Source organism: Salvia miltiorrhiza, unplaced genomic scaffold (assembly GCF_028751815.1).
Source record: "Salvia miltiorrhiza cultivar Shanhuang (shh) unplaced genomic scaffold, IMPLAD_Smil_shh original_scaffold_419_1, whole genome shotgun sequence".
NCBI classification, from domain to species: Eukaryota; Viridiplantae; Streptophyta; class Magnoliopsida; order Lamiales; family Lamiaceae; genus Salvia; species Salvia miltiorrhiza.
Genome location: NW_026651545.1, coordinates 376641 through 438064, shown reverse-complemented (window position 1 = coordinate 438064; position 61424 = coordinate 376641). Strand labels below are relative to the sequence as shown.

Below are 61424 nucleotides of genomic sequence, written 5' to 3'. Positions count from 1 at the left end.
TGTGTTACCATTTTATTAACGTGGGCAATAATTGCATGTTCCCACACTAAGTATACTATGTTTGCTTATCCCATATTTAATATTTCAGGTAATTGACATTGGAGGCGCGTGGAGAGTCGAATGGGCGCGTCGAACCTCTTTAAAAAAAATAAAAAAAATGTTTCTTTCAAACTCATTATATTATTCATGTGGTACTTTTGATTATGAGTAAAAATTTAAAGTGTCCACTTCCTTATCTTTTTTTGTAAAAATGTCCTCTCTTATTATACAAAGCATTCTATGCCCTATTCTTTAAGTACCCTTTGATTTGATAGGTTTGCTTGGTTTTTTGTGAAAGTCTTACACATTTGACCGATTTGACAGCTATCAATCATAAAAGTCAACGATTTGACAACTATCAGTCAAGACTACATATGATCGGTGGGTGACTAGATCATGTGTCCGGCCGGGCGGACACATGATTTCACCGGCCGGACACATGATTTTATCGGTCGGACACATGTCTGACCGATAAAATCATGTGTCTGATCGGCTAGATCATGTGTCCGTCCGGCCGGACACATATTTTCACCGGCCGGACACATGATTTTATCGGTCGGACACATGTCTGCTTCCCGTCAACCAAGCAAACCCATCAACATCAAAGGGTAAATTAGGCACTTCACATATTTAGGGCATGAAATGCTTTCTATGATAAGAGAGGGCATTTTTCAAAAAACACATAAGGGATAGGGCATTTTTGCCCATTAACACTTTGATTATTGTAACTCTAAATTCCAAATTATATCGAATTCGTGTGAAATTTATTAAAATAAAAGTTTCATTTTATTTTCTTAATGTCATGACTTGTTTGTTTTTTTAATTCAAGTTCTTTCTAAAAATTTATTAGAGAATTTATTTCTTTACGAAAATACTTTTATATATTATATATATATATATATATATGATTTTAAACTTTATAAAGAATTTTATTTTATTATATTTTCGTTGCTAAAAAGATATTTAAATTTATAAATTAACACTTTAATTTATTTCTTGGGGATTTTTTAGACATGTGCAAAAACAGAAAAAATATAAAGGTGATGTATTTTGGGGCGGATTTAAAGGTGATGTGCAATTGTAGAATTCAAGGAAATGTGGTGTATTTAGGGGCGGATTTTAAAGGTGATGTGCAATTGTAGAATTCAAGAAAATGTGGTGAATTTAGGGGCAATTAACCCTTTATATTAAAATAATACCCTTTCCGTTTGATAAGAGCATCCATTGATCTATTAATTTTATTTTTTATATTTTTTATTTAATTTAAATTGCACTAACTTAAATAACACAATTACTTCAATTAAAATTGCTTTAATTTAAATTACATACAATTTTAAAAAATAAAACATAGCTTAAAGTAAACACCTAAATAACTATCATGTCCTAGAGGTTCGAAACATGCCCAAACGTATTCGATCAAATTTTCTTGAAGCTTCGCATGTATCTTCATATCTCTGAAAATTGCATCTCTGTGCACATACTCCTCGAATCTAGGTGAGGTCAATTGAGAAGCATCGAACTAGTCACTGCTAAACGTCCAGTGTCCCGAGTCGTCGTCTCTCTGGTGCATAGCTCATTCCACTTCATTCTCCACAATCATGTTGTGGAGAATGATACAGGCCAACATGATGCCTCTGAGATGATTAATATACGAAGGTCGGCCGAACTTCTAATGATTTTCCATCGAGTTGATGTAATACCCCGTTTCCCCGAGCTAATTTTAGAATAATTTTGAACTTAGAAATTAAGATGATTCACGTCGAAGAAAGAAAATGAATATATCTTTAATTCCAACAATAATTTGCAAAACCTTTTGTAAAGTTTATTTATTTAAATTCTTTTATTTATTTAAATTCTTATGCATTGCATATTTAATTAAATTAAGCATTCAAGCAATTGCACGAGCTATTTATTTAGTGAACCCTGAAGAAATTTTACTTATATGTTTTTAATTAGTCATAGCCTTTTCAACCACTCCTATCAGCCACCATACTTCCTCTCACTCACGTACAACCACTCTTCAACATAACCCCAATTTCAGCATGAGGCCATGTCAAGGTACATGTAGGGATCTGTAGTCAATTAAATTTGTCGTCGAATTAAATTGTGCCACGTGTAAATTCATGAATTAAATATTCAATTATATTTTCTATTTTATTAAATGGGATTTTATTCCTAATTTAAATAGATATATAATTAATATTTAATATAATGAACTAATGGGCCTATTGGCCACTTAAAGCCCTAAAGTCCATACATGGAGGCCCAAAGCCCATAAAAGCCCATGAGGCCCATCTCTAAAGTCTATAAATAGAAGAGTTGGGTGCTCATAAATGATATCTTGGAGGAGTACAAGGTTGAAGAGCACAAGAATTCTCTCAAGTGTCACAAGTAGAAGAAGTGGAGGATTCAAGCATTCTTCAAATCTTCAAGTGATCAAGAATTCCATCAAAGCTTCAAGAGTTCAAGAATTCAAGATCTTCAAATCTTCAAGAGTTCAAGAATTCAAGACCTTCAAAGCTTCAAGTGATCAAGATCTTCAAACCTTCAAACCTTCAAGTGATCAAGATCTTCAAAGCTTCAAGTAATCAAGCCTTCAAATCTTCAAGTGATCAAGATCTTCAAATCTTCGAGTGATCAAACCTTCAAATCTTCAAACAATCAAGCATTCAAATCTTCAAGATCAAAAGCTTCAAGGCGTTCTTACAAAATTCTAAGGACGTTCTTCTCCAAATCAAATCAATTTCGACGTTCAAATTCAAAATCATGGTTTGAGCCCTTTGGATTTATCGTCATCAAATCAAATGCTCCAAGAACCTTCGAGATTGTTCAAGAATCAAATGGAAGAGAAGAATCAGAGGATCACCTAGAGATTGCAAACTGTAAAACTCTATCAAATTCTATCAAATTATCTTTGTAACGCGCTTTTGTATTTTCTTAAATTGAAATACAAAAATTTGTGTTTTCAAATTTTGGCACGCCCAGTGGGACCTCTCTACCTCTCATCTCGACTCTTCACCAAAAATCTTGAACAATGTCTACTCAACCAAATGCAGCTGCTCCAGCTTCATCCAAAGCTTCTTCAGCAAGCATCGGTATGATCACGCGGAGCAAAGCGAAATCAATGCAAGGAGTGTCCAAGCCGAGCTTCCATCTTCCATCTATCCATGAAGAAGATGACGACTCCGAAAGAAGCTTCACATTCTCCACCGAGAATTACCAACTTCATGCAAGTGTCATGATGACAAACACTTCCACCATGGAGGAACAACTCCTGAACTTGACAAAGATGGTTGAATCTCTAACCAAGCACATCCAAGAGCAAGATGCCCAGATTGCAAAGCTCAAGGGAGAAAAGGGAAAAAAATGAGATTCAAGCCACGCCAACAATGATGGAGAAGGCGAAGAAAGCGAAGAAGATGGAGAGAATAACGATGAAGAAGTCTCCAAAGACAAGCCAAAGAGTGATGGAAAAAAGCCTTCAGGAAATGACACTCCCTTCTCGTCTGGTGGCCTCATTCCCATCGACCAACTCAAAGAGTTCATTGAAGCAACAATGAAGAATAGCTCCGGTGGAGGCTCCAAGTCATCATTGACTTACTCCAAGCCATATACTTGGCGGATTGACAGCATGAGGATGCCCCTTGGCTATCAACCACCAAAATTTCAACAATTTGACGGCAAAGAAAATCCAAGACAACATGTGGCTCACTTCATTGAGACATGCAACGACGCTGGTACTTATGGAGATCACCTAGCCAAGCAGTTTGTTCGCTCATTGAAAGGTAATGCCTTTGATTGGTACACCGACTTAGAGCCAAACTCGATTGACAGTTGGGAGCAATTGGAGCATGAATTCCTCAACCGTTTTTACAGCACTAGAAGAACTGTCAGCATGGTCGAGCTCACAAGTTCGCGCCAATTTAAAGAAGATCCAATTATTGACTACATTAACTGATGGAGAAATATCTGCCTCAACTGCAAGGATCGGTTAGCTGAATCATCTGCCATTGAAATGTGTATCCAGGGAATGCATTGGGGATTGCAATATATTCTGCGAGGAATCCAGCCAAAAACATTCGAGGAACTTGCCACTAGAGCTCATGATATGGAGTTGAGCATAATGGCAAGCGGGATCGAAGGACCACCCATCCGAGAACCTCGTAAATTCAAGCCAGAATTCAAGAAAGGAAGCAAACCATCCGATGAAGCACCAAAGAAGGAGTCTATGGCAGTGAAAGCAACTTCCGTGAAATTTCTAAAGAAAGAATCTAATCAAGAAGGCAACCAGAACACTCCACGAGACAATCAGAACTCTTCCCAAGACGTGGGGCAAAGAAGACCTACCTTGAAAGAAATGCAACAAAAGCAATACCCTTTCTTAGACTCTGATGTCTCCGGGATATTTGATGATTTGCTCAAAGAGAGACTTATCGAGCTACCTGAAATGAAGCGACCAAATGAAGCAGTGAGGATAGACGATCCAAATTACTGCAAATACCATCGTCTGGTTGGGCACCCCATACATGATTGCTTCATCTTCAAAGACAGGGTCATGCGGTTAGCTCGAGAAGGGAAAATATCTCTTGAAGAAGACACTACTGCTGTAAATATGGTCTCCACCGACTTGAATGACATAATAGAAGGTATTGGAGCTCTGTATGACACATCCAATCAAGTAGATGAAGAACCTGAGCTAAATATGGATGAAGACGATGATGCATTGACAATCACATTCTCCAATGAAGACTTGCAGCTTGGATCTGAACCTCATAACAGGCCATTGTTCGTGAGTTGTTATACACAGGAGCAGAAGGTCAATCGAATTCTCATCGATGGAGGCTCGGCGGTCAATATTTTGCCACTAAGGACTTTGAAGCAATTGGAAATCCAAGTAGATGAGCTATCAAACAGTCGCTTGATGATCCAAGGTTTTAACCATGAAGGGCAAAGAGCTCTTGGAACTATAAGGCTGCGATTGCTGATGCAGGACATGGATTCGACGGCGTTGCTTCATGTTATCGATGCTAAGCCGTCCTACAATATGCTTCTGGGTCGACCATGGCTTCATGAAAATGGCGTTATTCCTTCTACATTGCACCAATACTTCAAGTACTATCAAAATGGCGCCGTGAGAAAAGTGGTTGGTGATCACAAACCTTTCACAGAAGCAGAGTCACATTTTGCCGATGCTAAATTCTATTTGGAAAGAACTAAAGTGACAATGGTAGAAAGAGATGTGCCACAGGAGGAGTCAGGATGTCGCCAAGAGAAAGAATCTCGTCCAAAAATAGAAGGTTTCACCGTCCCTTTAACTAAGATTGACGCTAAAAAGCTAATTCCCCAGCCACTTAAAGGTTTTGTCCGACCAAAGAAAAGTGGCGCCACAGAACATGGAGATCTCTCAGACAAAGAACTCTCAAAACACTTTGGTCCGAAGGCATATAAACTCCTTGTGAATGCTGGATACAATCCCCAAGAAAGCTCCACGTCAAAGTCTCATGTGAGAAAAACTGCTAACACAAGCCAAAACCCCAAGGCAGGCTTGGGATACATGGTGCAAAGCCCCATTCGTATCGCCATAAAAAGAGCCACTGCTAACTATGCTAGCACCAAGCAAACCCCTGAATCCTCGAGCAATCGAAGAACTCAAAGAGTTTCTGCTTTCAAAATGTTGGGTAAAAGAGAAGCTCAACGGGTGTCTGTCTTTAAAAGACTCGGCAAAAGCAAATCATGGAAACAAGGCATGACGAAAGGGTTCGACGAATTGAATATGACGGAAAAGCTGAGGAGCTCGATTCCTTCTCGTATGAAAAGGTGTACCACTTTGCTCGTGTCGTACGAAAAAGAATTGAAGGCCAAGATGAAAACGATCGTCTTTACACAGGATGCCGAGGACGATGAAGATAGAGAAAGTGTGGGTTCATCTTACTATATTACTAGTGGTGCTAGTAATACAGTTTCCCACACTACTCGAAGTCAAGTGCATCGTGAAATTGCGGATCTAGTTAGAGATGGTACTATCACAGCAAATATTGCACGCAGTCTTATCTTCGTGCGTCAGAGAAATGAATGCATAAAGACGTATTTGGATTGCAAAGATCCTCGCCGAAAAGATGAAGACGTTGTCACAGCAAACCATATCACCTCCTGCGAGAAAAGGGTCGTTGGAGAAGAGAATTTGCACTTGAACCCCAAAGAACTGGAAACTCTGGATGAAGAGAGACTAGAAGTCCAGCAAAAATTGGAATACTATCAACTCTTCCTTCAAGATCCTTCAACAAAGCAGTGCGAGTGCCCTTTTTTTCAAGTTGGCGACACGGCCCTCGCTGCAAGGAGGCCAATTGTTATCACTCTTAACGGAAAGTTCTTGAAGTACTATTATCCTTGAAGGGTGGTAGAAGTTGAAGCATGTACATATGTATATAGTTTTTAAAAAAAATAGAAAAGCAGAAAAGTCAAAAAAAAAAAATAGAAAAGCAGAAAAGCCAAAAAGCAAAAAAGCAAAAAAAAAATGGAAATCAGAAAAAGCCAAAAAAAATAGAAAAGCAGAAAAGCAGAAAAGCCAAAAAGATGAGTCAGATGAGAAACCAGAAATGAAGAAAAACAACAAAATGGAGTGTATGAAGACAGCTCCTTGACGCACGAGCCTAAACTGCATGTTACTCCTGGCCCGCATGAGTATAAACTGTGCACGGCACCCAATCTCAAACACCTGTTGATCCTATGAACTACGTTTTGACTTGATCCCTTTCAAAAGGGTACGTAGGCAGCTAAGATAATTTCTAAGTTCAGTCATGAATTGTGTTTGACTCTTTTCAATTTATATCATCTAGTTATGATTTAAGTTGATTATGTGAAGCCAAATACGTTTCATTCCAAAATAGCAAAGAAATCAAGTCATCAAAAGAAGCACAAGCATTTGACCAAAACCGTTATGTATGAACCGTTATCCCTGTTTTGATTTTTAGTAGTGATCACAAACTAAATGGGAATCATCAAAAGAGAAATGATAGAAACTACGGTTTGCACCAATACTAAGCAAATGGTCTTGATCCTCCAAAGCTCTCTGAGCAGAGATCAAAAGTGACTCCGAAATCGTCAAATTCCTCGACATTTCCTCATCAATAGGTGCAGCTTTATGTTTGTCAAACTCTCTTTTGAATTATGGGATTGCGCCTCGGAAAGTATGAAAGGAGGCACTATCTTGCTTGAAGGACAGCGTCATCTCCGTCTTCCACCTCTCTATCGTAGCAAGCTCTTCCACTCCGATCTCTCTCTTTCGCCGGAACTACTGGACATCATACCTCGTCGGCGCTCGGCGAAATCGGCAGGGGTTCGACAAGCTGTGATACATCAAAAAAAGAAAACACTATGAGTATCCAACGGCGTGAGATCAAGAGAAATGGCGTAAAGCAGCGAGCCTTGACAAACCACAGCCTCTCCGTTGTCGAAATAGCTCTTTCACCGTTGTAAGAAATGGGTGGATGTCGACAGTCTCTTCTCGCTCCCCACAGCAGCAGCCACTAGAAGCTACACGCAGTATACCCACTGCACCAAGCAAAACAGCCTTCAACCACTCAGTGATAGAAAGGAGCAAAGAAAGAAGTAAAATATGGAGTCAAAAGCTTAAAATAAGTACAACAAATATGCTCAAAACATACCACATATTGCTGTCAAAACTCCTTCCTTCTGTCGAAACTCATCACCACACCTTCGGCTGCTTTAAGTTCTCGCCGTCGACGTGAGAAAAGTACCGTTACAAGACGAAACAACTTTGCCTTTGAAACTTTGTCAAACTCACGACGGCGCTCTCTTGGCTGAAGAAAGAGAGTGAAACGATAGGGTTCTACTTCTAATATATGGAGAAAGAACCCTAGTGCAAGGACATAGCTAGCAAGAGAAAGGTGAAAGGTGAGAAAATAGAATAACAAGGGTCGCTCTTTGTTTGCATCTGTAACTAGCTAAGAAAGAACCGAGATGGAGAGGAGAAATAGGAAAGAAAAAAGAAAGAGATTTCCTACTGCTAGTCTCGGAAATGTGAATGAAGAAGAGTGGCAATGTTGTCTCTATTTATAGATGAGAAAAGTATCATCTAAAACCCTAGCTGCAAACCCTAGTTGCTAGTATGTGGGTTACAAGCTGCCAAGATGTTCAAACAAATTACATTTAATGACTTAGGGTACTCCTTCTGTACTGATACGCAGGAGACTAACTAAAATGGAAAGTTGGGCTGTGGTCCAAAATTGGCAGCAGGAGATCTTGGTTTAAAGAGAAAATACGTGCTGCCATAAAGTGAAGGGAGTGAAGAATGCATATTTGCTGTCAGTTAAAGCAAAACAGATATGCTTAGATTAAAGTTTATAAACAGTTGAGATTGGACGACAAAAGCAAGGGAGTCTCGGCATATTCGATTGGTTAAATCGGACGCAGCTGAGAAGTTTAAAATTGTTGCTAGAGTCATAAATAGGCTGATCATTCTCTTAAAAGTAATGGGCCAAGTTGATTTATTAAGCCCAATATGCATGTCATGCTTTGATGAGTGCCATATAATTGTACCCGAATAATTCGAGTATGAAGCCCAAACTTTAATTAATAGGCTAGGACGCTATATAGCCCGAGTTATATAGTTAAAAAAAATCAAGAACTTCTAAATACGAGTATAAACTATTTGCAAATTCAAATTCAAAATCAAGAACTCCTGAATACGAGTATAAACTATTTGCAAATTCAAATTCAAACTCCTAAATACGAGTATAAACTATTTAAAATTCAAATCCAATTGAAGAACTCCTAAATACGAGTATAAACTATTTACAAATTCAAATTCAAATTGAAGAACTCCTAAATACGAGTATAAACTATTTACAAATTCAAATTCAAGTCAAGAACTCCTGAATACGAGTATAAACTATTTACAAATTCAAATTCAAGTTAAGAACTCCTCGATAAGAGTTTAAACTATCAAAATAAATTTCGAGACTCGTCTATTACCAAAGGCATTTCGTCCATAAACAAGTCTCGATGGGGCAATTTGTAGTCAATTAAATTTGTCGTCGAATTAAATTGTGCCACGTGTAAATTCATGAATTAAATATTCAATTATATTTTCTATTTTATTAAATGGGATTTTATTCCTAATTTAAATAGATATATAATTAATATTTAATATAATGAACTAATGGGCCTATTGGCCACTTAAAGCCCTAAAGTCCATACATGGAGGCCCAAAGCCCATAAAAGCCCATGAGGCCCATCTCTAAAGTCTATAAATAGAAGAGTTGGGTGCTCATAAATGATATCTTGGAGGAGTGCAAGGTTGAAGAGCACAAGAATTCTCTCAAGTGTCACAAGTGGAAGAAGTGGAGGATTCAAGCATTCTTCAAATCTTCAAGTGATCAAGAATTCCATCAAAGCTTCAAGAGTTCAAGAATTCAAGATCTTCAAAACTTCAAGAGTTCAAGAATTCAAGACCTTCAAAGCTTCAAGTGATCAAGATTTTCAAACCTTCAAATCTTCAAGTGATCAAGATCTTCAAAGCTTCAAGTAATCAAGCCTTCAAATCTTCAAGTGATCAAGATCTTCAAATCTTAGAGTGATCAAACCTTCAAATCTTCAAACAATCAAGCATTCAAATCTTCAAGATCAAAAGCTTCAAGGCGTTCTTACAAAATTCTAAGGACGTTCTTCTCCAAATCAAATCAACTTCGACGTTCAAATTCAAAATCATGGTTTGAGCCCTTTGGATTTATCGTCATCAAATCAAATGCTCCAAGAACCTTCGAGATTGTTCAAGAATCAAATGGAAGAGAAGAATCAGAGGATCACCTAGAGATTGCAACCTGCAAAACTCTATCAAATTCTATCAAATTATCTTTGTAACGCGCTTTTGTATTTTCTTAAATTGAAATACAAAAATTTGTGTTTACAGGATCAATCACCTAAAGAAAATATAAAGTCTATATGTAACACCTCCCCTTCATTTTCACGGATAAATAGCTGCCAACTCACACCATCCCTCAACAAGTCACTGCAACCAAATTTACTTTGGCATTTCTCTCAAGCTTCAACAATTCTCCCTATATTCCTCTCTCGCAAGAAAGGTTCAAGAACAGAATCATCCACCATTCAAGTACTCACAACTCACAAGGTTTTATCTTGAACTCCTTGCTTATCTTATTTTTTTTTACAGAGATTAAAGCCCTTATTTTGTGTTCCACATTCTGAAAAACTCAGCTGCACAGACAAAGAAACGCACATACGCATACATCTATTCTGTATATATATATATATATATATATATATATATATATATATATATAGGGTTAGTTTCTATGGAGAAACAAAAAAATGTAGAGAATAGAGAAGCATTGAACATGCCATGAACATATCAGTAGAAAAATAGAGAAGCAGTTGAACATGTCATGAACTTTTGGGGGCAGGAGGGTTCGATGGCTGTTCATGTTCAACACAAATTTCCGTTGAACATGGCGCGAATCAATCTCAGCCGTTAGATTAAATAAGATCAATGGCTGAGATTGCTTCTCCTTTCTTTGCAAATATTTGCTTCTCCATAGAACTCTCTCCTATATATATATATATATATATATATATATATATATATGTGTGTGTGTGTGTGTGTGTGTGTGTGTGTGTGTGTGTATCCGCATAAACAATCGAACCAAGTTTTCAGTATGTATAACAAAATTCATTTACTGATTTCAAGAAAAGACTTATATTTGTACATATGAAAGAATCGACTTGACAAAAGAGAAGTCTTGAAGCTTTAACTTTCCTCTGTCTTTGAACTTGTTGTTTTGAACCCTGATCTCGGTAGAGTCGAGTAGGGAAAATGGGTATTGGGATGTTGACTGTTGTGGTGTCGCCGGAGATAAGGGAGAAGGTCAGAGTTGAGTCGTGACTGAGTTGAGTCAGGGCGGCGGCTCATCGCTGCTGTCCGTCCGACGGTGGTGGTGGTCTACCACTGACCGAGGAGAGAGAGAGATTACGAGGGAGGTCAGCGGCGGCGGATGGCTTTGTCAGCTGATGCGTCCGTCGGATGGGAGAAGGGCGCGTTGTCGTTGGTGGGAGTCAGACAGAGGGAGGCCAGAGCGCGGCGGCCCTGCCGTTGGTGCTCGGCCACGGACGGAGAGGGGAGAGCAGTGGGTGACGACGGCTTATCGCCGCTGCTCCCCGGCGAGCTTCCGCAGCGGCGGAGCTTTGTGAGAGAGAGAGGGAGATGGGGACAGATTCTTGTAGTGAGAGGGAGGCGGCGGCGTTTCGCCGCCACCAAGGAACGAGGTGGCGCGGGGTGTTTGTGTGGGCAGGGTCTCCGCATCGGAGGGAGAAGCTGACTAGCGGCGGCGCGGCCTCGCCGGAGGGGGGTTGCAATTTCGCCGGGCAGATCTTGAGAGAGTGAGGGAGTTATAGTTTAAGTCTGTGTGTGTGCGTGTCTGATGGGGGGAGAGGGTAATAGGGTTTGATGTACTGGGCTTTAGGTTTGGGCTGGGATTATTCATTTGAGATGTGGGCTGATTTTTACTTTAATGTTGGGCTCAATTAATTTCATTCAGTCTTGGGCCTCATTTTTTTAAAACGAACTGGACTGCTGCATTAATTTGAGCTGCCTCATTTTAATTAATTGATTGAGCTATCATTAGTTTAATTAATTAATTTAAAGAATGATTTGCATAATAATATTAATATTATTATGTGCACACATGATTAAGCATGAAATGATTTGCATCAAGTATGTTTTTTTTGTGAGTGAAAGCATTCATGATTTAATTGGTTTATTTATAAATTCAATTATTTAAGAAAATCGAGTAAGGATATTGTTGGTGTCTTTAACTCAAGAATTTAGTTTTCAATTATTTATTTACTAAATTTTGGAAACCCGGCGTGATGAATCAAGTAGGTTTAGTACATGCACTAAGACATTAAGATTAGTTTTATGAGACCTATTAAGGATAGAATTTCTTGTAGGCTTTGTGGACCAAGGGGATTAGCACTGCTTTCCCAAGATGAGTTTATGTGATTATGATCTTCAGGCTTTGCCTATCCAGGTGGGCTTACTTTCCAAATGTACAAAGTATGATTGAGTTATTAACCTCTAAATGTTTCAATGAAATGCAAATTATTTATTCAATAAAATGCATACTGTTTATCCAATAAAATGTTTATGTGCACTCTGCTCTGTTTAAGGCTCGCAAAGTTAATCAATTGAGGTTCTCTTATGACCTAACACGTTGTTTGAGAATTGTGTACACTCGTTAGCTGACCTGGTGGGTTGATCTCCATCGGGCACTAACTAAGAGGCGTTATGCTTGCTGGATGTGTTCCGAAGTATGTAATGTAAGGCCTGCCTGGGTAGCGTCCCGAGGTCAATTCAACTTGTCTGAGTTACGTCCTCAGGGCAAGTGCAATGGGAGAAATAGATCCGTCGGTGGCTAAAAGGTCCAGGATCACAGCGAGTAACGGAAAGGGAGTGTGACATGTGCGCACAAATGAAAGAAATTATTTTAACATGCTTAGAAGTTCTTTCAATTTAAAACCTTCTAAGTCATGTCAAGTATGATTGGATAAACTGTCCTTATGAAAATATGAAATGTTTATGAAAATGCATGCCCACTGAGTACATTAGTACTTAGCCCAAAAATACTTTCAAATGTTTTCAGGTTGGCTGGCCGGTGCTGATGGGACGGAGCTGAGGCTAGGGTTAATTTCCTATGTTAAACTTCCGCTGTAGCAATTACTCATATCCGTCTTTTGTTTTCCCAACTTAAGATCTTCATGTTAAATTTCAAATGATATACCTGACCGAGCTTAGACTCTTCACTACCAAATTTATGCTAATGAATGTCGGTTGTCAGAAGTATGAAACAAAACTTGTGATCCAAAGGGGCATAGCCCGACTTTCTATCTTATTTCGGTTTTAACAAGGTTTTTCCTTTGTTTATTTCTATGAATTAGTTGCACCTCGATTATATTTATTCATTCAAGAATTGGGGTGTGACAGAATGGTATCAGAGCATAAGTCTTCTTTCATGTCTCTGATAACCATAAGCTGATGTCGAGTCTAGAATAGTATCTCTAGACATCTAAGAATGTCAGTAGCCCTCAGCTCGCCGTCACACTGCCGCAACTAAGGTACGATAATAGTTTCAAAAATATACATATATGTACTTCAGATGTTATGAAAGTTTTCAAGAAAATGTGCGCCTTATGTTTATGATGCTATGTGAATTGCTAATCATTTTCATATTGTTAGTTTGGGTCTCCGACTCATATAACCCAGATCAGTGTCGTGTTTGGGACTACCCGAACCCATAACGACTCAATGAATGTTATTTCGTGTTTAGGACTACCCGAGCCCTTAACTAATCAAATATATGTATGGTCGAGTTAGATTCCTTGAATCTTTCCGGCAAAAGCAAAGTTTTCATGAAAGGGACTTTAAATGTCCATATATGTTAAGGTTTCAAAAGAAACAGAAGTATGTATGTATGTATGAATGAATGAGAAAGCTTTATGTTGTCGTTTTAGGCTAGCTGCCTATACGATTAGAATGATGGATCCTCTTACAAACCGTTTGAGTACCACCCAAGAATGCTTTGAGAATGTTAGTCGTGATAGCACCGCTTGATCGATTTAAGTAAGGACTGGTAAGATAGAAATGTTTAACATAGAAATGTTACAACATAGAGGCATTGCTTTAAAGACCCAGGATTCACTTGAACTATCTCAATAGCAGTAGGATCAAGTTTCTTGCATAAGAACTTATCTTGCATATGATTATGATGTTAGTCGTGATAGCTTCGCTAGAACGGCATAGAATGGACTTTTATGGTATCAGTGACTTATGATGAAATACTCGTTACTAAGTGTTTTAAGTTAGAAGTTTGACCAGAGCCTTACATGAATAAGAAGTTGACATGATTGGGGGCGAAGCTCCCATTTGACTGAGTGATTCGTTTTGTTGGGTTTGGCCAGCCCACATGACTAAGATCTCGGTGATTGTCAATTAAGATTTTTGATCTTGAGGTAGAGTATCATCCCAATATATAGACTCGCACTATATAGTTGTCACAATAGAATATCCTTTTATCACGATAAGTGTAGTAGCGATTAGAATTACTCAGTTTGTCATTAGTTTTTAACCAGCTGTCAATATATGGTCCACATGGTGGACAATAATGAGAAATGCGTAAAGGAGTTCGTAAATGAATCGCGTCATGAGATATTCAATTCCCCTAGTAAACCAAGGAGATATTACGAAGGAACAAGCAATGAGCGAGACTCTCACCCCCGACTCACTACAACAAATGGAGAAGGAAAAAGTTTTTGCACAAACAAGATATGTACACCACCTCAAGATGGAGGTAAAGAAAAAAGAAATGGAATGAAAGAAATAGAGGAAACTCTGAAATGGAAGGAAAGCAATGGAACTAAACTTAAGGTATAACCCGACCCTAAGGCTAGCAAGCTCAAGCCAAAAGAGTGAACGCTTTTGCTAAAGTACCAGAAGCTCCATTAAGAAGAATGTTCGAATAGAGCAAATGATCGCTTTAAACTGCAGAGAACTGAAGCACTATGCCATCACCTCAAAGAATAAATTTGGAACACCACCACAATGGAATCATAGAAACCCACATTGAATAATAATTTGGAAATGAGAAAATAAGTTTACATGGCAGAAGGAGTGCCATTAATCTTTGAAGTGAAAGTTACCAAGATGATGAGAAAAGTTTGATGTTAGAATTCCCTAGCCAATCTGAGAAAGAGACTTAGGACGAAGAAAACAATTAAGAAAGTTCAACTGATTTGAGAGTAAAAAGATATCTTTCCCAATGAATTACCAAATTTTCACCAGACCTAGTTTCATGCAATACAATATGTCACTATGGGGAGCACTAATTCGAGATGTCAAAAGAAAAGATGATACACTAAGGATGTGTATTGATTATAAGAAGTTGAAGCAAGCTCATAAGAATAGATATCATCTCTCAAGGACGAATGACAAGTTTGAACCAATTGAAAGAAGTGAAGTTTCACAAACTCATCGTGTTAACTGAAGGAAACAACCCAATCAGATAAAGAAGGATTCGTGAATTGCGCAGGTGACTGAAAGTTGAGACTAGACTGAGTTTGATACAAGTTCAAAAAAAAAAGGGTGATAACATAAGTATCTCGGTGATCAAAGCCACATGAGTTGAATTACCCGACTTATGACTTAGGAATCGCTACTGTTGTGCACGCATCGAGAATTTGAAAACACTATCTCTACGGAGCTAAGAGTGAGATCTTTACCAATAACAAGAATCTGAAGTATTTTTTTTTCGAGTAAAAGAATTTGAGCTCAAGTCAACAGAGATGACTTGAACTAGTAAAAGTTTTGGATTCTACCATCAGTCACGACTTAAGAAAGCAAGGGTGACAACAGACGCCATGTGTCGAAAGACGGGCAAAGATAAAGTATTTGAGTACCAAACAAAGAGAACTGATTGGCGATCCTGTCCCATTCAGTATAAGAATTGTTCTTCATTTGAGGCATTATCAAGTTGTGTAGCTGCACAGATAACTGAATCTGACTTACGAAAAATGGTTGGGAAGGCACAAAAAAGGAAAATGGATATTGGTGAGAAAATGTATCTCGCCTCAAGGATAAGTGGAACAAAATGTTTGACAAGGTAAAGAAAATACACCAATGTTTAGTGAAAGATTTTGTATGCTACACAAGAATGAAAAGAGCATTGGAATGTACCAGAAATCTTGAGGAAAATTTTTCTGGAAAGAAAAGAAATGAAAAGAGATGTAGCATCATTTGTTCAATGATGTCTCGCTGTCAGCAACTTAAGGTTGCGTATAGGAGGAAATGACAATCACCATTTTACTGTGGTGCAGTGGGTGAAAGAAAGTTTTTAGATTTGAAACTAGCATCAAGGATGGTCGAGAAAGTCGATTGCATCAATCAAAGAAAAGTATGATAGATAAAGTCTTATGTCAATAAACGCCGATCGGAGTACAATTCAATGTTGGGGATCGAGTTTTCCTCAAGTTTCTCCCCGATAATAAGTTATACGTTTAGTAAGAGGAGTGAATACAACCCCGCTATATAGGACCTTTTGAGATCCTAGTTAAGTTAGGCCTTGTAGCCTATAAGCTGGCTCTGCCACCAAGCATTGTGGATATATACAATACGTATCGTGTCTCGCAATTAATGGAGCTTGTGTTTAATCCAAAGAATATGATTAAGCAAGATAAAGTAGTCCTAGCCAGGACCTAAGTTATGAAGAGAAATCAGTCCAGATACTTGATCGCAAGGTTCAAGTTTTATGAGACAATAATATTGTTCTCGTCATGTAGTGGAACCATCACATGATGGAAAAGGCCACAAATGAGATGAATGAAACGAATGACTAGTATCACAAACCAGAATACCAGATATGCAATTCCGAGGACAGAATTTTTATAAGGTGGGAGGGATGTAATACCCCGTTTCCCCGAGCTAAATAATTTTGAACTTACAAATTAAGATGATTCACGTCGAAGAAAGAAAATGAATATATCTTTAATTCCAACAATAATTTGCAAAACCTTTTGTAAAGTTTATTTATTTAAATTCTTTTATTTATTTAAATTCTTATGCATTGCATATTTATTTAAATTAAGCATTCAAGCAATTGCACGAGCTATTTATTTAGTGAACCCTGAAGAAATTTTACATATATGTTTTTAATTAGTCATAGCCTTTTCAACCACTCCTATCAGCCACCATACTTCCTCTCACTCACGTACAACCACTCTTCAACATAACCCCAATTTCAGCATGAGGCCATGTCAAGGTACACGTAGGGATCAATCACCTAAAGAAAATATCAAGTCTATATGTAACACCTCCCCTTCATTTTCACGGATAAAGAGCTGCCAACTCACACCATCCCTCAACAAGTCACTGCAACCAAATTTACTTTGGCATTTCTCTCAAGCTTCAACAATCCTCCCCATATTCCTCTCTCGCAAGAAAGGTTCAAGAACATAATCATCCACCATTCAAGTACTCACAACTCACAAGGTTTTATCTTGAACTCCTTGCTTATCCTATTTTTTTTACAGAGATTAAAGCCCTTATTTTGTGTTCCACATTCTGAAAAACTCAGCTGCACAGACAAAGAAACGCACATACGCATACATCTATTCTGTATATATATATATATATATATATATATATATGTGTGTGTGTGTGTGTGTGTGTGTGTGTGTGTGTGTGTATCCGCATAAACAATCGAACCAAGTTTTCAGTATGTATAACAAAATTCATTTACTGATTTCAAGAAAAGACTTATATTTGTACATATGAAATAATCGACTTGACAAAAGAGAAGTCTTGAAGCTTTAACTTTCCTCTGTCTTTGAACTTGTTGTTTTGAACCCTGATCTCGGTAGAGTCGAGTAGGGAAAATGGGTATTGGGATGTTGACTGTTGTGGTGTCGCCGGAGATAAGGGAGAAGGTCGGAGTTGAGTCGTGACTGAGTTGAGTCAGGGCGGCGGCTCATCGCTGCTGTCCGTCCGGCGGTGGTGGTGGTCTACCACTGACCGAGGAGAGAGAGAGATTACGAGGGAGGTCAGCGGCGGCGGTTGGCTTTGTCAGCTGATGCGTCCGTCGGATGGGGGAAGGGCGCATTGTCGTCGGTGGGAGTCAGACAGAGGGAGGCCAGAGCGCGGCGGCCCTGCCGTTGGTGCTCGGCCACGGACAGAGAGGGGAGAGCTGTGGGTGACAGCGGCTTATCGCCGCTGCTCCCCGGCGAGCTTCCGCAGCGGCGGAGCTTTGTGAGAGAGAGAGGGAGATGGGGACAGATTCTTGTAGTGAGAGGGAGGCGGCGGCATTTCGCCGCCACCAAGGAACGAGGTGGCGCGAGGTGTTTGTGTGGGCAGGGTCTCCGCATCGGAGGGAGAAGCTGACTGGCGGCGGAGCGGCCTCGCCGGGGGGGGCTGCGATTTCGCCGGGCAGATCTTGAGAGAGTGAGGGAGTTATAGTTTAAGTCTGTGTGTGTGCGTGTCTGATGGGGGGTAGAGGATAATAGGGTTTGATGTACTGGGCTTTAGGTTTGGGCTGGGATTATTCATTTGAGATGTGGGCTGATTTTTACTTTAGTGTTGGGCTCAATTAGTTTCATTCAGTCTTGGGCCTCATTTTTTTAAAACAAACTGGACTGCTGCATTAATTTGAGTTGCCTCATTTTAATTAATTGATTGAGCTATCATTAGTTTAATTAATTAATTTAAAGAATGATTTGCATAATAATATTAATATTATTATGTGAACACATGATTAAGCATGAAATGATTTGCATCAAGTATGTTTTTTTTGTGAGTGAAAGCGTTCATGATTTAATTGGTTTAGTTATAAATCCAATTATTTAAGAAAATCGAGTAAGGATATTGTTGGTGTCCTTAACTCAAGAATTTAGTTTTCAATTTTTTATTTACTAAATTTTGAAAACCCGGCGTGATGAATCAAGTATGTTTAGTACATGCACTAAGACATTAAGATTAGTTTCATGAGACCTATTAAGGATAGAATTTCTTGTAGGCTTTGTGGACCAAGGGGATTAGCACTGCTTTCCCAAGATGAGTTTATGTGATTATGTTCTTCAGGCTTTGCCTATCCAGGTGGGCTTACTTTCCAAATGTACAAAGTATGATTGAGTTATTAAGCTCTAAATGTTTCAATGAAATGCAAATTATTTATTCAATAAAATGCAAACTGTTTATCCAATAAAATGTTTATGTGCACTCTGCTCTGTTTAAGGCTCGCAAAGTTAATCAATTGAGGTTCTCTTATGACCTAACACGTTGTTTGAGAATTGTGTACACTCGTTAGCTGACCTGGTGGGTTGATCTCCATTGGGCACTAACTAAGAGGCGTTATAAGGGTGCTTGCTGGATGTGTTCCGAAGCATGTAATGTAAGGCCTGCCTGGGTAGCGTCCCGAGGTCAATTCAACTTGTCTGAGTTACGTCCTTAGGGCAAGTGCAATGGGAGAAATGGATCCGTCGGTGGCTAAAAGGTCCGGGATCACAGCGAGTAACGGAAAGGGAGTGTGACATGTGCGTACAAATGAAAGAAATTATTTTAACATTGTAATACCCGGGCTTTTGATGACGTGTTTAATTTCTTGAGTTTGAGTAATTAGGGTTTAGATCCCTTGTTTGATTTACTTTGTAAAGAGATGAGGAGTTATATGAAGTTTTCTTGTTATTTTTTTTAAGATGTTGAGATGTTCTTTCGATGATGTGAGAATGATGTGAGATTTTATATCCGTATTTGAGTTTGAGTATTTGAATAATTCGAGATAATTATTTAAATGAGAATGATGAACTCGGAAGTGAGATCTGAGTCCGTTAAGACGTTTTTCAAAATTTTGACTTTTGACGATGAATAGTAAAATACTGCTATTTCGTCTTTTTGTCGACTTTCAAAATCTTATGTGCACGTCGTCGAGAAATATTCTTAATTTTTCGATACGAGTCCAATAATGAAAGTTTTTATTTTTGGACGATGAGTGAATAGTAAATCGGGATTTCTCGATAAACGAACCGAGCTCGTTTATCAGAATTTCGAGAACGAGCTTGCGTTTTCTATATTTATATAGAATTACGAGTGTAATGAAAGTGAGTAGGAGTTAAGAGGGTGAGTAACGAAGAATGTGGGTAATTAGTCGTTAAAACGAGACGAAACGGGATATTTAACGACTAACGGGTTAATATCTTAAATATCTAAGGCTACCCCACCAAAACTGAAAGATATTATGGACTAGATTAGGATATATTTGATATATTCTAATACTAAGTAAGACAGTTCAAGTGTGAATTCCTTAGTCGTAATTGTTGACTCAAGTGTGAATTCCTTAGTCGTAATTGTTGACTAAGGAAGACAAGACAATTTAGAATTGTCTTCTTCGCTTATAAATAAGGGAGCTTGGTCTTACGAATCGATATATGAAAATATACGAAAACATTAGCTTAGAGCTTTTGACTTCCGATTTGAGCACCGAGACGAGCGCCGATCATCTTTTCGATCACGTATCTAAGTAGGTAAGATCTCTACCTACGTTTTGATGGTTTTCTTTTCGATTTTCGTCGACGTCGAAAAACGTCGATTCTCGACTTTATTTTGAAACGACGTCGGATCGTCGTGAAATTTTAGTATGTTGTTCTTGGGTAGATGTTGAGCATGTTTAATGAAGGGAGTAAGAACGGAACGAACCGTAGCTATGAAACCCATGAGGGCAGCCCCGTTTTTCACATATTAGCTTGTCTTTCGATTTTTGTTTGATCGTTTTGACTTGATATTTGTGCTTAGGGGTATGCTAGAATCGATATATATTAAATTCGTATTTTTCCAAGCACGAAAATTGTATAAATTTTTAGAGTATGATTATTTAAATTCGTGAAGTTTGAGACGTTGCATAATGAATATTATTGCGTATATGTGTTCTACGATATCACATGAGCATGCTAATTGATTTACAATTTATGGATGATAATTGTTGAACGAAATTAAAACTGGAATTCTGTCAAAATTTTACAGCAGTTTCAAGCTTATGTTTCGATGAGTTTTCATTGCTTGATGGCTCTGAAATTTTAGTATGTTTATCTATGATATGTGTATTTCGTCTCTGCAAAATTTCATGTCTTTTGGATGATGTTTGCTATTTTAAAGATATTTTGAAAAATCCTTGACAGAATCTGTTAACTGTTGGTAGACTTCACAAAAACGTTTATATCTATTAATCCATGAAGGATTTTGCATCACCGTTTTTTTTAAACGAAACTAGACTTCAATACTTTTCTAAAAACATAAGATTTCGATTTTTATGATCTCTGAAACAGAGCAGTTTATTATTTCAAAAATGCCCTGTTCTGCTGTCATATTTGTCCAACAGTAAAAGTGTATGAGTTTCATTGTTTATTTGGCAGATCATATGAACGTTTTCTCTTGTGAAATTTTAACCAAATCTTCAAGGATACCTTTAGTTTTGGATGATTAAATTTGATGGAATTTTATTAAGGTTTGCCTTGGTTTCTAATGGCCTAAACAAAATTGGCAGAAACTGTCAATCTTTGACAGTCTGCACTAAAAGAGCAATATCTCCAAAAACCTTTAACCTTTTTGGTTAACTACCATTTTTAGAGTGAACTACACTTCATGAAGTTTTTGAGATCAATTGGTATGAGAGTTTATGATGATTGAGTTGGTTGTTATGAATTTTTAAAGATGACACAAAAACAGCAAAACTTTCTAGAAAACAACTTGATTATATTTGTTTTGATGGATGATACGATATGACTAAATGGTGTGAGTTGTGAGAGTTATGATTAACGCACATAAATGTTGGTATCTGACACTCGAACAATTGGTGTCGAGTATAAATGATAGTTTACTGATAAAGAGTTTTGATGATTTTGAATTGTTTGGTTTGCGTTGAAAAGATGTCAAGATGTTAAGTTTTGAGTCGAGAGACGAGTTCACGTAGTGAGATTCACGCGTTGAAATCTCGTGGCTGACATTATATATGAATAGGTCATGCCGAAATTTTTAGTGAAATTAGAATTTGAGCATAGTAAATTCTTGTTGACCCGTGACTCAAATACATGCCTAATGGAAAGTTTAACTTTCTAATTGGTTAATTAGACGAGATGAGAGCGAATATATCTGCTAAGAAAGTGGACTTTTCGATGTGTTAAATATTTCTTTTAATTGAAGCGCTGCTAATTATAACATAAGGATGTTATAATTAATGAGTAATGACGAGAGATAATAATTGTTATATTGATTAACAATCAAGAGAGATGAACATTAGAGATACTAATGTTTCATAAAAGAGATTAGATTATTAATCGAGGTTTCTTTTATAACTTCTCACCAATTCTTCATAACAATGAAGGTCCTTTTGGGAAGTAACGACTTGAGGGAGAGAGTGACGTTACTCATTGATACAGAGACACAACGAGGTGGGCATTACTTTTACTATACGTATATAGAGATCCCCTGCGTGTCGTAGGCCTCTTATACGAATGAATGCATGAGATGATTTAACTGTTAATTTCAGTTTTATATATCTATCAAATGAGTTTAATGTTACATTTGAGCAAGTTATTTCGTTACAAAATATTTGAGTTAAAGTTATTTCAAGTATTGTCTTGCCATAAAATGTTTAAATTTTAGTATGATATCTATCTGCTTTGGCTTTGCCAATGATGCAATCGAATTCGGGTCCTGAGCAGTTGATAGCTATCCTGCCAGGGCTAGTGTACACCAGTGACCGTGAGTCATCTAGCGGGTTGGCCGGTCAAGTGACCGTGAGAGGTGGCCACCTCTCCGGCACACAGTTTCAGATATGATAGATTACAAAAGAACTTAGTCTGATCAGACGAACTTTAAGAATCACAAATGAACTTAGTAAGCTTGGGCATTTTTAGCGAAAAACTCCCTTGCTGTACTGATTATGATGGCATGACAATTTACAGTTTTGAAGCATGTATTTTTATACCTAGGCATACGTGCCCACTGAGTGCTTATGTACTCAGCCCTGCATATGTTTTCTAAATGTGCAGGTTGAGCTGATGTGATGATGGTGCTGCAATGAGCGGAGTCTCCAGGGTTGTTAATAAATAATTAACATGTCTAGAATATGTCTTCATACATATGTCTAGCTACTTTCCGCTGCAAGATGTTGTTGATGTTATAGTATGTTATGTCATACTTTGAGTCTTAAGAGAATGGTTTCATATGATGTATAACTTGATTAATGATATTAATTAAGTTTTATGTTGTCTTTCATAGACTGTTCAAAAGAGTATTAATGAGTAAATACGATGATTTTTCTTAAGTTAAGTAAGATTTACGGTTTCAAATGATGCCCCTTTCTTTCCCTTATTCTTTAACCCCATCCCTAGTCGTAGATCACTCGGCTTAACTATCCTTAGTTAAGGCGGGCTGTGACAGAGTGGTATCAGAGCGAAGGTTAAGCTCTGAATTAGAAGTCTTGAGTTTAGTCTAGAATGAGTCACTAGACTAATAGTTATTAACAACCATGAGCTCAGCGCACCATCACACCAGGCTCAACGAGGTATGTAAAATTTCAAAGTTTATTTGACGTTAAATTTTGAAGAGCATGATGTTGAGGTTATATGATGAGTTATGATGTTACACTTTAAAGGTGCATAGTTTGAGTTTGAGGATGACAACATGATTAATAATGAGTTATTATGTTGTAAGAGCATATGTTGATGTTACATGATGAATCATGAGAGCGTTTGTATCGTATGATGTTATATGATTGAGGATGCATAATTATGAGTTATGATGTGATGTATTTGAGATGTTTTGTGATGAGAATTGTTTGAGCAGTTGTGATAAGTCACGATGATTTAGATGAAGGAATCTAATGTCATTGTTAAGAGAGATTTTTTTTTACTAAGTAGAAGCATGAAATGAGAACTTAGAGCTAAAGCTTGAGAGAATTAGCAATTGCTTTAAGTACTTGTTGGTTTGAGTTATGAGTTTGAGTTATGAGCTTGAGTATAATAGCATGATTAATGATGAGTTATTAGCATGCTGCAATGAGATATTGTACGATATGTTGAGTTGTTTTGTGACGCGAGTTTTGCTCACGCAACCTTAATGGTACTTGAGAAGGTATCATGAGCCATAGTCTTTGGAGATGGCTTTGAGAGAGAATTGTTTGAGTTGTCTTACTGAGTCGCGATGATTTAGATTAAGGGATCTAATATCATTGTTTAGAGAGGTTACCTACTATGTAAAGATGGGACGAGATGAGAATTTAGATGTTTTGAGCTTAAGTTTTAAGATAACAGTACTACTTAATAGGAGTTTTGCTAAGTTATGTTTTGTTTATTTCTGTTGCTGGAGCCAAGTAGAGTTAGTTCCTAGAGTCACCTTTAAGTTCTCCTTATAGGTTGGCCAGGACTGTTGGCACTGCACGAAAGTGGACTGTTGTGAGATCGAACTCAGGAAAGATCGGATACGAGGACGAGGCGTACAGTATGTGGTACAGAGATACCCTAGCAGATTTTCAAACACATGTTCAAAGACTATGAAAGGATGAAAGCCTTATGGTTGTTACTAGATTGGATGGCATCGTGCACCTAGTCCCCGTGCTACCAATCGAGTGGTAGGATTGAGCAAGGAAGAAAGCCACTCAATATGATGGGACATGTTGTCTTGAGCATTGGACCCACAGGAGATGAGATTTGTTACAGATACCCAGATTTTCTATGCGGATCTAATGACCGGATGCTTGTTTTCTACCAGAGACTCTAGAAGAGTGTAGTAGATATCGAGTCGATCCTTGAGTATCAGTTACCAAAGATGATAAAATGATAAACGATAATGAGGATGAGAAGTAGCCGAGGATGGCTAGAGTTGATGAGGATGAGAAGAGAAGTCGATGTAGGCTAGAGCTAAGGATGATCTTGAGAGTATGCGCGGTACACCCTCGTTTTTGATTAGTTGCAATTACATTGCGATGTATATAACTTACTTAGGAGATACTGGTACTTGAGATTTTGACATGATGATAGATAAGCATGCGAATATAGTACCCTACTGATGTTAAATAGATGGATGTTCCTAGTGTGCTAAAGTAGCAACTAGATGAGTTAACTGGTAGCAATTACCGTAGGAGGTTCAGACCGAGACATAGTACTATTAATGGTGTTGGTTTAGAAGGGACATTACGATAGATACTATGGTTTTTGTAGGGTTTAAATAACCCCTTTATGTAAGCCCTCTAAAAAGAGGCATTCTACTGATGGATATATTAGGTTGACCAGAGTGGTCTTTTTGTTAGCATTTCGTGAGTGCTTATTGCCTTACAGATGAATGTTAAGAGGACCGTGAGGGTTTCCTTAAAGTTGAGTTAGTAAATTGAACTTGAGTTTCGAGGATGCTTAGAGCGTTGGTCGAGTTGAGTTTTCCTTTTGTGATTTCAAAAATGCCTCAAAGATGTCATCAAGAGTGTGATGTCAAGGATAGGCGGGATAATACTCCGCCACCACCACCGCAACATGAGAGGAGAGTCGAAAAATATTGAACTTTCGAAACAAGAGTCTAGAACATAGGACCCTGAGTTTAAGCTTTTAGCTTGCTGGTGTGAACTTAAGTTTTGTTATGTATAGTATGTTGAGGGTTTAGAAGACACAAAATTTCCAAGTTCGGGATAATATATCCCGTGTGACTGGGGAGTGATTATGTTGGACCTGGCCAGTCCGCATGATCCAAATCTCAGTAGACGTGTTTTGGGTTTATAAACCCATGTGTTTCAACTTTCGGTTGAAAAGCCAGATGGGTTCTTACTCTAGGTCATTTTTGTTCGACCTAGTAGTTACTTCATTCTACCCTCTGGTCATTCATTTGAGTCTCTTGAACAATTTGTTTTGATGTCATTCTAGGGTTGAACCCTTACAACTTTTGAGTTATCCTAGTAGATTCTTTTGATGTATAAGACCAGTGAGAGGCACGTCAGAGGACTTTAACACCCGAGCAACTGGTAAACTACACCTGAGAACAATTGAAGACTACTCTTGAGAAGTATGTACCGAGGAGTACAGTAAGCAGCGAGAGGCTGATTATCGAAGTTTGATGCAAGGAAAGAAATCGATTGTAGAGTATAATTGAGAATTCTGTGAGCTATCACGTTCGCTCATCAGAAGATGGATAATGATGAAGAGATGTCTGAGTTTTAAGTGCTGGTTTAATGCAGGACTTTAAGGTAGTATGGGCAAGTTATTGGATGCACCAGTTAGAATCCTGTTTAATACAGGAGCTTCGCATTCTTTAATTGGTTGAAGCATGTTACCTTCAAACTCGAACCAAAACAAGCTAGTCCCGAGTTGAGAGTAATCACTCCTGTAGGAAGAGCTACTACAGTTTCTCACATGATTTCTAACTTAGAGCTTGAGTTATGATCACTAAAGATGAAAACAAGAACCTTGCACTTAATGCCTATGTGGAACGTAGACATTATTCTAAGGATGGACTGGTTAGAAGAGAACTTTGCCCCGATTGATTGTTAGAAGAGACAGATAACTTTCCAACCACCTGGGAAGGAACAGACATGTTTTCACGGCATTGATAGAAAGAAGAGAGTTCCAATCATTTCGGCACTTCAGGCGTCGAAATTGGTAAAGAAGAAAGGAGCACAAGCTTACCTAGTTTACTTGAATGATGAAGGAGAATCAAGTAAAAACTTTGAGGATGTAGTAGTGGTAAGGGAATATAGAGATGTATTTCTCGAGGTCTTACCAGGATTGCCACCAACAAGATAGTTGGAGTTCACTATCGACCTAGAACCTGGATCAGCACTAGTGTCGAAGGCACCCTATAGAATGGCGCCTAAGGAGCTACAAGAGCTGAAGATTCAGCTACAAGAATTGCTCGAGTTAGGTTTTATTAGACGTAGTGTATCCCCGTGGGGAGCACCAGTCTTTTTTGTCAAAAAAGAAGGATGACACGTTGAGAATGTGCATAGATTATCGAGAGCTGAATAAATTGACACTCAAGAACAAATATCCTTTGCCGAGGATAGATGACTTGTTTGATCAATTACGAAGAGCGAGTTTTTCTTGAAAGTTGACTTGAGATCATAATACCACTAGTTCAAATTTTGACAGGAGGATACACCTAAGACAGCTTTTCAAATGAGGTATGAGCACTATGAGTTCATAGTTATGCCATTCGGTTTGACGAAGGCACCAGTAGTTTTCATGGATCACATGAATTGAGTTTTCATCAATAACTGGATAAATTTGTCCTAGTTTTCATAGATGATATTCTCATCTATTCGAAGAATGAGCAGGAGCTCCAAAACATTTGAAAACGATGTTGGAAACACTAAGAGTTGAGAAGCTTTTTGCCAAATTCACCAAGTGCGAGTTTTGGTTGAACAAAGTAACTTTACTAGGACATGTTATATCATCTGAAGGAATTAAAGTTGACCCCGTCAAGGTACAAGCTGTACATGAGTGGAGATCACCAACTACGCCTAACAAGATTCTCAACTTTTTAGGCTTAGCAGGATACTATCAGAGGTTTATTGAAGGATTTTCCACGATAGCAAGACCGATGACACAATTACTTAGAAAATAAGCTAAATACAATTGGAAAGAGGAGTGTGAAAAGAGTTTTTAAGAGCTTAAAGGAAATTGACTACAGCACCAGTGCTGATAGTCCTAGAAATGGATAAAGAGTATACCATCTACGCAGATGCGTTAGAGAGTGGGCTAGGATGTGTTTTGATGCAAGAAGAAAGAGTTATAGTCTATGCATCACGATAACTTAGACCCCACGAGATAAATTATCCAACGCATGATTTAGAGCTTGCAGCCGTTGTGCATGCCCTGAAAATTTGGAGACATCATCTCTACGGAGTTAGATGTGAGATTTTCACGGACCACAAAACTTTGAAATACTTTTTCAAGCATAAGGATATTAACATGAGGCAAATGAGATGGCTCGAATTAGTAAAGGATGTTAACTGCGACATTAATTATCACCCTAGCAAGGCCAATGTAGTAGCCGATGCATTGAGCCGAAAAGTCTCGTCAAAGTTAGGATGTCTTCTCACGAGAGAGGATGAGCTTATAAAGGACTTTGACAAGATGAGGATAGAGATGATAAAACCACCAGGGACGATAGCGAGTATTGTTGCGACGATGCCTAGTTTGAGGAAAATGGTGATTGAAGCACAAGGAAAGATGAGACAATGAACAAGTTACGAGAAAGGATAAGAGCATGAGATCTCAAGAGTTACCAAAAAGCATCAGACAATGCTATTTTATTTGAGGGGAGAATATGCATTCCCCGCGATGATGAACTTAAGAATACGATCATGAGTGAGACTCATGACACGCCTTACACCGCCCACCCAGGAGGCACAAAGATGTATCAGGTTGTGAAAAAAGAGATTTTTGTGGGACGGAATGAAACAAGACATAGCTTCGTTTGTAGAGCGATGCTTAGCTTGTCAGCAAGTGAAAGCATTACACCAACGACCCTATGGGAAGTTAAAACCATTGGAGATTCCCGAGTAGAAATGGGATCACATAACGATGGATTTTGTGACAGCTTTACCCAAAAGTCAAAGAGAAAATACAGCAATTTGGGTGATTGTAGATCGACTAACAAAATCTGCACATTTCATACCGATCCTAATCGCGTATGGACCAGATAAGTTAGCACAATTGTATGTTCGTGACATTATAAGATTGCATTGAGTACCTGTGTAGATCACCTCAAAAAAAAAAAAAATATTACATCACGTTTTTGGATGAGTTACAGAAAGAGTTGGGTACAAGGATGAATTTTAGCATAGCAGACGATAGAAGATATGATAAGAACTACTATCCTTGATAGAGGAGTACATCGGGTGAATGTGTTGCCACTACTTGAGTTTGCCTATAAGATGTGAGACAAAGTTTCGAAATAGGAGACAAAGTTTTCTTAAAGGTTTTACCCTCAAAGGGGATGAATAGATTTGGAGTTAAAGGACAGGTTAGACCCAGAGTTATAAGTCCTTACGAGATATTGCAAAAGATAGGTTCAATAGCGTATAGGTTGACTTTGCCACTTAGCTTTGGAAATGTGCATAACGTGTTTCACGTGTCACAATTGAGAGGATATATATTTTCGACCCAAACCATGTGGTTTACTAAGAAGAAATGATCTTAGAACCAGACTTGAGTTATGAAGAGAGACCTCAGATGATGCTAGATCATAAAATTCGGCAATTGAGTAATAAGTCGATTGCATTGGATAAGGTCCAATGGAGATATGATAGTTAGAAAGAAGTGGAAAGAGAGCTTGAGGATAAGATGTGAGAGAAGTACCCGAAACATTTACAAGAGGTACAAATTTCGGGACGAAATTTATTTTAAGGGGGAGGGTATGTAATACCCGGGCTTTTGATGACGTGTTTAATTTCTTGAGTTTGAGTAATTAGGGTTTAGATCCCTTGTTTGATTTACTTTGTAAAGAGATGAGGAGTTATATGAAGTTTTCTTGTTATTTTTTTTAAGATGTTGAGATGTTCTTTCGATGATGTGAGAATGATGTGAGATTTTATATCCGTATTTGAGTTTGAGTATTTGAATAATTCGAGATAATTATTTAAATGAGAATGATGAACTCGGAAGTGAGATCTGAGTCCGTTAAGACGTTTTTCAAAATTTTGACTTTTGACGATGAATAGTAAAATACTGCTATTTCGTCTTTTTGTCGACTTTCAAAATCTTATGTGCACGTCGTCGAGAAATATTCTTAATTTTTCGATACGAGTCCAATAATGAAAGTTTTTATTTTTGGACGATGAGTGAATAGTAAATCGGGATTTCTCGATAAACGAACCGAGCTCGTTTATCAGAATTTCGAGAACGAGCTTGCGTTTTCTATATTTATATAGAATTACGAGTGTAATGAAAGTGAGTAGGAGTTAAGAGGGTGAGTAACGAAGAATGTGGGTAATTAGTCGTTAAAACGAGACGAAACGGGATATTTAACGACTAACGGGTTAATATCTTAAATATCTAAGGCTACCCCACCAAAACTGAAAGATATTATGGACTAGATTAGGATATATTTGATATATTCTAATACTAAGTAAGACAGTTCAAGTGTGAATTCCTTAGTCGTAATTGTTGACTCAAGTGTGAATTCCTTAGTCGTAATTGTTGACTAAGGAAGACAAGACAATTTAGAATTGTCTTCTTCGCTTATAAATAAGGGAGCTTGGTCTTACGAATCGATATATGAAAATATACGAAAACATTAGCTTAGAGCTTTTGACTTCCGATTTGAGCACCGAGACGAGCGCCGATCATCTTTTCGATCACGTATCTAAGTAGGTAAGATCTCTACCTACGTTTTGATGGTTTTCTTTTCGATTTTCGTCGACGTCGAAAAACGTCGATTCTCGACTTTATTTTGAAACGACGTCGGATCGTCGTGATATTTTAGTATGTTGTTCTTGGGTAGATGTTGAGCATGTTTAATGAAGGGAGTAAGAACGGAACGAACCGTAGCTATGAAACCCATGAGGGCAGCCCCGTTTTTCACATATTAGCTTGTCTTTCGATTTTTGTTTGATCGTTTTGACTTGATATTTGTGCTTAGGGGTATGCTAGAATCGATATATATTAAATTCGTATTTTTCCAAGCACGAAAATTGTATAAATTTTTAGAGTATGATTATTTAAATTCGTGAAGTTTGAGACGTTGCATAATGAATATTATTGCGTATATGTGTTCTACGATATCACATGAGCATGCTAATTGATTTACAATTTATGGATGATAATTGTTGAACGAAATTAAAACTGGAATTCTGTCAAAATTTTACAGCAGTTTCAAGCTTATGTTTCGATGAGTTTTCATTGCTTGATGGCTCTGAAATTTTAGTATGTTTATCTATGATATGTGTATTTCGTCTCTGCAAAATTTCATGTCTTTTGGATGATGTTTGCTATTTTAAAGATATTTTGAAAAATCCTTGACAGAATCTGTTAACTGTTGGTAGACTTCACAAAAACGTTTATATCTATTAATCCATGAAGGATTTTGCATCACCGTTTTTTTTAAACGAAACTAGACTTCAATACTTTTCTAAAAACATAAGATTTCGATTTTTATGATCTCTGAAACAGAGCAGTTTATTATTTCAAAAATGCCCTGTTCTGCTGTCATATTTGTCCAACAGTAAAAGTGTATGAGTTTCATTGTTTATTTGGCAGATCATATGAACGTTTTCTCTTGTGAAATTTTAACCAAATCTTCAAGGATACCTTTAGTTTTGGATGATTAAATTTGATGGAATTTTATTAAGGTTTGCCTTGGTTTCTAATGGCCTAAACAAAATTGGCAGAAACTGTCAATCTTTGACAGTCTGCACTAAAAGAGCAATATCTCCAAAAACCTTTAACCTTTTTGGTTAACTACCATTTTTAGAGTGAACTACACTTCATGAAGTTTTTGAGATCAATTGGTATGAGAGTTTATGATGATTGAGTTGGTTGTTATGAATTTTTAAAGATGACACAAAAACAGCAAAACTTTCTAGAAAACAACTTGATTATATTTGTTTTGATGGATGATACGATATGACTAAATGGTGTGAGTTGTGAGAGTTATGATTAACGCACATAAATGTTGGTATCTGACACTCGAACAATTGGTGTCGAGTATAAATGATAGTTTACTGATAAAGAGTTTTGATGATTTTGAATTGTTTGGTTTGCGTTGAAAAGATGTCAAGATGTTAAGTTTTGAGTCGAGAGACGAGTTCACGTAGTGAGATTCACGCGTTGAAATCTCGTGGCTGACATTATATATGAATAGGTCATGCCGAAATTTTTAGTGAAATTAGAATTTGAGCATAGTAAATTCTTGTTGACCCGTGACTCAAATACATGCCTAATGGAAAGTTTAACTTTCTAATTGGTTAATTAGACGAGATGAGAGCGAATATATCTGCTAAGAAAGTGGACTTTTCGATGTGTTAAATATTTCTTTTAATTGAAGCGCTGCTAATTATAACATAAGGATGTTATAATTAATGAGTAATGACGAGAGATAATAATTGTTATATTGATTAACAATCCAGAGAGATGAACATTAGAGATACTAATGTTTCATAAAAGAGATTAGATTATTAATCGAGGTTTCTTTTATAACTTCTCACCAATTCTTCATAACAATGAAGGTCCTTTTGGGAAGTAACGACTTGAGGGAGAGAGTGACGTTACTCATTGATACAGAGACACAACGAGGTGGGCATTACTTTTACTATACGTATATAGAGATCCCCTGCGTGTCGTAGGCCTCTTATACGAATGAATGCATGAGATGATTTAACTGTTAATTTCAGTTTTATATATCTATCAAATGAGTTTAATGTTACATTTGAGCAAGTTATTTCGTTACAAAATATTTGAGTTAAAGTTATTTCAAGTATTGTCTTGCCATAAAATGTTTAAATTTTAGTATGATATCTATCTGCTTTGGCTTTGCCAATGATGCAATCGAATTCGGGTCCTGAGCAGTTGATAGCTATCCTGCCAGGGCTAGTGTACACCAGTGACCGTGAGTCATCTAGCGGGTTGGCCGGTCAAGTGACCGTGAGAGGTGGCCACCTCTCCGGCACACAGTTTCAGATATGATAGATTACAAAAGAACTTAGTCTGATCAGACGAACTTTAAGAATCACAAATGAACTTAGTAAGCTTGGGCATTTTTAGCGAAAAACTCCCTTGCTGTACTGATTATGATGGCATGACAATTTACAGTTTTGAAGCATGTATTTTTATACCTAGGCATACGTGCCCACTGAGTGCTTATGTACTCAGCCCTGCATATGTTTTCTAAATGTGCAGGTTGAGCTGATGTGATGATGGTGCTGCAATGAGCGGAGTCTCCAGGGTTGTTAATAAATAATTAACCTGTCTAGAATATGTCTTCATACATATGTCTAGCTACTTTCCGCTGCAAGATGTTGTTGATGTTATAGTATGTTATGTCATACTTTGAGTCTTAAGAGAATGGTTTCATATGATGTATAACTTGATTAATGATATTAATTAAGTTTTATGTTGTCTTTCATAGACTGTTCAAAAGAGTATTAATGAGTAAATACGATGATTTTTCTTAAGTTAAGTAAGATTTACGGTTTCAAATGATGCCCCTTTCTTTCCCTTATTCTTTAACCCCATCCCTAGTCGTAGATCACTCGGCTTAACTATCCTTAGTTAAGGCGGGCTGTGACAAACATGCTTAGAAGTTCTTTCAATTTAAAACCTTCTAAGTCATGTCAAGTATGATTGGATAAACTGTCCTTACGAAAATATGAAATGTTTATGAAAATGCATGCCCACTGAGTACATTAGTACTTAGCCCAAAAATACTTTCAAATGTTTTTAGGTTGGCTGGCCGGTGCTGACGGGACGGAGCTGAGGCTAGGGTTAATTTCCTATGTTAAACTTCCGCTGTAGCAATTACTCATATCCGTCTTTTGTTTTCCCAACTTAAGATCTTCATGTTAAATTTCAAATGATATACCTGACCGAGCTTAGACTCTTCACTACCAAATTTATGCTAATGAATGTCGGTTGTCAGAAGCATAAAACAAAACTTGTGATCCAAAGGGGCATAGCCCGACTTTCTATCTTATTTCGGTTTTAACAAGGTTTTTCCTTTGTTTATTTCTATGAATTAGTTGCACCTCGATTATATTTATTCATTCAAGAATTGGGGTGTGACAGTTGAAGCACTCCAAAGGCACGTTCGACATCCTTTTCGTGTAGAACCTCGCCTCTTTCGAATTGGCCACCAACGGTGGGCTCTTGACGAACGTTGGCCACTCAGTGTAGATGCCATTACACAAGTAGTAACTCATCTGATAATAGTATCGGTTGATTAAAAACGTCACCAACGATGACATTCCTCCCAAGACGTCGGCGAACAGAGGCGACTGGTTCAAATACTCATCATAAGTATCCGTAGAAACACCAGTGGCTAGTTGTCGGATAGTCACCGTGTATTTCTGCAATGGCGTGAGGAAGTCCCAGCCTGCAGCACCCATGCACCGTCATTCGGAAGTAACCATCTACACCTTGCACACCATCGATGATGCGCAAGAACAACTCATTTTGTATCCGAAAACGACATCAAAAAAAAATATTGGATCGTATGTCGGGTTATCATTGAAGTAATCTAGAAGAAGCCGTTGATGGGTGGCCTCACGATCACGATAAACGAAGGCCCTATTCGAGATAACTCGTCGTTAGGGTTGTGGTTGGGAGTGAGAAATTGAGCCACCATTTCTTGCGATTGGACGATGATGACTTCATCGAACCATGGAGTCTTTTGTGATAGATAAAAAAATGAAGAAGAAAGGAAGATGAATGAGTGAATTGGATGAAGGAATGGTGAAAAAATGACGAAGAAAGTGGTGAATAAATAGACGAAAAAAGGAAAAAATAAAATCTAGCCGTTTTTGGCCTTGCAAACTTTGAAATTCAAGATTTTTTCTTTTAAAAAAAGTTGCACGCGCCTTTCATTTCGCTCGAATGAGTTGAGCTCATCGAGATGGGCCGAACTCAAGTCGACGATGCCCTACATCGGTAGACTCATCCACAAACAGAGGTTTAACCTCCGGATGAGTAGATCGATGTGGGTGCTCTAAGAGAGTATCACATATATGACACAAGTTTTAAAAAAAATGTAGGTTGTTAATGTGTTAAATGGAAATAAATGGTTGTAGTTGAATTGATTATAAAGTTATATAAAAATGAGTGGATGACACGATGTTTAAGAAAATATAGATAGATTATCTGATGACTGAAATGAATGATTGTAGGTGAATTGATTGTAGGATTATGTAGAAATAAGTGGTTATGCTTAAAAAAAAGAAAGTGGGGCCATATCTCAAAACCGACCAAAATATTAAATGTGATATTTTCTTATGGGAGTGAAAGAATATATGATTAGACTTCTTCAAAAATATACTACCCTATGTTTGACTTATTTATTGAATTTATTGTTCTACAATTTACCATTCATGCTCCATAAGACCCACAAAGACATTTTTATTCAATGCCACAACCACAACTAGAAAAGGAAGATGGTGGCTTACTAGACGACATCAACAAATCTGGGGGCTTTGGGGCTGAAACCCCCTCTCAATTTTTTTTTAATTATATACTCCCCCGTTCACGAAAAATAGTCTTACTTTTTCTTTTTTGTCTACAAAAAATAGTCTTATTCAACTTTTATACAATTATATCCTCTATGTATTTACTTTATTTGTCATTGGATGACCCACCTCAATAATATAAGTATTTCTTTCCCCACTTAAACTTAATTAAACACAATTAGCAATTATAAATCCTCAGATTTCTTTATGTTTGACTTCTTTATTTATTACTCAATATCATCTCTATTGAAACCCTACTTTCTAGATTTTGCTAATGTTGCGCTGCCTCCCTACCTTTTTCATTATTCATCGTTGTTAGGTCCGGAGGGTCTCGAATAGGTGTATGGAGGGGGGGGAGAATACACCTATGGGCTATTTTTCTCCTCTAAAACAGAGGGATCTCAAGATAGAGATCAAAACGAAACTTTACAAGCAAACTATGACACCTGTTAACTGAAAGGAGTTTTGATCGAACAAGGTTGACGACTGATACTGAAAAACTCTTCAGTAAGGAGTTATCAGTTAAGTTACTGGAACTTAACTGATGCACGTAAGGCTTCAGTCGAGTTTGCTAAAATAGAGATGATATCACTCTTCCTGACTATCAGAGGATAGATCAGTCAGACTGATATCATACGCAGCGGAAATAACTTTGTTTCGTAATAGCTTCGGTTGAGCATGTTATCAGTCTTAGGTTTCTCTTTGCAGTTAATCAGTATTCAGTTTATCAAATGAAAGAACACAAGTAAGAATGTAAAACTGAAAGCTGTAAATAACACAGAGACTTTTACGTGGTTCGGAAAACACTTTCTACATCCACGGTCGGTTGATCAGACCAACAATCCACTCCGCAAGTGCTTAACTGGTGCACTGCAAACCGAACCATGTGCTTGCCGGGTGCACACAACCGTACCACTGAAGAAACCACTTCTTCAGTACCAACACTTCACTCGTGTCGGATTTCTCACGCTTAGCACAACCCGCGCTAGGATCTCACGAAGTCAGAGTACCTTCCTGAACTCCTTACCACTCAAACACTCGATTCTATCTCTCGAAAGGAGGTTTGAAAACTTGCCAACTATACTTCAAAGAACAAGTTCTTTGGAGCAAGTTTGACCTAGGCTTCTGGGTAAACAGAGGTTTGCCTAAGGTCTAAGAGAATGTGTGTAATCAGCAGTGACTGATTTTTGGCTTCGGAATTCTCTTCTTCGATTCAAGCTTTGGGGAGGTTAAGCTTTTGGCTGAGAAACTATTTTGGCAGAGTTTCAGCTTATGTCGTTGAATCGGTGAAGATTGAAGTGATCCTCGAGCGCTATTTATAGGAGATGTCTTGAATAGATCCGTTGGCGGAGAACGTCTTCAAGATTTCTTCCGTTGGAGAGCATTTCGAATTTGGGCTGAGGCTTCAATCTTCGAGATTCCTTGTTTGGTGGGAACGGCTATGTTGAAGAGCAGGAGATGTGACGTCTCTGATAAAGTAGCCACCAAATAGGAATGACCTCTGCAGAGAGGGATGATCCTGAGATCTCTGCATTTAATGCGGCGGTACTTTTGGAGTACGTGGCTTCCTTTGAACGTTGGAAGTTCAGTCCGAGGAAGAATGTTTTACTGATACTTGACTTTAGTATCAGTCCGCTGAGTCCATGCGGCACACATTAAGTAATCAGTTCCGAACTGGTTCTTCAACTGATACTTCAGTTGGTATCTTCAGTCTTTAGTCTTCAGTCCTTCGTCCTTCAGTCTTCAGAACCGCAAGCTAAACTAAAAACGAACTCTAACACTTGAGTTCAAACAGTTCTAGTCTATTACAATTAAGACCTATGGATTTTGGTATCATCAAAACAAGGATTAGGATATTCCACAAGTTTCCCAACAATTTCCCCCTTTTTGATGATGCCAAAACCATACAGCAGTTCTAGACAAACAAAAAGACTGAACTCAGAGCACAAGTTCTAAAACGGGGTGAATACAATTCCTCCTTAACAATAGAACCTAAAAACTTGTACTTAGAGTCAAGAACGCAACAGTTCTAACACAGAACAAGGAGAAGACAGTAAAATATTAATCAGAGCCTGGACAAAGAGTCATTGTCTTCAGGTAGAGATCAAAAGAAGTTCTTTTCATTAAAAGTAAGACTGATAAGACATCAGTCGAGGTACAGAGCAAGACCTACATTGGAGTAAAAAGAAAAACAAAAACATCATGGGAAACCCATAGACTCCAGCAGTCTGCATCGCTACGCCTTAAACTTCTTGATCTTCATCTTCTGTCTTCGTGTTCCTAAGCTTGTTCCACTCTCACTTATTTTCCGTTGATTTGAGGTCTTTACTGGAACGTCATCCTTAAAACTTCTGGTGATCCTTTTGCTTTACCATCTTCAGTCAGGAAAGAAGATGCAGGAAAAACCATAGAGAAGGTTTCTCTCTGACTTCCCACTTTTCCCCTTTTTGGCAACATAAAAAAGAGAGTTGATGATGGAAGCTATGATCGGATGGGACTTCAACTCCGACTCTCAAGCACTTGTGGGAGGACTTGAGAAGAGAAAGGGTTTCGAGATGCAGAAGGAGGAGGACGCCAGTGGAGAGGTAGAGAGATGAGAAGGGAGACAGAGAAGTGAAGGAGACAGAGAGATGGAGAAGAGCAGTGTGAAGGAAAGGAAAGTATGCATAGCATCTTGGAGATATTCATGAGATGCGGCTATGCATACAGACCTAGAGGAGAGGTAGAGAGACAAGGAAGGATGGGAAAGAGGAGTGCGAGAAGTGGGGAGGGAAAATGAAGGAAATGCATGGCGAGCCTTTTGGTGAAAGAAGTACGGCAAAATGCGGCTCGTTATACATGTAGGGAGAGAAAGTGAGGATGGAGAATCGAATAAGTGGTAGTCGTGAGGACTAGCACTGTCGATGTTGCGCCGGTTGACACCGAGCTCCTGCTCATTGCTGTTGCACCACATGGAAGCTTCACAAAAAGGTGAGAAGCTCGCCTGAGAAACAGGTGAAGTCTGTCTTCTTGAGATAGGTACTTCAAACCGTATGGTCCGGCATGAGGATGGAAGACACTCGCTTCGCTGGATACAAGTGAGGGTAGACCAAGCTTTGACGTCGGAGAGACGTTGAGATCCAGTGGAAGGGTTCGGTGAAGACCAAATATGTGATCGTCATTCTCCCACTCCATGACTTTGCAGTCATTGAATTCTTCTTTTGTCGGAACAAATTTTCTCTGCAAACTTTTGAAAATATTGGAAATTTTTCTCATAGTGAAGGCTGTGGAGAGTTGTTAGTTGATGCAGAAAATATGTGAAGACATCATGGTATAAATAGACAAATTTTACCAAGTAAGAAGATGAAAAGTTTTTCGAAAACTGTGCCTAAGATGTTTTTGAAGTAAAAATTCACGTCCGCCGTCACTGCAGGGGACGGAAGCTTCAAAAAGGTGAGAGATATCATTGCATTATGTCATGTCAATGAGGTTCTCAAGAAATTTGATCACAGAGACAAAAAGGTTGGAAAGATTTTTAAGAAAAGATCGGGACAAGTTCAATCAAATACGAATTTTCTCTTTAAAATACTTGTCCTTCTCGAATATTCCATTTTCCAACAATCAGTTAAAGATTTTGAAAGAAACTGATCAGTTAGAGAAAGATTTTGAAATTAAAACACAAAGCTCTTAACTGATATGACTGATTTTAAATAGTAAGCTTAAAAATACTTACTGATCGACTGATCATTGTAGTCAGTCAATACCACTTGATCTTGGTTGACTTATCAGAATGACTTCTCTTCAGATGAGCGCTTGTCTTCATTGCTTTCCACGTCAGCGGTCGTAGAACAGCAGTTGGTTGACCACCAGTCAGCATGACTATTTGAGAAAATCTTCAAACACAGCATCACTCTTCTGAGTTGATGAGGTCGATCCTTCCACACAGATCGTTGAACCTTTCTTCTGGAAGAGCCTTGGTCAGTAAGTCCGCTCTCTGAATAGCAGTTGGAATCCATTCAACAGAGATATCCTTCTTTTCGACGTGATCACGAATAAAGTGATGTCGAATAGCAATATGCTTGACTCTGGTGTGATGAACTGGATTCTGGGAGATTGCAATAGCACTGGAGCTGTCGCAATAGATTGGGACTTCCTTTTCGTCTATCTCATAGTCCTTCAACTGTTGGACTAACCATAGGAGTTGTGAACAACAGCTTCAGTTGTGGAGGTGGCGACTGAAGTCTGCTTCTTTGAAAACCATGAGATGAGCTTGTTGCCTAGGAATTGACAGGTTCTGAAGGTTGATTTGCGATCAATTTTTGCATCCTGCAAAATCTGAGTCTGAATATCCGGTGAGCTTGAAGTCGTCGTCTACTGGGTACCACAATCCTAAATTGGTTGTGACTTTGAGATATAGCAAAATTCGCTTTGCTGCATCCAAATGAGCTTCCTTTGGATCTGACTGATATCTCACACAAACCCCGACTGCATATGCGATATCTGGTCTGCTCACAATCAAATACAGCAATGATCCAATGATTTCTCTGTACTTGGTTGAAGATACAGATTTCCCTTCTGATCCTGGATCCACTTTCCAATTTGTATTCATTGGGATCTTGACTGATTTCATGTGCTGAATACCGAACTTGGCTATCAGTTCCTTGGCGTACTTGGACTGATTGATCAGTATTCCTTCGCTGGTCTGCTTGACTTGCAATCCTAGAAAGAAATTCATTTCTCCCATCATGGACATCTGAAATTTGTTGGTCATGATATCAGCGAACTTCTTGCACATACGTTCGAATTTGGATCCGAAAATTATGTCATCGACATAAATCTGAAGAAGTAGAAGATCTTCTCCTTCTTTGAAAGTGAACAGAGTTCTATCCACATATCCTTTCTTGAAACCTTGTTAAACAAGATACTCTGAGAGAGTATCATACCATGCTCTTGGAGCTTGCTTCAAGCCATAGAGTGTTTTCTTCAGCTTGTACACCTTTTCTGGTCCAGCAACCTCAAAGCCTGGAGGTTGTTCCACGTAGACTTCATCGGTGAGCACTCCATTGAGAAATGCACACTTCACATCCATTTGGTGTACCTTGAATCCTTTGTGAGCTGCGAAGGCTAGGAAGAGTCTGACCGCTTCCAATCTGGCAACTGGGGCAAACGTCTCATCGTAGTCGATACCTTCTTCTTGACTGTAACCTTTTGCTACAAGCCTTGCTTTGTTTCTCACAACATTTCCTTCTTCGTCTTTCTTGTTTTTGAAAATCCATTTCAAACCAATCACCTTTGCATCGTCTGGTCGATCTACAAGCTCCCAAACTGAATTTCGATTGAATTTATTGAGTTCTTCTTGCATTGCGATGACCCATTGAGTGGACTTTAGAGCTTCTTCGACATCCTTGGGCTCTGTAGATGATAAGAAACAGCTGAAATTCTTATCTTCGTCGATGCAGTTCTGGTTGATATCAAAGACGAGGTTGCACATTGATCTTCGAGTCTTGACACCGTCTGATGGTTCTCCAATGATGTTCTCCTTTGAATGGAGTTCAAACCATCTTCGATACTTCTTGATCTCTTCTGGTGATGGTAGGGCTTCTTCAGTCAGAATGGTTCTGAAGTGTTGAGCACCTTCTGGAGCAGGGGAGAGTTGAGCTGGAGCAGCTTCGGCATGTTCAACTCGTTCTTCGGCAACTGGAGTTACCCCTTGACTGATGCCATCTGCATTGGCTCTAGTCTGAGCTTCAGACCTTTGGCTGATCTTCTGATACTGAAGTTTTTCAGTATCTTCATCTTTTCCTGGTCCCCACACCAAGACAGTAGAAGGCACGGTGTTGTCGATTTTAGTCTTGGAAACTTTAGTGTTCTCAACACATCTTTCAGTTTCCTATTTCCTGAAATCATCTGTAGACTCATCAAAGACAACATGTGGTATTTCTTCAACACAAAGAGTTTGAGAATTAAACACTCGATAGGCTTTGCTGGATCGTTCTGTTCCAGAGTATCCAAGAAAAAATTCTGGATCAGCCTTGCTATCGAATCTGTTTAACCTCTTTTTATCATTGTTGTGGATGAAACACCTAGAACCGAAAGCATAAAAATATGCAATTGAAGGCTTCCTGTTCTTCCATAGCTCGTATGGAGTTTTTCCATGTCTTTGAGTGAGGAATGAGCGATTTTGTGTGTAGCATGCGTTGTTGACTGCTTCGGCCCAAAACTTCAAGGGGAGTTTTGATTCGGCTAGCATCGTCCTTGCTGCTTCCTTCAAAGACCTGTTTCTTCTTTCTGCAAATCCGTTCTGTTGAGGAGTCCTTGCTGCAGAAGTTTGATGACTGATTCATTGTTCCTCACAGTACTCACGAATGACAGTATTGAGGAATTCAGTCCCATGATCTGATCTGATGCTGATGATGTTGACTTCCTTTTCGACGCTCAGTCTTCTCACCAGCTTTGTCAATTCCAGCAGTGTCTCTCTCTTGGTGTAGAGAAAGATAACCCAAGTATATCGTGAATAATCATCCACAACAACTAAGGTGTACTTCCTACCGTTGTAGCTTCTTGGAGAGATTGGGCCAAACAGATCCATGTGAAGTAGTTGAAGAATTCTTCCAGAAGAGTGTCCTGACTTTGACTTGAATGACGTCCTTGTCTGCTTTCTTCTTTGACATGCTTCTCATTCTTGCTTCTTCTGGAACACAATAGAAGGCAGACCTTCTACCAGTTGATGTTTAGCAAGCTTGTTGATCGTCTTGAAGTTGAGGTGGTTGAGTCTCCTGTGCCACAGCCAGTTGAGCTCCGAGCTGCTTTTGCTGATGAGACATGTTTCTGGAGGACTGTCTTCCCATGAGACGACATAGAGACTTCCTTGTCTAAATCCTTTCAGAACCACCTTTCTTTGATTGTTTCTAATAGTGAATTCATCCTTTTTGATTTTTATGTACACTTTTTGTTGTATTTTAACAAATACTTCCTCCATCCACAAAGAGTGTGTGGTGAAGTGGAGGGCACATGGCTTAATAAAATAGTTGAAAATGTGATTTTAGTGTTAAAGGATAATATTGACCACCAAATTATAAAAGTAAAAAGTGAGTATTTTGTCAATATTGAATGTGAATGAGGTTTAAAGTATAAAGAGAGTTTCTAAAAAATAAAAAGACACAATGTTTATGGACAAACGAAAATAAATACTCCCTCCGTCCCACTCCAATAAGCATATTTTCCTTTTTGGGTTGTCCCGCTCCAATAGACTCATTTTCCTTTTTTGGGTAAAAAAGTTGTACTTAATTGGTGTGGACCACACCACTTTACTACCACTTTCCTACTAAAAAGTAAGTTTTCTTAATCTCCGTGCCCAAAAGAAATGAGCTTATTGGAATGGGACGGAGGAAATAATAAACACACAACCTTTGTGGGCGGATGAAGTATTAAATAAGGACAAATAAGAAAAAATGTCATAATTATACTCATAATTTTAAAATGAAACACTTATTAGAAAACAAGGAAAATATTAAAATAGGGAACTTAATAAAAAACGAAGGGAGGAAATCTTAGCTCTCACAAAGAAAAATGTAATAAATATTAGCTAAATGAATATAATCATACGATTAGTGATTTGATTAAATTAGTAAAAACTAGACTTGACCTCTATGTAAGCACGACAGTAATACGATATAAAGTGATATTTTCTTTTTAGAAATAAAAAAAAATTAACTTAACAATAATTTGTTTTTTTCTATTCTTAGATTTATTAAAAACCGATTTATATTTTGTAGTTTCACACACACACACAAGAATGAGTTGGTATCTTAAATATAAAAAAAAAAGAACAGAATAAGTTGGCATCAAGAAGTTGTAAGACTACCCACAGTCGTGACACTCACCCAACCCAACCTTACTCCACTTTTTAATAAAATACTAGCGTCAAACCCGTCGAAATTCGACGGGAATCATTTATGTCATCATTTATAATTATTTTATGTTATTTTTATCACTATATCATATGAAATAGTTTATATATAAATTATTTCTTTAATTAATTTGATATGATAAAATTAAATTAGTAATACAATATTTGAAATAATATTAATCTTAATCACTTTCGCCAATTAAATGTAGATTGTGATAATAGAAATACATTTTTATATAAATATTCATTTGATGAAGTTTATAAAAAGTTGATGTGGGATTGAAGATTTTAGAAATAAATTTTTCTATTTTGGTTCGTCTCCAAAACATTTTCCTAACATATTTTTGGAAACAAATTCACTAATTATTATTCTTACAATTTCACTTTTTGTGGGACTCGTTCTCCACTTTCACTAATTATCACTCTTATAATTTCACTTTTTGTGAGACTCATTCTCAACTTATCAAATACATAACTAACTTTTATTAAAACTCGTGGCATCCTCTCTTAGAAAGATGTTTGGGGGACAGAGGGAGTATTAAGTTTGTTCAGATTTTTTAAATTTGACGGATAAGAAATAATTTAACTAAACATATGTCATCTGAGTATCATCTCATATTGACCTAATAAGACCAGATAATCATATGAAGCTCTAAAGACCACATATGACATTTGAACGTCAAAATTTTGAAAATCATATTCTTTAGAGTTTAAAATACCACATCTGAATTTTGAGCATCATCTTGTATGGAGCTTGAAGATTATAACTTACTTGTGAGTATAATTTTCTCTAGAATTTGTGAAACTATAATTAAGTTATGAGAATAATCTCGTCTCAAACTTTAAACAACATCGTCGAATTTGAAATCATATTCAATCATATATATATATATATATATATATATATATATAGTTAATTATTTAAGTAAATACATCTATATATAAACGTATTATATATATACATATTAATTTGTGAGTATGATGTGAAAAACTTAAACTAATATTATATAAGAAAATAAAATACAAATATAAATCTTTTTTAGATATAAAAATTGATTAATAATTTAGAAAAACAATAAGAATGAATGAAAATTGAAGAAAATTAAAATAGAGTGATTATACGGCGCCACGTAGGATAGGATTTATTTTGCTATTATATATATATATATATATATATATATATATATATATATATGGAGTGGTTCAATTGAGAAGCTCAAATGTGTTGAGAAGTTGAGAAGCAATCTAATAGATGAACATGTCAGTACATTTTGATGAACATGACAATTAGACCTCAGATCAATATATTCATTGAACATACCAAATATAACTGACGAACATACAAATCTATTTAATTTGTTAAAAAATACGTCACCACCGAGGATTGAACCCCCAGATCAAAGACGCATGTATTTTATTTATTTATAACATTTAGTTGAAGAATATATTTTCTAAAAAATGAATTGACATTTGAATTGATTGATTTTCGTGGATTAATTTATTGGTATACTTTATTTAAGTTTTAGTCACACTTGAAACAATCACAATTAAGTGGGTATAAGGATTCCTATTCTGGATGCCATCATTTTATTATGTTAAATTTTTCGAGTGAAAAAAAGGTGGATTGTGAGGCATGATGAGTTCTTCTTGGTCATTGAGTTTATATATATAAGAAAAGTCAATATGAGGTTGGGAGAGATTTCAGGCGTTTGAAAACAGACGAATGGACCAGTAACTGATTTTTTTAAAAAAAATAATTAAAATAATATCATTATTCATTAATGACTTAAACTTGTAGAGATTGAATAAATTATACACCACGTTAGTTATTGCGTCTTGCGTATAACCACTCTCATCACATACTAAAATCTTTAACTTAGGTAAACCTTTTCCTTGGTAGACATTAGAGACATGACGTAATCATTGATCGTATCAACCATCTCATTGGTGGGGGCCAAGATAGCTCTATTCTTAAACATTTCTTGATCAAATGCATTATTCATCACATCATGCTATGTGTTTTTCACTATAGTTGCAATAGGATTTGTAGCATCGCATATAAAAATATCTTCTGATAATGCCACAACAAATTCTCCATCACCAAAACTTTATTTGGCAGTACGTAGTTTAGCAATATATGATGAGTATTTGGGATCTGTAAAAAGAAGATAATAAGAATAATTCATATTGATTTAAATTAACAAAATCTAATGCCTTGATGATCAAATCAAATAGTCGATTATGTAACATAATATTTCGCCTCCTTCGTCTAGCAACCCATGATGAATATATTGCATCTGCAAATAAGAATATATTTATACATTGCATTAGTTTAAAATATTGAATCGTAAGACACCAAAAGAAAAGGGATGAGAAAGCAAAAAATAAAAATTTAATTAAGATAAGAAAAAGGAACACAGTGATAATTAAAGGGTTGAACATGATGAAAGTGCCCAAAAGAATCGTCAAAGTCAAAATGAGAATTTACAAAAATACATTGTAATAGTTTATATATAAGAATATATTTATACATTGCATTAGTTTAATAGTGGATTTTTAAAATGGCCACTTTCATATTGTAAAGATAAAAAATGTCCACTAAAATAAAAAACTTAAAAATTGTCCACTGTTACCAAAATACCCTTCACATTAAAAATTAAAAAAATGTCCACTTACATCACCCCTTTAAAAAATCCCGCAATTCACAACCAGTGTGAATTCACAACCAAAAATTTTTGGTTGTGAATTCACACTGGTTGTGAATTGTGAATTCACAACCAATCGAATTCACAACCAGAATTTTTTGTTTGTGAATTCACAACCAGTTGAATTCACAATCAAAATTTAATTCACAACCAGATTTTTTTGGTTGTGAATTCACAACCTAAATTTAATTCACAATAAGATTTTTTTGGTTGTGAATTCAAAACCAGTCGAATTCACAACCGTAAACCCTAAACCCTATCTAAACTCTAAACCCTAAACCCTAAACTCACTCTAAACCATAAACCCTAAACCCTGAACCTTAAACAGTCAAGCTCACAACAAGAATTTTTTTATTGTGAATTCACAAGCCTAAGCCCACTCTAAATCCTAAACCCTAAATCAACTCTAAACCCTAAAACCTAAAACCTTGAATTCACAATTCACAACCAGAATTTTTTGTTTGTGAATTCACAACTGAACTGAAACACTAAATCCTAGTTGTGAATTATTACGATTGTGAATTCACAACTGAACTGAAATAGTAAATTCACAACTGAACTGAACTGAAACCCTAAACCCTAGTTGTGAATTATTACGATTGTGAATTCACAACTGAACTGAAACAGTAAATTCACAATTGAACTGAACTGAAACCCTAAACCCTAGTTGTGAATTATTACGATTGTGAATTTACAACTGAACTGAAACAGTAAATTCACAACTGAACTGAACTGAAACACTAAAACCTAGTTGTGAATTATTACGATTGTGAATTCACAACTGAACTGAACCAGTCGAATTCACAATCAAAATTTAATTCACAGCCAAATTTTTTTTGTTGTGAATTCACAACCTAAATTTAATTCACAATCAGAATTTTTTTGTTGTGAATTCGACTGTGTGTGAATTCACAACAAAAATTTAATTCACAGCCAGAATTTTTTGTTGTGAATTCACAACCAAAATTTAATTCACAACTAGAATTTTTTGGTTGTGAATTCACAACCAGTCGAATTTAATTCACAACCAAAATTTATTTTGGTTGTGAATTCAAGTAGCTGTAAATTTGAGTTTTTAAAGTTTTCACTATTAAAACTAGAATTTATTTTGGTTGTGAATTCGAATTTTAGTTGTGAATTCATAGATCTGGTTGTGAATTCAAGAATATTAAGTTGTGAATGCATAAATGTGATTGTGAATTCAAGAACATTAAGTTGTGAATATATAAATCTATTTGTGAATTTAAGAACATCAAGTTGTGAATTCATAAATCTCTATTTTATTAATAGTAATAATAATTAGCAACTTAAATAGCCAAGGAACCTGAGCTATAAACGCTGGGAAATAATAATACCAGAAACGACGAAGAAGATGAGCAGGACAATTTCTCTAAATTTCTGCTCAAATTAATTAAATCAAATAGAATTTGAAAAAATTCTAGGAGCTAATGCATTGTATCTATCGTCTCCCTAGTTGGCCGAATGCTCCGGACAACATTTTCTTTGATTCGTCCAACTTCACCGCGAACTGAACCGGTGCGGACGTCGCTCCTACAGCGGCGTGTTCTGCGCCTCCTCACCGCCAAACGCCTCCATGAGGGTGGTGGCAGGCATCAATCTCAACCACCGCGACATCTCCGGCTACCATGCCGGAAAACCTATAAAGTGTTTATATAGAATATAATCCTATTACACTCCAAAAAACAACCCAATCAGCAAACATATATTGATGCCCAACCTGAAGAAGCTATATCAATGATGAAGTGCTCACGAGAATCTAATGAATTTCACCTAAGATCATTCTTCTTTGCATGGCATACTAAACAAAAATCACAAAAAACCAACAAAGCAAAGCAGGCAAACACAGCAACAGATAAACTTCTTGTTCTATAACTGATATGTTGATGATATTTATCTTGGATATGCTTTCTTTAGAGCTATTTAACAGTAATGCACATACCTTCCTGGCTGGTATTCAAGTATCAGATTGTATAACTGGATAAAAAAAACTCCTGCAGATCAACATTTAGAGCATCTAGATTGTTCCTCATCACTTTAAAAGCAGCAATACAGCAACGTAAACGTTCTGACACTGTTAACTGACATGAGGAATTCTCAGAAGAATCTCCTGACTTACTGCCATTCCCAGCAAGTTTTCTCATACACTGCATGAGATCAGCCATAAAATCCAAGTCAATTAGATGAGCAAACTTTCCAATTCCATTCAAACAAGGATCGAGTAGGGGATGACTTCCAAATGCACCATGCACGGCTTCTGATCTGATCAACAAAATATAAATGGACGTAAGGGAGGCAGTAATTGCCTAGGAACAATAATCAAATAAACAATTTAGCTACAGACATCAAAAGAAAATCTTGGGGGGTAAAAAAATCATATATTAATGCCAATTACCACAGGTTTTATAGAACTCCATTTGCATCCAGTTTCTTTGTTGATCTAATGCCCCACAATATCATACTTGCTGAGACATTACTGCTCATCACTTGAGGATACACAGCCAAGAAGTACACAGAACAGGTTTACACAGCCAACAAGTATAACAAGACTCAAGATCCACATGCACATTTAGTATTTTAACTTGCACAGAAAAATAAAAGAAAATAATTAACCACACAGCAACTAACAAATAGCAAAAGTAAACTTTCCACCAAAAACAAAGAGCTTTTTGGCTCTCTTAGAAGTGTAAAGGTCAGTACAGTTTACAGAAAACTTCGTTAAAGATAAGGAGACTAAGTTGCATATTCAGCTCAATAAAACTGAGATAATGCCATATTGAACTCTGCTGATTATCTTCACATCCTAAAACAGTATACTTACTTTGGCTGTACAGTATGTTTTAAGATGCGGAAGAATGTCTGAAATACAGCAGAGAACGTCTGTGACTGCATTTTTCTTCTCTCTTGGGGATCTTGATCAGATGAAACAACTTTGTAGTCTGCATTTACCTGAAAGTCTCCAATTGTAAAAGATATGATAACAAACAAGCACCAAACACTTGAAAGTCAGATATATACCTCCTCTCTAGTCTTTAACATCATATCTTTCCTAGTTTTCTTCCTGTCATTGTCAGGCATCTAATTTGGCTCATCCGAGCCTTTTCTCTTCTTAAATTTTTTGTATTTGGCTTTTTTATCCATATCTGATCTTTCTGGTTTTCCAAGATCCTCATCAAATGACAGAGACGATAATACCTACAAGGTTAGATGGTGATTAGATTCATCACAATGAATCATAACTAAATGTTAAAAAATTATATCTATAAAAAAGTAAAAAACAAACAGCAAAGACATCCATATAGCAGGATATTACATTGTCACAAACAAAGTGTTCTGGTATGCATCATATCTTAAAAAGTTGCATATGTGCATCATATTAGTTAATTGTCTGTGCTTCATTGTTCTGGATGCAAATGGAAGACTTCTGCGAATTCGAGAGACCAATGCAACTTCATACAATGTTGGTGCAATTCATATCATACTAAGCCCCAAAATTGTTAATGATAATCATAACAAGTCGAAAAATACACCATTTCTTTATCCAAAGAGTATCTGCTTCTGCTACACAATTTTAGTAAACATAAAAAATAGAACTGAAAATCGATTAGAAAAAAAGCCCTAAATTTGGGGATCAATAGATTTGAAATCAAAATGAAAGCACGCACCTTTGATTGGCTTTAGCCTCGACAATGAATTACCGGATTATGCGACAAAATCGACGGTGCGAATGTACAGAGGGAGGCGGCGGTTGCTATAGTTTGCTGATATCGCCGGAAAATCTGAGGGCAAGGGCGATGGCCGAACTTGTGAAGGAGAAGCACTTGTCACTCCCCGCGCTACTGCCACCGCGGCTCCAAATCGGGCCGCCCGCCGCCCAAGACGCTCGCGCAGCGCCTCGTCTGGATCCTGCTCTCTTTCCTCCTCAAGCGCCAGGGAATTTTCCTCTTCGCGCCACTTCTCTACATCTCCGGTATGCTCTTCTACATGGGAGGCCAAAGTCGCGGCGGGGGGTGATGCAGGAGATGGCGGAGGCGACGAGGCCGGGGCAGCGGCGCTTTGCCGGCGTTCTGAGCTCGAAGGAAGAGAGAGAGAGAGAGAGAGAGAGAGAGAGAGTGAGCGGGGGGAGGGAGAGGAGATGAAATGGCTATTTTAGGCTGAGGGGCATTTCCGTCTTTTCAACCACAAAGTGGACAGTTTTTATTATTTTTATCTTAGTGGACATTTTTTATTTTTACAATATAAAAGTGGACAGTTTTATATATTTACTCTAAGTTTAAATTATGCTCTCTTAACATACTATAGTTTTATAGTCTAAACAAAATACATCAAATTCACAAAAATCTAAACTTCAACAGCACAATAAATGCATCAAAACAATAGAAAAAAATAGGGGAAAACAAAATAAATTTATTAGATATTGAAAACTATTGGTATCGAAAATTATTGAGTTGAGGATAGAGTTTAGTAGATATCAAAAATTGATTTGGGATCTCAATTATCGAAAAAATTGTTCTCTATTATTACACGTAATTATAAAAGCAAAATAAATATATTAGATATTGAAAATTATTAAAAATTTATAAAAAATAAGAATAAATGAGAATTGAGGAAAATTGGAATGGAGTGATTATACGAAGCCACGTAGGATAGAGTTTATTTTGCTTTTATATATATATAGATTCATTTCTCTCTCATCCACCTACACAACCCACAACCTAACACAATTTTTACTCCCAATGGTGACACCAACCCAACCTACATATTTTTCTTTTCGCTTTATTTTTAAATTATCTTAATATCTAAAATAAAATATAAATTAAAATTACATATTTATTTATTATATTTAATAAATAAAATAAATATTTTTTTAAATTGTAATTATATTATAATTAAATATTGTCATATATTATAATTGATATTTAACTCAATCACAAAGGAAGATTACAAGAATTAAATACACAACTGAAATTAAATATAGCAAAGATTTAAAGTACAATACGTGAAATTTAAAAATACAATTAGAAAATACTAATTGTCAGTGCCAAATTTTTCCCATATGTGCTCAATCAAATCACCTTGAAGAGTCCTATGAGCTTCTCTATTGCGAAGTTGATCTCTATTAGTCATATAAGTCGACAAGCTCGCAATACGTTCAGTAGAATAGCGAAAATGTTCGTCATCTTCTGTTTGTACTCTTGTAGGTGTATCCATAAAAAATTCCGTTGGATCATAATAATTTTGTTAGGTATTGACACACACCCGTCGTGCGGTGCGGACAAAATACTTGTGTATGCCCAGTACAGACAGTACACGCTCCTACTTCTCACAACAAGAACTTAGTCTTAGCGGTAAGCGTAGGGTCGAATCCCACAGGGAGTGAGGAACCACTTTGTTCTCCAACGACAAACTGAGGTGTCACAATTCTCAATCTGTATACTCTGCACAAGAAATAAACAAGATCAATAATAACAAAGGGGTGAGGTTATTCGGTTAGGTCATAACTGTTGTTAACATTCGTTTCGGTCATAGGCAAACTGATGATCCGTCCATGATCCATATAAACCCAAGGCGTGGCCCAAAGACATTGGGGCGTTTCAAGGGGTTATACTTCACATATAGGATGGTTGATCCCAGTGTGGTCACTTGGTCCGAAGGTCACACAATCCCCGGTCACAAGGCAGTGCTTCACTTCTCCTTAGATGGTAGTCATACCCGTTACTCACCAAGTATGGCCCTCACCAACCTTCTCTCCCGAAGTCCCCAACTCCGCGCTTTTAGTGACACATGCCTCCTGGACTCAACCATTTCCGGCTTTGTCAGCCGACCAGTCATAGACATGCTACGGCGCCGAGATTGCTTTCCTCGTTTGATAACCATGGCTTTATGCCTCGTCACAGTTGATGGATAGTCTCTAAAGAAGCCCAAGACTGAGGAAGGACAGTGTGTCCCATCAATCCTTTCCCCACCGTCTAGATCTGCAACGCCTTTTGTTGACGCTGCTCAGCTACTCGGTCTTGGGCATACCGATTATTGTACTTTGGTATACCCTGGCCTTTGCTTGACACGGACAACGTTTTACCGAACGGAGATCACCCGTCAGGCCCCTACTGTCCATGGTTTCGAACAGATCCTTCCGGAACCATGAGATTCAACCGAAAGAACAAATGCCTCACGAATGTTTACATGTTAACAACAATTATTTCCACCCCTAAAACCTCACCTAAAGAATTACTCACACATAACAGAATTCATAAATGCGAAATAGATTAAACACATGATGGAACAAAAGGAAATACTTGAATAGATAAATAATACCTAGGCTTCAAGCCGTCGATCTTGTTCAAAATGCAACACACAACGGAAAATAGAGTAAAAGTACTGAAATGTAAATTGTTTTGGATGCCACACACGGCGAATTAAAGTGATAACTAAAGTAAAAACAAAAGTTTCAAGTGCCAAGAGATTGTGCACGCTGCACACCATTAGTCTTTATACTGCCGAATGGTCGAGGTCTAACCCTAGCTGCGCCAGCTCCAAATCTTCGCCGGGATCTTCTTTCCTTAATTAGCTCAATCTTTGATTGATCCGATTGAAGATGGCTTCCAGCTGCAAGCTTGGTCAACCTTTCCCATTCTTTCGATCCTTCTAGTTGCTTCCTCCGTCTTCCACTTGCTTCTTCGAAATCTCCGAGATTGACTTTCCTTTCGTGGCTCTGGCTGTCTGCTCCCCATGGTAACGATCAGACGGATTGCTCTCTTCGGTGTGGTTCATACCAGGTGGGTTGCTCCAGGTTCCCATGCCCCAAGTTAAACTGGAGAGGTACTTGTTGGCCGAAGCTCCATGCTGGCAAACATGACATAGCAATCTAGGCTCGGTAATGCCCATTCTGACCGCATTTCCTCCGTTTCTGCTCCACTGACCTTCCTTCCTCCACAACTTTGTTTTCCCCCTGGACAGACCTGTACTGACACAAATAAAGAGAAAAATAGGGCCAAATGGCCCAAAAGTCGAAGACGCATCACACCTACACACTTAAAGCATACTTGCCCTCAAGTATGTAGGTGGATTCACAGAAGACACGGACGAAAAGGTCGAAAGAAGAGAAATAAAACTAAGAGACACGAAACTTGCATAGATTTCAGGATCAGATCATACCAACATGCATCATTCAGTTCAGTCAGACCACAAACCAGAGTAATGATCATGCATAAAGTGTGATGGGAGTCTCTCTTCTCGCTCAAGTACCGGGCCAAGTGTATACACTCATAATTTGTTGTGCCAGTTCCTCTAAGAATTTGATTGAAGACTACAAGTTAAGCACACTAGTATAACTCATCAAAGGGTCTTTGTTGGGTTGTAATGGGGTATACGGAGCTAAGGTGAGGTATATATGGTCCAGTGGCTAATTTCAGTATCACCCTTACTCAGTATACACATTCAGTACATGTATAACTAACCCTTTATTCCCCCGCTTTCCATGGGGTTCATCTTTTCTTTGATTCTTTTTGTGGGCAATCATTTTCATTCATCAAAAACTCTCTTTTTTTTTGTGCCCAGATTTTCTTTCTTTCCTATAATTCCTTGTTCACCATTTTATTCACTTCATAGATTCTTTCTCCTAGATATAGCAATAGCAAGGCTCAAGAAAGAATGAATTCGGCTCAAATTGGCATACAAGGGATTATTTTCTCATTAAACAACAAAGAAGAATCTGGGGCCCTAAATCAAAGAATCGTGCCCAAATCACACAAGTCATGTACTAGCAAAAAATAGTCCTCAAACAAAGTCTAGATTTCCTAGTCACAGCAAATCCTCACAAAAACATGCATTTTTCAATTTGGCCCTGATCTCATCGGTGGGGTACTCTCAGTAACCTTACAACTACCATCATGCATTTCATACTCAATCCACCAATTCATACCAAGACTGAAATCAGCATGCACAATCTTTCACCATCAAACAATGCAAGTAGACTCGACTCAAACACAGATTAAACAGATACTAAAACAAGAAAAGCGAAAGATAAAATAAAACCTAATCTACGAGTTCAGGGGAAAAGTACTTAGTCGTTTCGGTCGGAGGATCTCGCCTCCGCAGTCAGCATTTCCTTGATTTCTTTAAAACCAGCCTCCACTACCTTGAATCCTTCTTCCACCGTATCCCTCAACGTGGCCACTTCTCCTCCCAGCATCACCAGCTCGTCCTTGATTTCCTTCAGTTCGACCGTCAGCTTGATAATCTCGCCACTGATTGGGCGGGAAGTTCCCTGTTCCTGTGCAACCTTCGGTTCAGGTCGAACTGAGCTGCCTTCTGGTTGGACCAAACGGTAGTCGCCACCTTCATCCACCTCGACAATCTGCCACCGCACAAGTCGCCCGATATCAAAAAGTCGGGTTTCTGCCACGGCTGCTTCATCCGGGGCCTTCTCGTCGAAACCTGCAAGCTTCTTCGCCAGGAGGGTCACCAGCGGGCATAAGGAGAGATACTTGTTGGTATGGGTTACCCCATACTGAAATTGCAGTGCAGCGGTGAACCCAAAGTTCACCCTCTTTCTCTCCACCATGCACCAGAGCACAAAGAGCTCTTGCTGCGTGACGACGTTGGATCCCTCAATACGGCCATAAATGTTATAGGCCAACCAACGATGGCAAATCTGCAGGGCTGGGTCGCGGAGTTCGTTGGATTTGCTGATATTCTTCACATATTTGGCCCCCATTGAGAGTTGGGACCAGTACTGGTCAATCTGATTGCGCCACTCCGGTGGGGCCATGGTCTCGGCTTGCTTATACTCATCATCGTACACCTCCTTGTCCTCGATTACTCCCAGGTGGATGTTCAAGTCGTTGATGGACAGTGGGAACATCTTCCCTCGCAACTGGAAGCAGAGGGTACCTGGTGTTTCGATCGAGTAATTTCCCTTTGGCTTGAATTCCACCATGCTCATGAACTCTTCCGACAAATTCTTGAACGCCGACACATTCCACTTTAAAATCTTCCCCCAACCAATGCTCTTGAAATATCCCTCCACACGTTCTTTTATCCCGAAATCCTCCAACACTTCAGTCACCAAAAAGTACCAAGGGGTTATCTTCCGTTTCTGCAAAACGGCATACCTCTGACTGTCTCTCGGTATGATAGTCTCCATGGTGCTGGGTTGCACCACTCCTTTGCGCTTGACGCCCTTGGGTTTTGAGGTGATTGTGCTCGTCACCGGCTTAGCAGGGGCGATCACATCCTCCGAGTTGGAGCTTTCAACCGTCTCAGTTCTCTCTGGGTCTACCTCCATCGGCTCCTCCATCTCCTTGGCCTTCCCTTTTTCGGCTGCAGTGGGTTTCCTTAGTTTCTTACTCAGTTTAGCTTTTGTTCGGGTCTTACTGCCTGCCGGTGCTGGTTTGGCCTTAACTGGTAGTGGGGGTTTCGCAACATCTAGCTTTCTTTTCACTCCGGGTCTCTTGCTCTGGGGTGTCAGGATTTCCACTTCCTTTTCCTGAACGGCCTCAACTTCCTCTACTTCGTCACCCTCTTCCTCGTCCACCTTCTCTTCTTCGCCCTTCTCCTCCTCCACTTTCTCTTGTTCTTCCTCTTCCGTATCCTCGGTAGCTGTTCTTCCCCCCTGCATGGAGGTTTCTGGAATTTGTGGTTTCGGTTGAGCTTGAATAGGTGGTGGTGCGACAGTGGATCGCGCCGGAGTTTCTTTGCTCGCCTGAGCCTTCTTTGATTTCTTCACAGGAGGGGTGAGCTCGGGCTCCCCTTCTTCCGGTTGCGTCGTCTCGGCGACTGCTCTTGCTACTTCTTGTTCCTCTTGTTGGAGGACTTCGGCACGCCCTTTGTCCTCGGGCTGGATGTTCAGCGAAGGATCTTCGGTGATTTTGGTGAAAGTTTCCTCCGAAGAGGTTCGCCTTGTGGTACGCTTTGGAGGTGGGAGTTTGGTGCCTTTCTTCTTCGGTGGTTGGGTACTGCCGGAGCCTGCTCCTCCTTTGGTTTTTGCCATTGTGCTTTTCAGAGATCAAAATGCTTAGGATTTGTGCGGAACTTTGGATTTTGTGGGTTTTTTGGAGGCAATGTTGGTCTTTAAGAAGGGTGATCGGTAATTATGGGAATTTAGGGTTTGAGGCGAGTGGAGATCGTGGTGTAGCAGTTTTCGGAGGTTAGGGTTTGTGGGAGAGAAGATCGTGGGTTAAGGCTTTGAATATGGTAAGCGTGGCGGTTATGGCAGAAAAAGAATTTTTAAGGAAATAAAATCATGGCCAAAATTTGAAATTCAAATTTCTGCGGAAACCGAAGAGTTGCAGTCACATCGCCGCCTGCCTCTGACACGCTCGCGTCACCTCCCTTCATAAGCCCTCTTCCAGACTGTTCCAATCCCCAACTCTCCACCTACACACTTTGCAACGCAAAGTGGGCTCGGATTCTCCTCTGGACCTCTTTCCAAATTATCTCGGCCCGACTTCCTGCATGTTAGTGCATCCAAACAAGAACAAAACAACTTAAAGGAAAAGAAAATTCGGTATAGACCATACCGAAAGAACCACACTGGGTTGCCTCCCAGCAAGCGCTCTTGTTTCCCGTCTTGAGCTCGACCTTCCTTCACTCTTCACTCGTACTCAGGGTCGAGAAGGTGGCATTCTTCCTTCTCCTTTTCTACTTCAGCAAGCTCATGATAGGGCTTAAGGCGATGCCCATTCACCACGAACGTATCAACTCCATTGTGATCATATACTTCAATGCTTCCGTTTGAAAAGATTTCCTTAATCACGAATGGTCCTGACCACTTTGAACGAAGCTTCCCAGCCATCATCTTGAAGCGTGAATTGAAAAGTAGGACTTTTTGTCCCACCAAGAATTCCTTCTTCCTGATCTTGGCATCATGGATCCTTCTGGTTCGCTCTTTATAGAGCATCGCATTGTCGTAAGCCTCCAACCGAAGCTCTTCCAACTCACTCAGCTGCAACTTTCTTGCTTCTCCAACTAGGGTCATACTGAGATTAATTTGCTTGATTGCCCAATACGCCTTATGTTTGATCTCCACAGGCAAATGACATCTTTTCCCATAAAGTAAACGGAACGGGGACATTCCAATCGGTGTCTTGAAAGCAGTTCTGTATGCCCATAACGCATCCCCCAAATGGTCACTCCAGTCTTTACGGTTGGGGTGCACCACCTTTTCCAGGATGCTCTTTATCTCCCTATTGGAAATCTCGGCTTGGCCATTCGCTTGGGGGTGATATGCAGTGGTGACCTTGTGTGTCACCCCCATCTTTTTGGTCAGCGCTCTGATAATGGCATTACAAAAATGAGACCCCTGATCACTGATTAGAATTTTGGGTATACCATATCTCCCGAACACTTGCTCCTTCAGGAAACCTGCCACGGTATGGGCATCATTGCTTGCGGTTGCTTTGGCTTCAACCCATTTTGATACGTAATCCACTGCCACCAGAATGTATTCGTAGTTCTTTGACTTTGGGAAGGGCCCCATAAAGTCGATCCCCCATACGTCGAAAATTTCGACTGGCATGATTGGAACTTGTGGCATTTCATTCTTTGCGGTAATACCTCCAGTCATTTGGCACTTCGGGCAGCTCTGTACCCATTTTCTTGCATCCGCAAATATGGTGGGCCAGTAGAATCCGCTCTCCAAAATTATGTGGGTCGTGCGCTTTCCTCCAAAATGACCGCTATTTGCTGTTCGATGACACATGTCCAATATTTGGGCATGCTCGTCCTCAGGTATGCATCTCCGTATGACTTGATCTGCTCCAGTCTTCCAGAGATATGGGTCCTCCCAGTAATAGTATCGTGCTTGCACGAGTAACTTCCGTTGTTCGAACCTTGTCAATCCTGAGGGTAACTCTTTGGTAATCAGATAATTAGCTATATCCGCATACCAGGGCTCCTGCTTGGTTAGAGCATACAGTTCTTCTTCTTCTTCTAGGGTGCTCATGGAATATAGCTTCTCGTCTGGAAAGGTATCGGTAATGGGCATACCGTCATCCTCTTCCAGTTGCAACCTGCTCAAATGATCTGCCACGAGGTTCGCAGCTCCTTTCTTGTCCCTTATCTCTATATTGAACTCTTGTAATAGTAAGATCCACCTGATGAGTCGAGGTTTAGATTCCTTCTTGGCCATCAAATACTTCAACGCGGCATGATCCGTGTAGACCACCGCCTTTGTTCCCAAAAGGTACGTAGGAACGAAACTTCTCTATGGCAAACACCACCGCCAAGAGTTCTTTTTCAGTGGTGGTATAACTGCATTGCGCTGGATTCAGTGTTTTGGATGCGTAATAGATCACGCAACTCTCTTTGCATTTCTTCTGCCCCAGTACTGCTCCAACGGCGTGGTTGCTGGCATCACACATGATCTCGAACGGTAAGTCCCACACCGGAGGTTGAATAATGGGCGCCGACACCAACTTGTTTCTCAAAATTGTGAATGCCTCCTTACAGTCATCATCAAACTCAAATGGCACATCTTGCTGAAGAAGTCTGGTCATGGGCTGGGCAATCTTGGCGAAATCTTTGATAAATCGCCGGTAGAAGCCTGCATGGCCAAGGAACGCCCGTATGTGCTTTACGGTTGTCGGGTAGGGTAATTTTGCGATGGAATCAACTTTTGCCTTGTCCACTTCAATTCCCCTCTCTGAAATCACGTGCCCCAGCACTATTCCTTCCCTTACCATAAAATGGCATTTTTCATAGTTAAGGACCAGGCTCTTCTCCACACATCTTTTCAAGACAAGCTCCAAATGCTTCAAACATGTGTCGAAAGAGCTACCATATACGGTGAAGTCGTCCATGAAAACTTCAATACAATTCTCAAGTAGGTCGGAAAATATGCTCATCATACACCGTTGAAAAGTTCCCGGTGCGTTACATAATTCGAACGACATTCTTCGGTATGCAAATGTCCCAAATACGCAGGTGAAAGTGGTTTTCTCCTGGTCTTCATGTGCCACAAAGATTTGCATGTATCCAGAATATCCGTCGAGAAAACAGTAATAGGCATTACCGGCCAATCTTTCCAGCATCTGGTCGATGAAGGGCAGTGGGAAGTGGTCCTTCCTGGTAGCATCATTCAGCTTCCGGTAGTCAATGCAAACTCTCCATCCAGTTTGCAATCGGGTGGGCACAAGCTCGCCTTGATCATTCTCCACAACATGTATCCCTGATTTCTTCGGTACGACATGGACTGGGCTCACCCATTGGCTATCAGATATGGGATAGATAATTCCCAATTCCAACAGCTTAATTATTTCTTTCAGTACCACTTCCTTCATGGCCGGGTTCATCTTCCTTTGAGAGTCTCGAACGGGTTTGGCTCCTTCCTCAAGGTAAATATGATGCATGCATTCCGTGGGACTGATGCCTTTTATATCAGCTAAGGTCCAACCGATGGCTTCCCTGTTCTCTCGTAATACTCTGACCAATAGATTTTGCTGCACAACGGTTAGATCGGCACTGATGATAACTGGTAGTGTCTCTTCCGGTCCCAAATAAGCATATTGTAAATGTTTAGGCAGTTGCTTGAGTTCCAAAATGGGCGCTTTCTGAATTGAGGGTAGCAGCTTTTCGTTTTGCCCATACTGAGCCAATAACTCTGGTTTGCTTGCCTCTGTTCCCCCAGCTAAATAGACCTCCTAGATTAATGCCTTGATCTTCTGATCTACCTCCACCTCGACTTCCAAGGTGCTTTCTCGGAGAGAGTAAAGCTCCATGATGGCTTCCCTCATCTCATCATCTTCCATATGCTCTGCATCCCGATCAGTCAGACCATACTGAATTACTTTCTCTGTGGTATCCCTGGAACCGAAAGCAATTCCTTGTTCTTGCACCAATGGCTCAAACACGTCGATCATGTCTACCGTTTCCATTGCTTGTTTCCTCTTCATGGTCTCATAGATGTTGAATTCCACTTGGACCCCATCGAACTCACACGTCAAGATTCCGGTTTTCATATCGATCTTAGTTCCAGCGGTCATCATGAATGGCCTCCCCAATAATATAGCGTTCTCTCCTGTTTCGGGTCCGGTATCTAGAACATAGAAGTCTGCTGGGAAAATCAAATCCCCAACCTTGATCAGTACGTCTTCCACCACTCCTTCAAGGTAAGCGTTGGACCTGTCAGCCAACTGTATGACCACACGGGTGTTCCTCATCTTGCCAATATTCAACCTCTTGTATACGGCCAATGGCATCACATTAATGGAGGCTCCCAGATCCATCATTGCCTTATCCATGTTGGTTCATCCTATGTTGCATGGAATGGTGAACATCCCTGGATCCTTTTGCTTCGCGGGTAGCTTCCGTTGGATCACCGCTGAAACACTTTCTCCTATCACGTATCGGACTTCTTCCTCCATTTTGACTTTTCTTGAACAAAGATCTTTCAAGAATTTGGCATATTTGGGAATTTGCCTGATAGCATCGAGTAGAGGTATGCTCAACTCAACCTTTTGAAACATCTTCATCATTTCACTTGCTTCTTTCTCTCTAGCTTTCTGTTTCAGGCGTCCTGGGTAAGGTGCCTCGGTTGGGTTGCTACCTCTAGCTTGTTCATCAGTTGGACCCTTCCCACTCTTATTCCAGCCTCCTCGAAGCAATTCAGCCTCTGCTAACAATTCTTCCTCCTTTTCCTCTCCATCAGGAAACTCGGTCAGCACAACTTGGGCATGTTCTCTGGGGTTGATTCCCATGGCTGGGAGTTTACCAGCGTTCTCCTCCAGTTTGGCCACTGCTTTAGTCAAATGACTAATTTGCTGGTTAGTTTGGTTCATGCCGCCACGAATTTCATTGCGAAATTTCTCGCTCTCCTTAGCCATGCTTTCAATGGCTTCTTCCCAAGGTGCTCTCCGATGTGGTGGTTTGTAAGGGGGTTGTTGCTGATTTTGGTTGTGGTGTTGAGGTGGTCCCAACTGGTACTGTTGTTGATGCTGGTTCTGATTATACTGAGGATGTTGCACTGGTGCGCCCATATTGTTCTGCTGTTGGGGCTGACCATCTTGCTTCCACCGAAAGTTGGGGTGATCTCTCCACCCAGGATTGTAAGTATTTGCATAAGGATCATACTTCCGTGGATTCCCATCATGTCCTCCAATGGCATTGACATCAACAATATCCTCGCCAAAATTTGGACAATATTCAGATTGATGTCCAGTGGCATCGCAAAGGCCACACTGGCGAATCTTCTTCGGTATAGTCAAGCCCGACAGAAGTTCTTTGAGTTCGTTCATGCTCTTCTCCATCGTTTTCTCCAGTTTAGACATCTCCTCCTTCTCTTCAGCTTTCTTTGGTTTTTCCAGATTTCTTTCATGCCCTTCATCACGTGATTCTTCTGCCATGGTGCCCAACAGTTGAAAGATCTCCAATGGAGTCTTACTCATCAACGATCCATTACAGGCTGCTAGGACCAAACTGCGATCATTCCTCCGCATGCCCTTTACAAAACTCTCCACCTGATCTTTTGGAGAGATTTGGTGATGAAGACAATTGCTTAACATTCTCTTGAATCTTGTCCAGTATTCGTAGAAGGATTCTAGCCCATCTTGCCTGATGCTGAGGATATCCCATCTCATCCGCTCCACTCGTGCTGCTGGGAAGAATTCTTCCAAGAAGGCCTGTTGCAGTTGTGCCCATGTAGTGACACTGCCTTCGGGTAGGTCATACAGCCATCTTCTTGCGTTGTCCACCAAGGTAAAAGGGAAGAGTATCAACTTGACATACTCTTGTTGCTCATCATTCGATTGGTGCATGATTGTCATCTCAAAATCTTGGAGATGAGTATGAGGGTCATCTCCTTGGTATCCATTGAACTTCGGTAAGATCTGAAGCAATGAGGGCTTCATGTCATACCGACGAGGTGCGAACGGATTTGCGGGTAAGGTGATTCCGTTCGGCCTCAAGTTGAGGTTAGTTGGGTATGCCAATTGTCTGAGGGTCTGCTCCGGTACGGCATCTGCTTGATCGGCCTCTGCCATAGCTTCGCGTCTCGCTATTCGTGCTTCT

At 38.8% G+C, this 61424-nt stretch overlaps 1 protein-coding gene and 2 long non-coding RNA genes across 10 annotated transcripts; 2 read left to right on the top strand and 1 right to left on the bottom strand.

Annotated features, from left to right (window-relative positions):
- Positions 1-18536: 18536 nt before the first annotated feature.
- On the top strand, positions 18537-33321 carry LOC131004541 (uncharacterized). The gene is made up of 2 exons (XR_009095055.1): positions 18537-18712; positions 33035-33321. It is a non-coding gene; the product is annotated as an uncharacterized LOC131004541 (long non-coding RNA).
- LOC131004542 (uncharacterized) lies at positions 29885-32842 on the top strand. The gene is made up of 3 exons (XR_009095056.1): positions 29885-29967; positions 31821-31887; positions 32491-32842. It is a non-coding gene; the product is annotated as an uncharacterized LOC131004542 (long non-coding RNA).
- A 13340-nt stretch (positions 33322-46661) lies between the features above and the next one.
- Positions 46662-49689, bottom strand: LOC131004540 (nucleolar complex-associated protein 3-like). 8 transcript variants are annotated; one of them, XR_009095054.1, is made up of 5 exons: positions 49085-49658; positions 48438-48614; positions 48241-48368; positions 47815-47884; positions 46662-47681 (listed from the first exon to the last, which is right to left on the bottom strand). XR_009095054.1 is itself a non-coding variant. In XM_057931251.1 (5 exons), the coding sequence occupies exons 2-4, from the start codon at positions 48495-48497 to the stop codon at positions 47384-47386; spliced, it is 486 nt and encodes a 161-aa protein (XP_057787234.1). In that variant the 5' UTR covers positions 48498-48614; positions 49085-49689; the 3' UTR covers positions 46662-47059; positions 47362-47383. The 8 variants fall into 8 exon arrangements, 6 of the variants coding, with proteins under 6 accessions (XP_057787234.1, XP_057787231.1, XP_057787236.1 ...); XM_057931251.1 differs by lacking the exon at positions 47815-47884 and having other exon boundaries at positions 46662-47059; positions 47362-47681; positions 49085-49689; XM_057931248.1 differs by lacking the exon at positions 47815-47884 and having other exon boundaries at positions 46662-47087; positions 47362-47681.
- Between the last annotated feature and the right edge of the window lie 11735 nt (positions 49690-61424).

Excerpts from the sequence above, each read along its gene's own strand:
- LOC131004540 (XM_057931249.1), bottom strand. The coding sequence starts at position 48,497 with ATGCCTGACAATGACAGGAAGAAAACTAGGAAAGATATGATGTTAAAG. Across the intron at positions 48,369-48,437 it reads TGTTAAAGACTAGAGAGGAG|GTAAATGCAGACTACAAAGT; the intron begins GTATATATCTGA and ends GGAGACTTTCAG. Across the intron at positions 47,682-48,240 it reads AAACATACTGTACAGCCAAA|ATCAGAAGCCGTGCATGGTG; the intron begins GTAAGTATACTG and ends TTTGTTGATCAG.